The 71,747-nt window shown below is 41.7% G+C and overlaps 1 protein-coding gene across 3 annotated transcripts; it reads left to right on the top strand.

Annotated features, from left to right (window-relative positions):
* Positions 1-11,975: 11,975 nt before the first annotated feature.
* TTC1 (tetratricopeptide repeat domain 1) lies at positions 11,976-66,788 on the top strand. Of its 3 annotated transcripts, XR_003521950.1 has the most exons (9): positions 11,976-12,073; positions 13,420-13,784; positions 41,862-41,922; positions 43,392-43,504; positions 50,066-50,102; positions 54,644-54,792; positions 56,736-56,790; positions 57,255-57,340; positions 66,137-66,273. XR_003521950.1 is itself a non-coding variant. In XM_027604709.1 (8 exons), the coding sequence occupies exons 2-8, from the start codon at positions 13,452-13,454 to the stop codon at positions 66,268-66,270; spliced, it is 882 nt and encodes a 293-aa protein (XP_027460510.1). In that variant the 5' UTR covers positions 11,976-12,073; positions 13,420-13,451; the 3' UTR covers positions 66,271-66,375. The 3 variants fall into 3 exon arrangements, 2 of the variants coding, with proteins under 2 accessions (XP_027460510.1, XP_027460511.1); XM_027604709.1 differs by lacking the exon at positions 57,255-57,340 and having other exon boundaries at positions 66,137-66,375; XM_027604710.1 differs by lacking the exons at positions 11,976-12,073; positions 57,255-57,340 and having other exon boundaries at positions 13,452-13,784; positions 66,137-66,788.
* The last annotated feature ends 4,959 nt before the right edge of the window (positions 66,789-71,747 follow it).

Raw genomic sequence — 71,747 nt, 5'->3', positions numbered from 1 at the left:
GTAAGAAAACTCCAGCAGAAAAATAGCCCTTCCCCCAAAAAATGGACCCCAATCCCTCCGTATCTTCTGCCCTGAAGTCAGGAGACAGGAGATTGGAAGGTAGACAGTTGATGCCATTTTTTGCTGTTCCTTTTTGTCCACACCAGAAAATAATGAATTTCTTTTCTTCCTAAGTGCCTGCTGGTAAACAGTGATTGATTCCTTTGAACCATGTGGGTGGGCTAGAACAAGAATATGCTGCAAATAATTGATGTTAGGCTCACAAAGTCAATGGGTACCTCACTGTAGCTGAAATTCTGAAACCAAACAATGCATAGTGTTGGCCTGTTTCTGAGGAGTGGGTGATTTGTTTCATTACCTTAAGTTTGCACCCTTTAACCTGCATCCCCAAAAGTTATCCAGTTCAGAACAACCACAAAAGAGACTGAAAGAGAGAATAAGTATGTGGAACAATGAAAGATGCTCTCCTGAATTTTTTTCTGGGAACATTAATTCTGCTTTACCAGTGCAAGGGGGCACTACTGGGTGATTTATCTGAGTCTATGAATTTTTATTTATAGAAAATCAGTTCTTCCTCATCCTCACTGAATAAAATCTACAGGGCAAAGTTTGACAATTTGCTTTTGGGGCAAATGTGGGCAAACAAGTATTTTCATGCAGTATTCATGGGAATGGAAACAAAACTTCTTAAGAGAAGGTACACATTAGCCACCCCTGGGCCAAGGAATTGCAAAAGCTCATTGCCTACTTGATAAAAGGAGGAAGGGGAAAATATAGAGATTAAACACATGTTTCATATTTTGATGAATTGTCCTGCTCATGTATGTATATTATTAAGTCAGTATATTAGTCAGCTCATGCTTCCATAACAAAATATCACAGAAAACTTTATTTTCTCACAGTTCTGGAGGCTCAAAGTTCAAGATCAAGACATCTGCACTGTTTCTACAAAGCCTCTCTCCTTGCCTTGCTGAGGGCTGCCTTTTTGCTGTGTCCTCACATGGCCTTTTCTCAGTGAGGATGCATCCCTTGTGTCTCTTCCTCTTCTTATTAAGGCCATCAGTCCTACTGGCGTGAGGCCACACCTCGCAATCTCATTTAAGCTTTATTACCTCCTTAGAGGTCCTATCTCCAAATACAGTCACAGTGGGAGTTAGAGTTTCGGCATATGAATTCGGGGAGGACATAATTCAGTCCATAACAGTGTATTGAAGTCTTCTGGAAGGATACAGAGCACACTGTTGTTAATGTCACTTCTGGGGAATGGCACTGGGATTCCAAGTTAAGCCGGTCCTCTACTGAATTTTTTAAGTGGCACTATTTTTTAAATTTTTTTTTAATTTTAATTTTTTTAGAGAGGGAGAGAGAAAGAGAGAGGGAGAGTGTTGAGGGGAAGGGAGAGAGACTCTTAAGCAAGCTCCATGCCCAGTATGGAGCCCAATGTGGGGCTCAATCTCACAATCCTGAGATCATGATCTGACCCAAATCCAGAGTTGGACGCTTAACCAACTGAGCCACCCAGACTCCACTAAATGGTGTTATTTGAAAAGACAATGATAATAAAAGGATATTAATTGGAAGGGGTGCCAAGTTTTAGCCTCCCCAGTACATCTACAGAGGCCCCACCAGCGCAGAGTGTGGAGAGCCACGTGCCTCACTTCTAGGCCCCACAGAGAAGGAAGCCTGCTTTGGCAGGCATTAGCATCCCACTTGGTCCCCACGCCATCAGTGCAAAGGGAAGGAAAAGGACCCAGTGGGGAAACAGCACTGTCCTGTGACAAGTCTGTAGGCCAAGTGCATCTTTGGGAACCCCAACTGCATCTTTACCCATTGGCCCCTCCTAAGGCCCATGGGCTTCCGCATGCCCTGACTGCCCGCAGACCCCAGCTTTGGGAGCAGAAGGTACAGCACAGTGGCCACAGAGCAGGGCGGGGGTGGCGTTTGGTGTTGAAGGGTCCTTCTCAACCTCCCCACAACCTCTCCAATCACTTCCCACGCCACGTTCTTCCTGGGAAGTCAGTACTGCTGGCCGAAACCATTCTCAGGGCTGATGCAAGAAACCTGAGGAATAGAGAGAAGTTGCCTTAGTCCCTGAATTTATACAAACCACCTAATTGTCCCAGGTCTGTGTGTGTTAGCCACTAATTATTAGGTGTTTTGTCTCTGTCAGCATTTTTCATCAAGTGAGACATGATAAGCATTAAATCAAGGCTGACTTGGAGGCCTGTGTAGCAGAGCCACGGCAGGAGGGTAGGGTGGGCTGGTGAGGCTGTGTGTGGTTTGGAAGCTCAGAGCCAGTCTGGTAGAAAGCACACTGAACCATGGGGCACTGAAACGGTAATGGTAATAACAGCTGTCTTTTTCTGTGCACTTGAAATTGGACCAGGCACTGCCTTAAGTCCTCTCAGCCTTGAACCCTCACCAAGCAACCTTGAATGGGGCTCTTCTAGAGGAGAGCTTGGAGAGGCTCCGTCACCCAGCCAGAAAGAGGATTGTGTCAGTGAGGGAGTAAGTTTGGCTGTGCATAAAAGAACACAAGTAGCAGAGGCTTGAATAGTCAGAAGATTGCGTTTTTCTCCCACGTGGGAAGTCTGGAGGTAGGCAGTCCAAGAATGGTGTGGCCGCCCCATACTGCTGGGAAAGACCCATCCCTTCTAGTGTTTGCCTGTACCATCCTTCTAATGTGGCCATCATGTACCTCTTCCACTCCCAAAGAGGAAAGGGACAAGGGCAAAGGGCTGGCTCTCTTCCCCCTTTAAGGGGATTTCCAGAAAGTCCCATCTGTGTGCTTCGGCTGTGTCACATGGACACTCTTTTCTGCAAGATGACTATTGTGTGTTTATCCTTCATAACAGCCCTGTAAGGAAGGCCTTTCCAACCCTTAGGTTGTAGTTTTTTGTTTGTTTGCTTGTTTTTTTAAAGTAGGTTCCACGCCCAATGTAGGGCTTGAACTCATGACCCTGAGATCAAGCATTGCATGCTCTATGGACAGAGCAGCCAGGCGCCCTCATCCCAGGTTCTAGTTTAGTCCCTGCTGGTATATGGCTGAGTCATTCCAGATAAATCTCTTTCCCTCCTTGGCCCTCAGTTTCCTCATCTGTTTATGAGGGAGTGGACTAGAGTTAAGAGTTCTTACTTGAGGTCTACAGACCCCTATAGGGCCATGGGTAATATTCAGGGGGGGAGGGTGAGGAATTTGAATGGGGAAAAATAGTACATTCTTATTTTCACTGACCTCTAGTTGAATTTTAGCATCTCCTTTTTTTTTTTTAAGATTTTATTTATTTATTTGACAGAGACGCAGCGAGAGAGGGAACACAAGCAGGAGGAGTGGGAGAGGAGAAGCAGGCTTCCCGCTGAGCAGGGAGCACGATGTGGGGCTCGATCCCAGGACCCTGGGATCATGACCGGAGCCAAAGGCAGACGCTTAACGACTGAGCCACCCAGGCGCCCCTAGCATCTCCTTTTATTATGACTGTAGGCAACAGACCACAGTAATATTAACAGAATCTGAGACTTCTTCACCAAAAGAAATCACAGACATTTTATAGCATATTATAGTTGTTTTAGATATGTTAAAATATTGTTTATGCTCATCACCCCTGCAAAATTATGGTAGTTATTATACCTGCCATATTTCATAGGTTAATTATATACATATATAACAAATATATATATCACAAAATGTATTTTTTAATATTTCAGTCACTGTATTTCAATATAATTTATTTTGTTCATAATCCTGTGTATTTTGTCTTATGCACTTAAAAACATTTTTCTGAAAGGGGGTCCATAGGATTCAGCAGGCTGCCAAAAGAGTCCATAGAACAAATGAGATGAAGAACCCCTGAACTATGATATTTCTGTGTCCTTCTGGCTGTAAATGAAACTCTCCCACTAGTTATCATGGGCACCCTGAACAAGTCCCCCTCAGTTTTGTCTTCTGTAGAATGGGAATAATACATGCTTTGCCTAGCCCAGAGCTGCTAGGAGAACCGAAATAATTACATTAGGCACACTCAAATACAAAGCTTATGCATGTTCAAGACACAGGGTCCCTTCTGAAATGCTAAGTAAATCTTGAGTGTTGTTAAATTATTCAACTTTAGACCTATTTTCCAGAGATGCTGATGTTTTTCTATCACTTCTGGATAAGTGTGCTGCTCTAGCCATATATATTCTGGTGCCAAATTGAGATTGAACTAGTATAAAATTCAATAATAATTGGGGAAAGACTCCTTAAGTGCACTTAGCTGAAGCTACTGAAGACCACAAGGAGACAAAATGAGATCTCACCAATAGGTCATATAGCTGTAATTATCTTAGACTTTTTGAAAAATTTGAGCCAACATACCATGGTTTAGAAGTGTCATGGATCAACCAGTCATTTCCTTTGTCATCTCTAAATATAGGGATAATTGGACAAATAACAGGGAAGTTGGGAAAGTTGGTTTCCTTCCTAATCTGTGCCATTAAAATATCTGTGAATACTTATTATGTATTTATTCATCCAAGAAGCCTTCCAAGGTGGCCATAATTAATGTTTTAAATAGCAAAGTAAAGCTCTACAAATATCTTATTTGTTAAATTATATCTTAGAAATGACCTCAAATTATGTTTGGGATAGTACTGAGGGCTTTCACAGTCTTGAACTCAAAAACACAGGATACTGTGAGGTGGGCAGCTTGGCCAAGAAAGATGCTTCCTAAGCAAGCTGGTATTTTGATCAATTTTCCCAAGGATGTATGGAAATACATACTCTGGGATGTTTTTGTTGGGGAGAATATTTGGTTTGCACAAGGGAGACTGCATTTTCTTCTGGCTTTGAGAGAATTTTAGTCTGATACTGGGGTCTGAGCTATGTAGAGAACCTAGCTAAAGGTTAGACTTGGGGAAAATTTTTATGCTACTAAAAAAGAAAAAGAAAAACCTACTTCCTATTTAAAAAAAAAATCAACAGAGAGTAAATCCTGTTTTTTTCCATCCTGAGGCTAATAGGAGATCATTCATTCATTCATTCACTTCTTGACAAGTGTTTCCTGGCTGCCTACTTTTTGGTCCCTGCCCCTGTGAAACATAAAGACTAACGTTGATAACATTGAACATTCTTAAAGACAGGCTCTGTTCTAAGTACTTTACATAAGTTAATTTATGTATGCTTCCCAATCACCCTAGAAGGAAAATACTATTATTATCCCCATGTTTTTTTGGGGGGAATCAGAACCTTATTGAGGTTAAGGAGCTTGTCCAAGTTTACAGGACTAGTCAGGGGCTGAGCTGCTATTCAGTCTTGCCCAGTGTGATGCTACAGTCTGTGTTTTAAAACACAGGTTGGCAGACTATAGCCCTCCAGCCAAGTCCAGCCTGATGTCTGCTTTTGTAAATAAAGTTTTATTGGAACAGAGATATTCTCATTCATTTACATGGTGTCTATGGCTGCTTTCACGTGACAACAGCAGTCCAGCAGAGATTGTATGCCCCCGAGTCTAAAATATTTACTACTTGGCCATTGACAGAAAAGTTTGCGAACTTCTGCTCTAAAACTCTGCTATACTTTCTCTCTAGAAAAAAGAAAAAAAAACACACATAAGAGGTAAGTAAAATAATCGACAATAATTTTTTTAATATGCCATGATTTGTGAAATGGAGTGCTGTCAGAGAGTCACTGGAGTGGTAGGGTAAGTCTAGAGGCATCCTCTTTAAAATGCGAGCCCCCAGAGCAGGGGCCTCCAAGCTGAAATCTGAATCCTGGGATTGAGCTTCTTGCTGAGGAATTTGTACTTTACTTAGCTATCCAAATATCCACTGTCTCTGCCTTGATCTGAACAGAGGATGACAAAGGAAGTGGTCTCCTTTCGGGAGAGAAAAGGTTCTTTCCCCTTCAAAGGGAGCCTGGGAGGATCCAACGAGAGAAATGACAGAGGAAAATGTTCAGCAAGTGCTTGACACTCGGTTGGCACTCAACAAATGTCCCCTTCTTCCTTCTGACTACTGTCCTTGCCACCTGCTGGACCAAAATTGGCCCTCTGGACTTGGAAAGATTTGTACATCATGAATACAATGTTTTATGCTTTAAGGTGGCCATTGACATTTAATACAGCAAAATGAGTTTGGAAGTATGGTTCCTAACTCAGAAAAAAATTGTTTGATCCAGCTGATGAGTCCCAAGAGAAAAAATGTACGAGGTCAGTCATTCCATTTGTGGTTGGGGCACAAATTCCCTCTCTGGGTCCAAATGACCAAGGTTGAGGGCAAAGGGGGTATTGGGCAGTCAGGCAAGTGGGTGCAGGATACTTGCTTTGGAAGTTTTCTGGATGACTCACTCCAAGACAGTCAGTCTCCATTTTATATGGGACCTTCATCCATCCATCACAAGTACTAAAGACCTCGTCTTTAACCAGGCTCTGAGCCATTTGCTTGACACTAAAAAACTACTGACTTTTCCTGCCAAGTATATATCCACTTATATTTTTATAGAAATAAATCACCTTCAAAATCACTCCATTTTGCAGTTAAGTTTATTCTATCTGTCCACCACTTTTGTTCTTTAGAAAAATACAGACTTTGTGATTAGATCCAACTTTATGTTCTTGTTCTGTTGTATTAGCTGGGTGACCTTGGGGAAAAGTTTTAACCTCTCTGAGCCTCAGTCTTATTTATAATAATAATATGTCATCCATTTATACAATATCTGATTGCCTATTGAGTGCCAGCGACTGTGCTAGGCTGTAGGAATTACACAGCAAAAAAGACAGCCAAATCTCTTGTAGTTCTGATGGTCTAGTAAAGGGAGTTATAATACTGGAGTAAATAAATACTCAAGATTGTTACAGACATGATAAATGATATAAAAGAGATGTACAGGGTGATGTAATAGAGTGAGCTACTTAAGTGATATTAAGGCAAGACCTGGAGAATGAAAATGAGCAAACCACGGGAAGGGCTCTTAATGTCTTTAGGCGGAGGGAATATTGAGTACAAAGGTTTGGAGATGGGGCAAACACTGTTGTGTTTTAGGAGCAGAAAGTAGAATAGTATCCAAAAGGGACAGTGGCACAAAATGAGGTCAGACAGGTCGGTGGAGACCAGATTTCATGGGCCTTAGAATCACAATGAGGAATTTTGGATTTTATTCTAATCCAGAGTGGAAAGTCAATGCAAACAGTTAAGACTTGTACAGGATTCATGTTTGTTTGTTTGTTTTGAGAGAGAGAGAATGCAAGCAGGCAGGGAGGAGCATAGGGAGAGAGAATCTCAAGCAGGCTCCTCGCCCAGCCCAGAGCCCAATGCCGGGCTGGATCTCGTGACCCTCAGATCACGACCCGAGCCAGAATCAAGAGTTTGACTCTTAACTGATTGAGCCAGCCAGGCGCCCCAGGATTCATGTTTTTGAAGATCAGTCTGGTTACTGCATGGTGAAGGGATTGTAAGAAACAACAGTGAAGGAGGCCAGAGTCATTGTAAGGATTACCTATAATTACAAATGTAAAATAATGAGCGCAACCCCTGACACATATAAGTTCTCTCTGAATGTTAGTTAGCTAATGTTCTGGAAAGTCTGAGCCTAATACAGTAGACACTTGCTTCATGTGGCTATTGAACATTTGAAATGTGGCTAGTGCAACCATGGACTTAAATTTCTCATTTTACTTAATTTTAATAAAATTTAAAGATTAATATTTGATTCAGTCATTGGGAAGTATATTTGAAAAACTTGGATTTGTGAATCTACATAACCGTAAATTTTACGAAATCTGAGTACAAGTTCAAGCATTTTCAATGAAAGCCTAATGTTCAAATTGAGATGTGCTATGACAGTAAAATATTCACATGATCCCAAAGACTTAGTATGAAAAACAGAATATATTCTCTTATTTTTTATATCGATTACATGTTCAAATGAGAACATTTTAGACACATTGGGTTAAAGAAAATATTGTTTAAACTAATTTCCTTCTTTTACTGTTTTTAATGCTGCTACTAGAAAGTTGAAAGTTACCTATGTGGCTCACACTGTATTGCTATTAGACATGCTCATCTAAGGGAAAACAGGAACAAACCTAGCAATTTAAATGCACAGAACATTAGCTCTTGACTATGTCTCCTATCGGAAATCTCAATTTGAAGACTGGAACCGGGAAAAAATAAAAAGCAACAGCATCTTTTGGAAACACTATAGGAATACAGGATCTACATCTTAATTACGTATTTTATGTAATACCTCTCATCCTCAAGGAATTCTTTTGGCATCCCTGGCTATTCCTGGATGCTGGACCTTGCTTTGGCAAGTCCGTGCACCCCAACTCTGGGGGAACATGGAGAACAGAGTTCAGGACTTAGAGGATTCCAGAGGATAAAGCTTTATCTTTAAAGCCAGGACTCAGTAAGCCCCATGGTATGAATATATCCACTTTGGGCGCAGAAAAGACTGAGTCACTCTAGCATAGATTTAAATCTCTAGCTCCAGAGAGGGCAGATGCACAGAGCCTTCCAAAAGTTTAACATGGTGTGTGTACATAACTCACCAGGGGAGGCAGGAGTGATTTCCATCCCTGCCTGCAGATTCTCCACAAAGCAATTTAGTTTATGTTAAAGTTTGTGCGAGGGTCTGTAGGAAGTGCTTTAGGTTCATTATTTCATTTAAGCATGACACCGGGCCGCCTGGGTGGCTCAGTGGGTTAAGTGTCTGTCTTCAGGTCAGGTCATGATCTCAGGGTCCCTGGATTGAGCCCTGCGTTGGGCTCCCCGCTCAGCAGGGAGTCTGCTTCTCCCTCTCCCTCTGCTCCTCAGATCGTTCTCTCTCTCTCAAATAAGTAAATAAATAAACTCTTTAAAATAAAGAAAACAAGCTTCATGAAATCTTATGAGGTGGATATCAAGGTTCAGTGACTTGTCCAAGATCACACAGCTGTTAAGAGGCAGAGTAGGGATTCAGACCGAGGAAGTCTGACTCCAGAGCCTATACTCTTACCCACCATACTGGACAGTAAGCCCATTGTCGTGCCAGTCACCCAAAGGACCATCTTGAGTATAAGACTCCTTCTCTTGTATCATCCCATGCCAGTAAGAAATCATCCAGCTGCTCCAGAAAGAAAAGCAAAGAGAAAATGATTCCTTTGCTATTCTCCTGTACACACCACAGGGTCTTGTATGACGTCTAGCATTCATTCATTATTCATTCATTCATATGCAGCTTCCATTCTTTCAACATACTTAGGGGCTCAGTCTTCTGTCTGGGGGGTTTAAATGAAAACTTCACAAATATTATCACTATTAATATTGATTATCATGAGTAATGCTATTAATCAAATTACCATTACTGTTAGTAATTGATCATAATATTGATAATACTGTGAGAACTTCATTAATAATAGTAATACAATGACCGCTAATGTTTACTGAGAACTTACCATCCATACTAAGCGCTGTTAATATTAAAGCATTTTTTTTCTATCTTGAGCACTTTGCTTGTGTTTTAGATAAGACATGACACCATTTACTTCTTACAATAATCCTATAAGATGATTCCAGAAGGCTCGAAATCTTTTTATACAACTCATCAGAGCCCCGAGTTACCCAGTGTTTTGGCTATAAATTCCTGAAAGAGAATCAGTCACCCATGTGATAACAGGATGTTCACTGACCCCTTAAAACTGTAAACAAGACAGACATGGTCTCTGCCCTGGGAAAATAACAACAGAACAGCCCTCTAGATGAAAAACATTTCTTTTCCTTTTACATAGTGGCTATGAGCACTAAAGACAAAATTTCCAAGTTTCCAGGATCTGATGGGTGGACTTCCATTTGTAAAAATTTGTTTCTTGCTTTGTGCTCCGATACCTCAGCAACATCCAACTACATATCATTCCCAAAAATATTCCTGAGATTTTTATGATGTCCCTCAGCCTTCCCTGGTTTTTTCCCTCTTAATGAACTATTGCTCTTTCTATAGCATAACTCAAATATCTTATTAGTGAAGACTTACCAAACTGAGCCAACTGGACGTTGGCTCTTCATGGTTTAAAAAAATAAATAAAAGAGAATGAATTGCTTCTTCCTTCAAGCTCAGTAGTGCTTTTATCTTATCCCCAATCTTCCCCTCCCCCAATAGGCAGTGAGCTCCCCAGAATGGGGAGGGAAGGGGTAGTGCCTTATTAGGTTTCCTGTAACCAGCAACTGTCACAAGGTCTGTCACATATTATTATTGTCTCTAACATTCATTAAACACTATGTGTCAAGCCCTGTGCACCTTGTCTTCTAAATTATATCATTTCTTTCTCCCAAACTTTCTACCAAAATACCATCGTTACCCAACCCAATTTCTACATCTGGGGCAAATTTATATATCAAAGTTTAGAAGCATTAAGTTATTTACATCAAAGTCGTACAGCTAGTCAAGTGGCAGAGCCAGAATGAGAATTCAAATAATCCACATAAAGCATTTTTCACAGCATGTGACACCTAATAAACACATAATCAATAACTGTTACTAGAATTATCATTCAAAGTTGGGCAGCTAGTAAAGTAAAAAAGCTGACGTTGTAACTCAAGTTTATTTTATTTATTTACTTACTAATTTTGCTCCAAAATTCATAGCCTTTCTATTGCACCAGAATTTAATTAACAGAACTTATTTTTTATTTTTATTGAAGTACAGTTGACATACAATGTTATATTAGTTTCAGGTGTACAATATAGTGATTCGACAATTCTGTACATTACTCAGTGCTCACCATGTAACTGTAGTCACTATCTGTCACCATACAAAATTATTACAATATTATTAGCTATATTCCCTATGCTGTACTTTTCATCTCTGTGACTTATTTATTTTATAACTGGAAGTTTGTATCTCTTAGCACCTAACCAGACTTCTTAAATGTCATAAGAAGCCTAAGTACTGAAAAATTTTTAAGTTCCTGCAGCATTTTAAAAATTTTAAATATTAAAAGTTTCCAAAATTCTGATACATATTTTTGTTTTTGTATGTTAAAGCTTTTGACTTACACGAAAATGCAAGTGTGCATAACCTCATTTAGACATAAATTCAAAAAACAAGTTTGATATCCTTCCTGAAAAAAGCCCCTCCCAGCTATCTCTCCAATAGGTTCTGTGAATTACAGAAAACTATTCTGCTGTTATTGCTGATTACCTTTCAGGCTGCCTTAACAGATATTTCAGTTCTGTATTCCCAGCATGGGAATGTAATGGAGTCTAATAAAGATTCAATAAACATTTCTTGAATGAATGCATTGGGCAACAGTTCGCTTTTGGTTCCAGGACCTCTTAACTCTCTTAATATAAGACCACAAAAAGCTTTTGTTTATGTGGGTTATACTTATCAATATTAGAAATTGTATTGTATTGGAAGTTAGAGCTGAAAAATATTTAATATTTATTAATTTAAGACAACAATACACCTATTATATGCCAACATATTCTTTTTATAAATCACTATATTTTCCAAACCAAAAAAGCCGTATAGTGAGAAGAGTAGCATTGTTTTACATTTATGCAAATATCTGGCTTAATAGAAGACAGCTGGATTCTCATAGTTCCTACACTCAATCCATTGCGCGATCACATGACACAGCCTCTGGAAAACATTGTATTCATGAAAGGGGTGTGGGAAAGGCAAATAACTTAGTATTATTATGAAAACTGTTTTGATCTAGTAATGGGCCCCTGGAAAGGCACACTTTGAGAACCATTAGAGAGAAAACTATTTTGGACAAGGTTTATGCTTCAGGATTCCTCTATACATTGCTCGCATAAGAGGCCAGAGTGAAGGAGTAAAAGTAACAGCATGGAGACAGCCTCTTTTTCTACTGTGCTAAGCAATGCGGAGTCTCGCCGTAACCCAAGATGGCAACCGTCACTCGCATTTCAGTCCGTACAAGGCGTCACACAACGCGACAGCGACGCGCTCTCTCCCCGAGAGTTCCACTACATTTCCCAGGATGCTTTGCCAACGGCGTCGCCATTGGTTGGTGCCGAGGGAAGTGCACTTGACTGAGCGGAAATAGAAGATCCCGGAGACTGGGAAGGTGAAGACTAGAGGAGCTGGGGACCTGTGAGTAGTTACCTGGGACTGTCCGTTTTGGCTCTGAGGGACTCAGCTAGAGGATGAACTGTTGGGAAACGTAGGGTGGCCCCGCCTTAACCCTGGGTACTCAAACTCGCGTTCTTCCACTAGATCTGGGGGCAGGGAGAAACAAAACATTGCTGTGGAGGCGAAGTCTTAGTATTAAGATCTTGCTGTTCGAAGTTTTCTTGGGACGAGCTGGGACGAATTCGGACCCTTGTCGCAACACAAGGGGTCGTTGGCGTGATTTTGCTGCGACCAGAGGGGTGAGGGGGCGGGGCTGCTGACGGTCTGACTCAGCTTCTACAGCCGTGGTTCTCAGTTGGCTGTACATTAAAATCACCTGGGATGCCTTTTTAAAAATACAGGTGTCCTGGGCCTAGGCCAGACCAATAAATCATAAACTGTGGAGAATAAGATCTGGACAGCAGTACTTGCTAAAGCGTCCCAAGTATTATGTTGTCTAGCCAGGTTTGAGAACCACTCTTTTAGTGCCTGAGTCTGACCCCCACGGAGGTCCTGTGTAGGACCAGCTGCGCCAGGATTCCCCTTCCACTATAACCTGCGTTGGTTCTATAGCACACATTTGGGTGAAGCTGACGATCACTGTTTTGGCACCGATTGCGTTTTGAGCTCCATCGGAAACTTATCCTTGAGCTTCATACGGTGGTGCTGGAAAGGCAGGCCCGCATTTTTTTATTTACGACCTGGCTATTAATTCCGAATAAAGATTAGGGCCGTTTCATTTTTCTTGCCGTTGTTTTAGCTTATCCTGTTTTTTGCTACCCCGACAAAATTCGAGCAGTGGAAAGAGGAAGAGCCACATTAAAACCGTTCTCTTTTTGCTAATATGAAATTCTGAAAGGAGTCAGTAAAATGTTTGGCATTATTTATGGCCTTATATAACCAATTTTTTAATAATGGATTTCAGCAAAAGGAAGTTAGGGTATGTTTTGTGTTTTGATGCAGAAGTTTGTTCATGCGTGATAGGTAGGATTTTTTTTTTTAAATACAGGTTTGCCCTGCTATCCGAAAGTTGAGCATTCCTGTCAAGCCTTTCCTAAGCTGAAATGGTCTAAAGCAAAGATTATCCACACACACACCCCCTTTCCAAAAGGCGGAGTTATACTACTTTGCTTTTATGAAAAACCTACATTAATATTTACCTGTTTTCACTGATTGAAAGAAATCTGAAGGGGATGTTCACTTTTATGAAAACTGTTACCATACTAACGTAGGTCTCTGTTAAAAGCTAAGTGGCGTATGGTGGACTTTTGGAAAGTGGTGGATATCTGTATAAGCACCGTTACCTAACATGTTTTCTCTTTTCCCAGAGCTTTGGCTTCACCTCCCTCACTGATACAGCATGGGGGAGAAGTCAGAGAACTGTAGGGCTCCAGAGGATCTTTTCAATGGTTTGAAAGTTACAGATCCACAGGAAGCAGAGTGTGCTACCCCTCCGGTTTCCAGTCCCAAAGATCACCATCTCCAGAGCAAGCTGCTCAAGGATGTTGCGGCTCATTCCCAGGAAGACCAGGGAGAAGAGGAGTGTTTTCATGATCTTAGTGCCTCATTTGAGAAGGAGGAGCCAGGAGCAGACAAGGTTGAGAACAAACCTGATGATAATGTGAATTCCTCTGAACTTGATGAAGAATACCTAATAGAACTGGAAAAAAACATGCCAGTTGAGGAGAAACAGGTAAATATTTATTGTGCACGATCTGCCACATAAACTGCTTTTTAAATTGAATAAATGTGGCCGCAACGGTATCATAGATTGGGTCATCTGTGGTAAAGAGTAACGTGCCCGTCTGTGTCCTTTTTGCTTCAGTAATGATGGAGCTGAGATAAATCAGTAGCATGGCAGGGAAACATTCAGCCTCTGCTTAGCAAACATTTCCTTTTTTTTTTTTTTCTTTGGTCGACTTTGAGTTCTTAAGTCTGTCTTATATAATTTTTTTCCTAACCTATTTATACCTTTTAGCTTTTTTTAAAAAATGACCTATCAGGGTGCCTGAGTGGCTCAGTAGTTAGGCGTCCGACTCTTGATTTCCGCTCAGGTCATGATCTCAGGGTCGTGAGATCACACCCCACATCAGTCTCCAAACAGGGCATGGAGCCTGTTTAAGATTTTCTCTCTCTCCATCCCTCTCTGCACCCCCCGCCCCTTTAAAAAAAAAAAAAAAAAATGACCTTATTGATGGTTGGCTGCTGAAATTCCTGTAAGGGACATTTTTTGGTCAGACTTTAGAATTATGGTATGCTGCCTATTTGTGTTAATTCTTTGATAGCAATAAATGACTACCTGAATATCCTAGGTAGTTAGGTTGCAGAGGGCAGTGACTGGGGCCTGTGTTATTTACATAGCGTTCTTGAGGAACAGAATTGTGTGATAGTGTTATTATTTGTTAAGCACCTATAGTGTGTCGGCCACTGAGCTTAAAAAATTATTTGTGTTTTCATGTAATCTACACAACATACCCATGAGACATACTGTTAGCATTCCCCACTAGAGAACAGAACTTAGTAACTGGCCCAAGATCACACATCTAATAAATGGCAGAACTGATTCTCAAACCCAGATCTGTTTGATTCTAAAGTATAATGTAAATTTAATAACAAAAGTAGCTGTCTTTCTACAAAGCAGATACACTAATAAAATGTACACTTTCCTGCTGCTTTGCCCCTGGGCCACATTCTTAACTGGGCAAGCCTTCACTTTTGGAGACATAAGTCTTGGTATCCCCCACATATCCTTCCTTCTCATCTCATAAGCAAGGTCATCTAAAGGGTTACCATAATATCTGAGCTTGTCTGCAAAGAATTTGAATGAGATTTGTAGCTTAGGCTTCTGAAGAACTCACTCACTAAACAGGTTATGCTATTTGGGTAACGGGCGGGATACTAATGTGCATTGTTACAGTGGGAGTGGGGAGGTAATGTGACATGGAGAGGAGAATCTTGTCTCTCCTTAGGCATTTTTCATTTTCAAGTCTACTAGTTTTAACATGCATGTATTAGCTTTTGTACTAATGTGTGCCACCAGAAGAGAAGAATAAAAGGCAAAAATGAGCCAATTTCATAAACTACCTCAGCATAAATGGCTCAGAATATTAAATCGTATACTATTCGATAATTAGTGAAATGATTTTCCAGAAAGTGAATGTTTGGTTCAGCTTTCATTTTACTGGTGCAGACTTTTTAGAAATGTTGATTAAATGTCTATGTTAAAATGTTAGCAATGCTTTTCTGATACTTAATACTTAATATATCTTTTTTTTTTGCCCTGATACCGAATTTTCTACAGTGCCATTGGTTTGACAGTTGTGTGGTTTGGCTCTGCTTCCCATCCCCCAATTTAGTAAAACGTTGTGTCTCCTGGCCAGGAATCACATTTTAACTTCTATAAATATTTTAAATAATTTTATTGCCTATAAGTTGAATATTCTGACTAGCACAAAACCTTTTAAACTTTTTTCTTCCTTTTAAAAATTAAGATGTAAAAGGTGAAAGATTTATGTGATCTGAAGAGAAACCAGATGTAACTTACATATAGTGAAACTGTTTAAGTTCTGTGTACAGTTCAGGGAGTCTTGACTATATGCACCTGTGTAACATCCTTATCAGGATCCAGAACATCTCCATCATTCCAGAAACTCCCTTTGTGTGCTTCACCACTCCTTCCATCTTTCCACCCCTACCAACCCAGGAACCCACTGTTCTGATTCCTGATAGGTTGGTTTTTTCTGTTCCAGACTTTTGTGTAAATATAATTACTTTTCAAATACAAACATTTTATATTTGTATATCAACCTATGTTTTCATAGCTTAATTTGAAAATTTATAAGAATAACAATATCTCATAGAAACAATGTGCTGTGGTGTTAGCCCCTGTTATATTAACTCCACTAAGGAAACAACATCTGAAGAGTACAGACTGCCTTTACCTAATTGTGGTACTACTCTCTTAGGTAGTTTTATGCTGTTTTGATAAATATCTTTATGAAATTATTAGGAAACCAGCAAAACGGATGAAGAAATGTCTCTTCACTACACATACGTTTTGGTTTTATAGGTCATCTGAAACACAAGATACCTATGATTCTTTTAAAATAGACAAAGTTGAGATAATTCAACAACAACAAAATAAACACAAATGGCCAAAAATGTGAAGACTTTCAGCCTCACTAATTATTTATTTATTTATTTATTTATTTAGGGGGGAGAGAGTGCGTGCGCGTGTACACACACAAACACATATGCAAGCAGGGGGAGAGGTAGAGGGAGAGAGTCATCAAGCTCCTTGCTGAGCGTGGAGCCCTACATGGGGCTCGATCTCACAACTCTGAGATCATGACCTGAGCTGAAACCAAGAGTCAGAGGCTTAACTGACTAAGCCACTCAGGCCCCCCTCACTAATAATCTTTAAGTGCAAATTGAAACACTGTTTCATATTTATCTGATGTCAACAATGAGAGGACATAGGAGTGCATGTACTAATTTTGAGAGTTTAAAGTGCTTTTTAAAGTACTAGTGCATGTACTAGTTTAAAGAGTTTAAAGTCATTTCTGTGGGATACGGATATCAAATTTTTATATGGATGTTTCTTTAGACCAGGGCTGTCAATAGAACCTTCTGCAATGATGGGAATTTTCTATATCTACTCTCTTCAATACAGTGGCTACCACATTTTAATAGTCATCAGCTGGAGCATTTGAAATGTGACTAGTAGAGCTAAGGAACTGAATTTTAAAATTTTTTATTTCAGTTCATTTAAATAGTCACATGTGGCTAGTGCGTTCCATATTGGACAGCACAGCTAAACCTCTGATTCTCTTTAGTCATTTAAGAAAGTTACTAGAGATGTGTACAGATGTATGTATAAAGATGAGTTGCAGCATCATTCATAATTTTGAACATTAGAAATAATGTTCAACAAAGGGTATTACTTTAAACATTTTTGCCATTTTTATGCAGCAGCATATTATGCAGTCATTAAAAAGAAAGAAATCTTAATATTGACATGGAAAAAAATGCCTGTAATGTTAAATGAATTAAACAGGTGTGATACTATGGCTTATAATAAGAGATAGGTATTTGGTTTTTGTCCAGTTCCTGGCACAGAGGTCCTAAAACCCTTGGAATTGCCTAATAAGAGATAAGAGTGTAGTTTGTTATTTATAACAAGTCTCTTTCAACCACACACGAGGTGATTTTTGGAAAGTCCCCAAGGATGAGGTCTGGTTGTCAAGAGTTTGGAGCTTTCAGCGCCACCCTACCCCACCCCCACCTCTGGGGAGGGGACGGGGGGCTGGAGGTTGAGGTAATCACTTGGAGCCAGTGATTTGACCAATCGTGCTTATGTACTGAAACCTACATTAAAAACCCAAAAGAAGGGTTCAGAGAACTTCCACATTGAGTGAACCTGTGGAGGTGCAAGGAGGGTGACACACCCAGAGGGCATGGAAGCTCAGTGCCCCTTCCCACGTGCCTTGTCCTATGCATCTCTTCCAGCTGCCTATTCCCAGAGTTACAGTCTTTAGAATAAACTGGTAATCTAGTAAGTGAACTGTTTTCCTGAGTTTTGTGAGCCTCTTTAGCAATTTAATTGCACCTGAGGAAGAGGTCATGGGAACTTCCAATTTATAGCCCATACCTCAGAAGCAGAGGTGACAGCCTGGACTTGCAGTTGGCATCTGAAGTAGGGGTGGGGTTGGGGCTAGTCTTGTGGCACCGAGCCTTTAATTTATAGGATCTGACACTATATTCAGGTGGATCGTGTTCAAATTGAGTTAAGTTGCAGGACAGCAGCTGGTGTCTGCTGTAGAGTTGGAGTTGTTGGGTGTAGGGGAAACTCCCACGTATCTGCTCACAGAAGTGTTCCTGTGAGTTTTGACAGTAGAGGAGACACACAAGGTGTTTTCCCTTTATAGCAGGTTATAGAGTGATGTTTCCTTTTAAATTAAAAACTTAGGTGAAAATATGTTCATACAGAATAGTTTGGACTGATATGGGATGTGATTATTGGGGAATTTTTATTTATATTTAATACACTTTTTAAAAAATTTTTTATTGTTATGTTAATCACCATATATTACATCATTTGTTTTTGATGTAGTGTTCCATGATTCATTGTTTGTGCATAACACCCAATGCTCCATGCAGAATGTGCCCTCTTTAATACCCATCACCAGGCTAACCCATCCCCCTACCCTCCTCCCCTCTAGAACCCTCAGTTTGTTTTTCAGAGTCCATCATCTCTCATGGTTCGTCTCCCCCTCTGACTTACTCCCCTTCATTCTTCCTCTCCTGCTATCTTCTTCTTTTTCTTTTTTCTTAAAATATGTTGCATTATTTGTTTCAGAAGTACAGATCTGTGATTCAACAGTCTTGCACAATGCACAGCGCGCACCGTAGCACATACCCTCCCCAATGTCTATCACCCAGCCATCCCATCCCTCCCACCCCCAACCACTCCAGTAACCCTCAGTTTGTTCCTGAGATTAAGAATTCCTCATATCAGTGAGGTTATATGATACATGTCTTTCTCTGATTGACTTATTTCACTAAGCATAACACCCTCCAGTTCCATCCACGTCGTTGCAAATGGCAAGATCTCATTCCTTTTGATGGCTGCATAATATTCCATTGTGTATATATACCACATCTTCTTTATCCATTCATCTGTCGATGGACATCTTGGCTCTTTCCACAGTTTGGCTATTGTGGACATTGCTGCTATAAACATTGGGGTGCACGTACCCCTTCGGGTCCCTACATTTGTATCTTTGTGGTAAATACCCAGTAGTGCAATTGCTGGATCGAATGGTAGCTCTAATTTCAACTGTTTGAGGAAACTCCGTACTGTTTTCCAGAGTGGTTGCACCAGCTTGCATTCCCACCAACAGTGTAGGAGGGTTCCCCTTTCTCCACATCCCCGCCAACATCTGTCGTTCCCTGACTTGTTCATTTTAGCCATTCTGACTGGTGTGAGGTGGTATCTCATTGAGGTTTTGATTTGGATTTCCCTGATGCCGAGCGATGTTGAGCACTCTTTCATGTGCCTGTTGGCCATTTGGATGTCTTCTTTGGAAAAATGTCTGTTCATGTCTTCTGCCCATTTCTTGATTGGATTATTTGTTCTTTGGGTGTTGAGTTTGATAAGTTCTTTATAGATTTTGGATACTAGCCCTTTATCTGATATGTCATTTGCAAATATTTTCTCCCATTCTGTTGGTTGTCTTTTGGTTTTGTGGACTGTTTCTTTTGCTGTGCAAAAGCTTTTTATCTTGATGAAATCCCAATAGTTCATTTTTGCCCTTGCTTCCCGTGCCTTTGGCGATGTTTCTAGGAAGAAGTTGCTGCGGCTGAGGTCGAAGAGGTTGCTACCTGTGTTCTCCTTTAGGATTTTGATGGACTCCTGTCTCATGTTTAGGTCTTTCAACCATTTGGAGTCTATTTTTGTGTGTGGTGTAAGGAAATGGTCCAGTTTCATTCTTCTGCATGTGGCTGTCCAATTTTCCCAACACCATTTGCTGAAGAGACTGTCTTTTTTCCATTGGACATTCTTTCCTGCTTTGTCAAAGATAAGTTGACCATAGAGTTGAGGGTCCATTTCTGGGCTCTCGATTCTGTTCCATTGATCTATGTGTCTGTTTTTGTGCCAGTACCATACTGTCTTGATGATGACAGCTTTGTAATAGAGCTGGAAGTCCGGAATTGTGATGCCGCCACCTTTGCTTTTCTTTTTCAATATTCCTCTGGCTATTCGGGGTCTCTTCTGGTTCCATACAAATTTTAGGATTATTTGTTCCATTTCTTTGAAAAAAGTGGATGGTATTTTGATGGGGATTGCATCGAATGTGTAGATTGCTCTAGGTAGCATGGACATCTTCACAATGTTGGTTCTCCCAATCCATGAGCATGGAACGTTTTTCCATTTCTTTGTGTCTTCTTCAGTTTCTTTCATGAGTATTTTATAGTTTTCTGAGTACAGATCCTTTGCCTCTTTGGTTAAATTTATTCTTAGGTATCTTATGGTTTTGGGTGCAATTGTGAATGGGATCGACTCCTTGATTTGTCTCTCTTCTGTCTTGTTGTTGGTGTATAGGAATGCCACTGATTTCTGTGCATTGATTTTATAGCCTGCTACTTGACTGAATTCCTGTATGAGTTCTAGCAGTTTTGGGGTGGAGTCTTTTGGGTTTTCCACATAAAGTATCATATCATCTGCAAAGAGTGAGAGTTTGACTTCCTCTTTGCCAATTTGGATGCCTTTGATTTCTTTTTGTTGTCTGATTGCTGTGGCTAGGACTTCTAATACTATGTTGAATAGCAGTGGTGGGAGAGTGGACATCCCTGCCGTGTTCCTGACCTTAGGGGAAAAGCTCTCAGCTTTTCCCCCATTGAGAATGATATTCGCTGTAGGTTTTTCGTAGATGGCTTTTATGATATTGAGGTATGTACCCTCTATCCCTATACTCTGAAGAGTTTTGATCAAGAAAGGATTCTGTACTTTGTCAAATGCTTTTTCTGCATCTATTGAGAGGATCATATGATTCTTGTTCTTTCTTTTGTTAATGTATTGTATCACGTTGATTGATTTGCGGATGTTGAACCAGCCTTGCAGCCCAGGGATAAATCCCACTTGGTCATGGTGAATAATCCTTTTAATGTACTGTTGGATCCTATTGGCTAGTATTTTGGTGAGAACTTTTGCATGCATGTTCATCAAGGATATTGGTCTGTAATTCTCCTTTTTGATGGGGTCTTTGTCTGGTTTTGGGATCAAGGTAATGGTGGCCTCATAAAATGAATTTGGAAGTTTTCCTTCCATTTCTATTTTTTGGAACAGTTTCAGGAGAATAGGTATTAATTCTTCTTTAAATGTCTGATAGAATTCCCCTGGGAAGCCATCTGGCCCTGGGCTTTTGTTTCTTGGGAGATTTTTGATGACTGCTTCAATTTCCTTAGTCGTTATAGGTCTGTTCAGGTTTTCTGTTTCTTCCTGGTTCAATTTTGGTAGTTGATACATCTCTAGAAATGCACCCATTTCTTCCAGGTTATCTAATTTGCTGGCATAGAGTTGCTCATAATATGTTCTTATAATTGTTTGTATTTCTTTGGTGTGGGTTGTGATCTCTCCTCTTTCATTCATGATTTTGTTGATTTGGGTCATTTTTCTTTTTGATCAGTCTGGCCAGGGGTTTATCAATCTTATTAATTCTTTCAAAGAACCAGCTCCTAGTTTCGTTGATCTGTTCTACTGTTCTTTTGGTTTCTAGTTCATTGATTTCTGCTCTGATCTTTATGATTTCTCTTCTCCTGCTGGGTTTAGGCTTTATTTGCTGTTCTTTCTCCAGCTCCTTTAGGTGTAGGGTTAGGTTGTGTATTTGAGACCTTTCTTGTTTCTTGAGAAAGGCTTGTATTGCTATATACTTTCCTCTCAGGACTGCCTTTGCTGTATCCCAAAGATTTTGAACAGTTGTGTTTTCATTTTCATTGGTTTCCATGAATTTTTTTAATTCTTCTTTAATTTCCTGGTTGACCCATTCATTCTTCAGTAGGATGCTCTTTAGCCTCCACGTATTTGAGTTCTTTCCGATTTTCCTCTTGTGATTGAGTTCTAGTTTCAAAGCATTGTGGTCTGAAAACATGCAGGGAATGATCCCAATCTTTTGGTACCGGTTGAGACCTGATTTGTGACCTAGGATGTGATCAATTCTGGAGAATGTTCCATGGGCACTAGAGAAGAATGTGTATTCCGTTGCTTTGGGATGGAATGTTCTGAATATGTCTGTGAAGTCCATTTGGTCCAGTGTGTCATTTAAAGTCTTTATTTCCTTGTTGATCTTTTGCTTAGATGATCTGTCCATTTCAGTCAGGGGGGTGTTAAAGTCCCCCACTATTATTGTATTGTTGTCAATGTGTTTCTTTGCTTTTGTTATTAATTGCCTTATATAATTGGCTGCTCCCATGTTCGGGGCATAGATATTTACAATTGTTAGATCTTCTTGTTGGATAGACCCTTTAAGTAGGATATAGTGTCCTTCCTCATCTCTTATTACAGTCTTTGTTTTAAAATCTAGTTTGTCTGATATAAGGATTGCCACCCCAGCTTTCTTTTGGTGTCCATTAGCATGGTAAATGGTTTTCCACCCCCTCACTTTCAATCTGGGGGTGTCTTTGGGTCTAAAATGAGTCTCTTGCAGACAGCATATTGATGGGTCTTGTTTTTTAATCCAGTCTGATAGCCTGTGTCTTTTGATTGGGGCATTTAGCCCATTTACATTCAGGGTAACTATTGAAAGGTATGAATTTAGTGCCATTGTATTGCCTGTAAGGTGACTGTTACTGTATGTTGTCTGTGTTCCTTTCTGATCTTTGCTGCTTTTAGGCTCTCTCTTTGCTTAGAGGACCCCTTTCAATATTTCTTGGAGGGCTGGTTATGTGTTTGCAAATTCCTTTAGTTTTTGTTTGTTCTGGAAGCTTTTTATCTCTCCTTCTATTTTCAATGACAGCCTAGCTGGATATAGTATTCTTGGCTGCAGATTTTTCTCGTTTAGTGCTCTGAAGATATCTTGCCAGTCCTTTCTGGCCTGCCAGGTCTCTGTGGATAGGTCTGTTGCCAATGTAATATTTTTACCATTGTAGGTTACATATCTCTTCTCCCGAGCTGCTTTCAGGATTTTCTCTTTGTCTCTGAGACTCATAAGTTTTACTATTAGATGTCGGGGTGTTGACCTATTATTATTGATTTTGAGAGGGGTTCTCTGTACCTCCTGGATTTTGATGCCTGTTTCCTTCCCCACATTAGGGAAGTTCTCTGCTATTATTTGCTCCAATATACCTTCTGCCCCTCTCTCTCTTTCTTCTTCTTCTGAGATCCCAATTATTCTAATGTTGTTTCATCTTATCGTATCACTTATCTCTCAAATTCTGCCCTCATGATCCTGTAGTTGTTTCTCTCTCTTTTTCTCAGCCTCTTTATTTTCCATCATTTGGGCTTCTATATCGCTGATTCTCTCTTCTGCCTCATTTATCCTAGCAGTTAGTGCCCCCATTTTTGATTGCACCTCATCAATAGCCTTTTTGATTTCGACTTGGTTAGATTTTAGTTCATTTATTTCTCCAGAAAGGGTTTCTCTAATAACTTCCACGCTTTTTTCAAGCCCAGCTAGTATCTTTAAAGTCATGATTCTGAACTCTAGGTCCGACATCGTACTAATGTCCGTATTGAGTAGGTCCCTGGCTGACGGTACTACCTCTTGTTCTTTTTGCTGAGGTGATTTTTTTCGTCTTGTCATTTTGTCCAGAGGAGAATAGATGAATGAGAGAAGAAAATGCTAACAGGTTAACAACATCCCCAGCAAATATACTGTATACAAATCAGAAAAGACCTGAAACCAGGGGAAAAGAAAGGGAAAGAAAGAAAAAGAGGGAAAAAAAAGATAAAAACAAAAATAGAACAATACAAAAAAAGCAGAATATGATCAAATATGATCAGGCTAGTGCATAGATCAGTGCCACACACTAGATTTTGGGCGTATTTTGGTCTGTTAGAAAAAAGTGCCTCCTAAAATTTTAAAGGAAGAAAGACATATATGTACAAAATAAGGGTTGATACGATGAAGGGATAGAAGATGACTGTAAAGATGAAAATTATAAAAGATTTTATAAAAGGACTTGATAAGATAAGAAGTTGTTTGAAAAAAGAAGAAGATTTAAGAAAAAGAAAAAAAAAAGGGAGAGAATGTGATCAGGCAGGAGACTAGAACAGAGCCATACACTAGTGATTTAGGGTATATTTTGATCTGTTAGAAGAAACTGTATCTCAAAATTTTAAAGAGAGAACAACTTATATATATATGCCAAAAATAAGGGTAACTACTATGAAGGGATAAAATATGACTCTAAAAATGAAAAATAAAAAACAATTTTTTTTTAAAGAGATTGATAAGATGTTGGTTGAAAAAGGGAAAAAGAAAAATAAAAAAAAACAGTTAACAAAAATTAACTTTGATGAACTAATAAATCATGGTAAAAAAAAGCCATGAATTCTATGTGCAGTATTCCCCTAGCGCTGGAGTTCTCCCGTTCTCCTTGATCGGTAAACTTGGTCTTGGCTTGCTGGCTGTTCGTGCTGATCTTCTGGGGGAGGGGCCTGTTGCTGTGGTTTCCAAATGTCTTTGCCGGAGGCTGAATTGCCCCGCCCTTGTTGGTCCAGGCTAAGCAAGCTGCTCGGGTTTGATCTCGGGAGCTTTTGTTCCCTGCAAGCTCTCGGTACAGCCTTGGAGGACCAGGGCAAAAATGGTGGCCTCCCAATCTCCACCCGGAGGAGCTGAGAACTCGGGGCCCCCGCTCCTCAGTGCGCCCACAGAGAAAAGCAGTCACTCCCTTGTCCCCGGTCTCCGGCCGCTCTCCGCGCTCACCCGGCCTGTGACCGAGCATTGCTATCTCTGGCACCGACCCCGTGTGGAGTCTCCAAACCCAGCAGATCCCTGCGGTGCGTTCCCGTGCCGCTCCTCCCGGGGGAGGGAGGGGAGTCTCCCCGGCTCTGCCGCTTGTTGGGTCCCTGCTGGAGGAGCAGTAGCCCGACTGGGCCGCGGATCACAGTTTATGGCAACCCCGAACTGAGAGCCCGCGCCTCGGTTCCGTCTCTGCAGCCGGCTTCCCCGCTCCGATACCTGGGAGCTCTGGCGCACTCAGGTACCCCCGGTCTTTCTGTGACCCCAAGGGTCCTGAGACCACACTGTCCCGGGAGGATTCCACCCCCTGCTTAGCCACTGCAGCGACGTCCCTCAGCGGAGCCGGCTTCTAACAGTTCCGATTTTGTGCTCCGGGGCTCTATCACTTGCCAGAAGCGGCCGGCGGAGGCCCCTCCCCCGCCGTCTATCCTCCCGAATATCCCCTCGGATTCACTTCTCCACACGTCCTACCTTCCAGTAAGTGGTCGCTTCTCTGTTCAGAGAGTTGTTGCTACTCTCCTCTTCAATCTCCTGTTGAGTTCATAGGTGTTCAGAATGGTTTGATCCCTATTCAGCTGAATTCCTGAGACCAGATGAAATCTAGGTCTCCTACTCCTCCGCCATCTTGCTCCGCCCCCCTATATTTAATACACTTTTTTGAAGTATAGTTGACATACGGTATTGTATTAGTTTCAGGTGTTCAATATAGTCATTTGACAATCCTATATATTACTCATTTCTTACCATGATAATGCTTACTATCTGTCAGCGTACAAAGTTAATAATTATTGACTGTATTCCCTATGCCGTACTTTTCATCCCCGTGACTTATTTTATAACTGGAAGTTTTACCTCTTAATCCCCTTCACCTATTTTTCTCATTCCCCACTTTTTTTTAATAGAGTAAGCACACGTTAAAACAACACAAGTTACTCCACTTTAAGAATATAAGTAAATAAAAATTGATTCTTTACCACCAGCATGGACTTTTACCAAACAGCATATAAAGCTGACCTTTGAGAATTTAGAAAGAAATGCTATTATAGGATCTATATATTGACAAATATTTCTCTTCAGGCAGAATCAAGTATCAATAGCTAAAGCCTGTTATTCAAGCTGACTTGACTTGCCCTGTGCTGAGAAGATAATCCGGGTTCAAAAAGAGTTCCAGTTCTCAGCAGAACTCATAAATCAAGAGCAATGGAGAGGAGGAGGGGAGGGGGCAAAAACAAGAAGAGTAATGGAGGAGGAAGGCAGTAAAGATTTTTAAAAACAGGCAAAATCTCTTAAGGAAAGCACTGTGTATATGTGTATGTATATCCTTTTTTTTTTTAAGATTTTATTTATTTAATTGACAGAGAGAGAGACAGCGAGAGAGGGAACACAAGCAGGGGGAGTGGGAGAGGGAGAAGCAGGCTTCCCACCGAGCAGGGACCCCGATGCAGGGCTCGATCCCAGGACCCTGGGATCATGACCTGAGCTGAAGGCAGTCGCTTAACCAACTGAGCCACCCAGGCGCCCCTGTATGTATATCTTAACCTTTTGTGAAAACTTAAATGTCGACATGACTACCCAGAGGAATGGGATTTCAGCAAATATTTGAGATGTACTAGATCTGTGAAGCAAATAGGTGATTCTCAAAGGCGTGGTTGAGGTAAAGGACAAATCTGGTAGCACATGAGAATTGTTGCTATAATATTAGACGCAAAGGTGCTTTATAGTATGGAGACCTGTGGAACGTACTGGATTGTGGTGCTATTGATCCTGTAGTAGAATCACCTTTTGTGGGCTGCTTGTCGCAGTGGAGTTTAGTCCTTATGTGTATGTTCCCTAGGTAATTTTTTTTAAGATTTTATTTATTTGAGAGAGAGTGAGCATGATCGGAGTGAGGGGCAGAGGGAGAAGCAGACTCCCTGCTGAGCAGGGAGCCCAGTGGTAGGGCTCAATCCATGGACTCCAGGATCATGACCTGAGCCAAAGGCAGACGCTTAACCAACTGAGCCACCGGGGCACCCCTCCCTCCCTAGGTAATTCTTACGTGCTCATTAAAGTGGAGGACCTCTAGAGCTCTTGGGGCCTTGCACATCATCTTCCTTCATCAAATAGCTGTTGAATAAATGGTATGATTATCTCTGCTGCGAGGGCCAGTAATTGATCTTACAAGTTATAGACTGTTTATCTCATTCATTTATTTACTCCAGAAATATCTGCATTTCTTCCACGTGTCAGGCATTGTTTGAGGCTCTTAAGAATACAGTGGTAAATAAGAGGAGAGGATTTCTCTTCTCTCATAGCTGGGAGATATTTAAAAAAATGAAAAATAAATAAATATAAACAAAATGATAAGATGAAGTGACAAGGGGTAGGATTAGAAGGATGGGAAGGACTCCTTTAGATTGGCTGGTCAGGAAAGGCCTCTCTGGAGAGGTTGTATATCAGCAAAGACTGGAAGGGAAAAAGGAGTTAAATGTGTGACAGTCTGAGAGGGAAATATTCCATGCAAGGGGAGAAAGTAGTATATAGCACGATTCCTTGGCTTCAGCTACTGTGGGTGGATGGTGATACCGTTTATAAATATGGAGAAGACGGAGGGATTTTGAGTTCATTAGGGTTCTAGTGATTTAATTCTTGCTGTAAATGAAAAAGTTTATTTGTAAGCCAAAATGCAGATTTAGTCATTTTAATGGGTTTGCTGCCTCCTGCCAGTTTTATACATGGTATTCATTTACAAATAGGTACACATGTAGATCCATTTAAGTAAAGGATACAAAAAAGTCTGTTGCTTGGTGAACATGTACTCAGAGCGCAGGTTCTGGGATTTTAAGACATTTTCCTTAGTCCCTGAAAGCATAAAGGGTAGTTCTTTCCTTCAAGACTGTTTATGTTTAACCAGGAACCGTTATTGAAGTATTGGTTTGGAGCAGAAGTTCTTTATCAGTTCTTTCCCTATCTCTCATTTTTCCTAACTCCCACAGTACTTAATCCTTTTGATTTCCACGATTTTTGCATTATTTTCATAATTGTTTCCAAGGTTGTTGTAACAGTGAGCATGTTTGCAGGGAGCATTCTCTTGGTTGCTTCCAGAGAGTTTTCAGTGACTTTTCTGTAGTGGCCTGCATATTCTGTTAACTTTATGAGAAAACTCTTTCTGATTTGTTTCCCTTTTATTTCATTTTTAATGGGCATCCTTTTGAACTAAGGTTGCCATATTTATTAATTTCTTAGCGTTTACTAGTTTTGGGTTTAATGAACACTATTGACAAGTGATCAAATAAAATCCTAGAACTTAAGAATTGGAAGGGACCTTAGATTTCTGATCCAAGTTTAAGTCAGAGGAATAATATTTCCAAAATGTTTACTCCAAAACATTTGGAAGTTAGTGGGTTGTTTGTTTAAGATTTTATTTATTTATTTATTTATTAGAGAGCAGGGCAGGGAGCAGGGGGAGGAGTAGAGGGCAAGGGACAAGTGGACTCTGCTGAGCACAGAGCCAAATGTGGGTCTCAGTCTCACGACCCTGAGATCATGACCTGAGCCGAAATCAAGAGTCAGACATTCAACTGACTGAGCCACCCAGGCATCCCTTAGTGGGATAATTTAGACTGTTTGCTGATGAAAAAGTTAAAGTGAGATTCGGTGTTCCTTAAGGAAGGAACTTTATGTAGAACTGTATGTATGTGTTTATTAAGGAAGATCACTTTATGTAGATCAATGGTTCTCAAACTTTATTGTACCTAAGAGTCCAGGAAATATATTAAATCATGCAAAGTCCTGAGAAGTGTCTTGATAGGACAGACATGTGAGGTGGCAGCCAGGAATCTGCTTTGTTAATGAACATCCCCAGGTCATTTTGTTATAGGTGAAACTGTGGCCACTCTTTGAGAGACAGAAAGCCAGACTGACACACCACCAAGCTTCCAAAACACAAGTGTAACCAGTATACTGACTGCATCTAACATCAGAAGAAGAGTTTATCAATGGGATATTTTTCTTTTACCCTCATCTGTGCTTGGGGTCTAAAACAGACTTGTTCGGCAGAATCTAAACAGTGCTAAAGTAAGGAAATTTAGTCCTATTAAATTGAGTTTTGGGAAGTAGAATTTTCTGAGCTAAGAAGGAAATATTTCTAAGGTTAGTTTCTCATAGAGCAGTCATCTTTCCTAAAAAATACAGGACTTAATGAGAGGTCAGGTTCTAACTACAGCTTAAATCCAGAGATCCTCCCTCCAGACTCCCTAGAGGTTTCTAAAAGTGACTTGTGGAGAGAACAAATGTGTCTGTATGTGTAAGGCATCCACGTTCTATATCAAAGAAAACAAAACTGAAGCTTTTGTTTCCTTTTTAATGATAAAAGGACCGCTGTCCCCAGCCCTTTCAGTGTGTAGCTTTTTCATCTCACCTGGATAAGAGCATAGCAGAAAAGTTTTGTTTGTGTGCCTCCATTTTCCAGCCCTTTAGCAAGTATGTAGCTTTTTTTTTTTTTTTTAACACTCATTTTTGACCCTTATGTGTGGTTGATCTCTGGCTACAGTGCTTGACTTGTTTTATTTTGTAGCAATTACTTTACAAAACTGCAGGGGGAAGCAGAGAGCTGCTGATAGATTTATGATACGGAAATTAACTTCCTGATGTTAACCTCTTGGTTTTCTCCCTGTTGTCTATTATTAAATACATGATCACTGCAGGATCATTAAGAGAATTTTTTTAAAAGTATTCAGTGCGGGTTTTTGTCATTTAATGATAGAAGGGTTATACACTTCTAAGCTCTAACTTATTTCTGTTCTATTCACTGATCTTAAGTATAGGGAATATTCCTAGCTGGCATTGTGAAGGTGGTGGTTTCGTGATTAATAAGGGAATGGGGGAGCACCTTCTGTCTGACGTTTTTGCCAGTTTACACCAAGATTAAAGTTGTATCAATTTAAATGTTCTAGGATTTTGAGTCACAGAAAGCCATGCCTCACACTGAGATTGAAGAGCAAATCACCTATATTTTCTTCCAATACTTGTATGGTTTCACTTTATACATTTAGATCTCCAGTCTACGTGGAATTTACTCTTGTGTAAAGTGTATAGATATATTCTAATTTTATCTTTTTCCAAATGACTACCAAGTTGTCCTAGCACCATTTTTAAAAAGTCCATCTTTGCCTCAATGATTTAAATTTTAATATCAACTCAGACTAAGTTTGTATCCTTTTCCAAATGCTTACCTTCTACCTGCTTTGTCAGATTATCAGTTAAAACCTAACTTAGTTTACAGTGGTATCATTAATCAAAACAACCACATTTAGGGGCACCTGGGTGGTTTAGTAGGTTAAGCATCCAACTTGATCTCACCTCAGGTCTTGATCTTAGGGTCATGAGTTCAAGCCCCATATTGGGCTCCCTGCTGGGCATGGAGCCTACTTCAAAACAAAAACAAAAAAACATTTACACTCAGGTTGGATCACCATTGGAAGGTCGCAGTGGCAATGAAATTTAAAAATAACTGGAGAATTGATTAATTTAGAAATACAGAAATGTGTTGTGATGGTGTTTTGCAATTTAATATTTCAAAGTTCTTTTATCTTTAAGAAAGTACAGTTCTCCATATTGTGTGAAATTCTTTTGCCCTGTGATCCAAGAAAATCATTCCCTGGAAAACAGAATATAAAATTAAAGATCCTGAACATACCTATATTTGTGAAGGAAAAGGGTAGATTTTAAACATTTGTGAATTTAATTTGTCCATCTGCAGGGCGCCTGGGTGGCTCAGTCATTAAGCATCTGCCTTCTGCTCATGTCCTGATCCCAGGGTCCTGGGATCGAGCCCCGCATCAGGCTCCCTGCTCCACGGGAAGCCTGCTTCTCCCTCTCCCACTCCCCCTGCTTGTGTTCCCTCTCTCACCATCTCTTTCTCTCTGTCAAATAAATAAATAACAACTTAAAAAAAAAAGAATTTGTCTATCTGCAAATAACCCATTTTACTAATTCAGTGGAAAATGGCCTTGGATTAACTATAGAAGAACAACCGAAGATCTGTGGTGTACGTGCCTGATTCAGGGAGGTAGAGGTTCTTTTTTTTTATTTTAATTTTTTGTTTTTATTTAAATTCAATCAACATACAATGTATTATTAGTTTCTAGGTAGAGTTCAGTGATTCATCAGTCTTATATAATACCCAGTGCTCATTATATCCCATGCCCTTCTTAATGTCCCTCACCCAGTTACCTCATCCCCCCACCACCCTCACCTCTAGTAACCCTCAGTTTGTTTCCTATGCTTAAGAATCTCTTATGGTTTGTCTCCCTCTCTGATTTCGTCTTGTTTTATTTTTCCCTCTCTTCCCCTATGATCCTCTGTTTTGTTTCTTAAATTCCACGTAGGAGTAAGTATGATAATTATCTTTCTCTGACTTATTTTGCTTAGCATAATACCCTCTAGTCCATCCATGCCGTTGCAAATGGCAAGATTTCAGTTTTTTGATAGCTGAGTAGTATTCCATTGTATTTATAGACCACACCTTTTTTATCCATTCATCTGTCGATTGACATCAGGGTTCTTTCCATAGTTTGGCTATTGTGGACGTTGCTGCTATAAAGGTAGAGGTTTATTTTATTTATTTTTTTTAAAGATTTTATTTATTTATTTGACAGGGAGAGACACAGCAAGAGAGGGAACACAAGCAGGGGGAGTGTGAGAGAGAGAAGCAGGCTTCCCGTGGAGCAGGGAGCCCGATGTGGGGCTCGATCCCAGGACCCCGGGATCATGACCTGAGCCAAAGGCAGACACTTAACGATTGAGCCACCCAGGCACCCCCCCTTTAGTATGTCTTGTAAGGCAGGTTTGGTAGAAGCACATTCTGTGTTTATCTGTGAATGTCTTTATTTTGCCTTCATTTTGAGGTAAGGTTTTGCCGCATATCTAATTCTTGGTTGACAGTTTTTTTTCTTTCAACATTCTGAGTATGTCATCACACTGCCTCTGGCCTCAGTTGTTCCTGGTGAGAATCAGGTAACAATATTAGTTTTGCTGTTCCCCTATACCTGGTAAGTTGTTTCCCTGCTGTTGCTTTCAGATTTTCTCTTTGTGTTTGTCTTTCAGCAGTTTGACTCTGGTGTCTCTAGATATGGATCTCTGGTACTTGGGGTTCATTGTGCTTCTTGGATCTTTAGGTTAACACTTTTCATCAAAATTTTGACATTTTCAGCCATTATGGCTTCAGATATTTATTCTGTCCCTTTTTCTCTTCTCTTCTGGGACTCCCATCACATGTGTTTTTTCCCATCCTTTTTCTGCCCTCGGTTCTTCAGATTGGATGTCTGTTGCTCTCACTTCAAGGTTACTTATTTTTCATGCCAATTCAAATCTCCTTTCTATCAATTTTTCATTTCAGTTTTTGGACTTTTCAACTTTTTCTTCGTTTTAAATAATTTTTGTCCCTTTATCATGGTTCTCTTTTTTTAATCATTGTCATTATGCTCTCATTTAAGTCTTTAAACACAATTTCCTTTAGTTCTTCGAACATATTTACTTATAGGTGTTTTCACGTCTTTGCTAGATCTAAAATCTGTGGATGTTCAGATGTTTCTGTTGACTTTTTTCTGATTATAGATCAAACTTTTCTCTCTTTGTATGTCTTTCTGTGTCTTTCTCTGTCAAATAAATAAAAATATTTTTAAAAAAGTAAAAAATAAAAACTGGATGTTTTAAGTAATACTGTAGCAACTCTGGATTCTGGCCCTTTCCCACCACCACCACCCCCCACTTGCATTATTTTTGTTGTTGCTTTTTTGTCAACTTGTTTGTTTAGTAATTTACCTGGACTTAAATTGTATAATCTATTTCCCCTGGGGTATGTAGCCACTGACAGCTGTGCTCAGGTGGGTTTTGTTTTTGTCCCTGTTTTTATTTTTAAGTCTGGCCTTCGTGGGATTGCTTCTATTTTTGCACAGTTTAGTGGTCAGCCAATAACTGGTCAGAGATTATGTTCAAACATCTCAAGCCAATAAGGCTTCCACCTACTGATTTGTCGGTGGATTTAGAAATATATTACAATTTTAGGGAATTTTCAAGTCTGCCCTAGCTGGACTGTCTTGTGTCTCCTCACCACATGTACACAGGCTCCTGATAGGGCAAGGGTGTGTGAATAGCTTTGGCCCTCTTCATTCTTCCCAAGCATGCACACCATATCCAGTCCATCAGGGGTATTTGAAGAGCTTATCAAGTATCTCTGTGACCATCTCTATCTACCGGTTACATTTCTGTCTGGTCCATGGGTCCCTTGTTTGCCCAGCCAGGGCTGCAACCACAGAGTAGTAGAACCTCTGACCTTCCCTGTTTGCTTGCCACTCCGATTGCTACTTATTACTGAAACCACCACTGGGCATGGATTATTTCACCTTCTGCTTTGAATCAGTTCAGTCTCCTCAAACAGTGGAACTGCTGGCTATTCATGGCCTACCTTGCTGTATTCCAACCACAATCCATGATGTCACATGATCGAAGGAAGAAGGGGAGCAGTCCTTTGCAAATAAGCCACAGATCTCATGGTTGTTTCCTAAAACTCAATAATTTTTCATGAGTGTTACTTTGTTGTAAGGTTTTAGTCAATTTTTAGGACGCTGAATGGTTAGTTTTAATCATTTTGTCCAATTTATAGTTGCTTTTTAGGTTAGAGGATTTTGTAACCTCACTTTGCCACATCTGAAGTCGCACCCAGTATTGAGTTTTGATCTGTGTAAGTATTTTACACATTAAAGTATTAAAATAAACCAGAAAGGATGAGGGAAAAATTAGGCCTTAAAATGGATTACACTTTGAAACAAATTAATATAACTATATCATATTCATTACATAGAGAAGATAATTCCAGTAACTTTGGACACAGTACTCTGGCTGTTCACCCTTAGTAGGTTATATTCTAAAGTTAGAACTGCAATGAAATCTTGAACTTTAGGGGCACCTAGGTGGTTCAGTCATTAAGCATCTGCCTTCGGCTCAGGTCATGATCCCAGGATCCTGGGATCGAGCCCCGCATTGGGCTCCCTGCTCTGCGGGAAGCCTGCTTCTCCCTCTCCCACTCCCCCTGCTTGTGTTCCCTCTCTCACTGTCTCTCTCTGTCAAATAAATAAATAAAATCTTTAAAAAAAAAAGAAATCTTGAACTTTACATAATAGGTCAGTTATATGTACTGATATAGTAATTTCAGAACTTTTTTGTTCATTTTAGGATAGGGCAAATGAGTAAATATATTGTTATTACTGGGAACCAGGGTTTTCAGTGTGGGAAAAGTGAGGAAGAATCCAGTGGTGTTCACTTGTATGACTACATACAAGATGTCATGTGTATGTATTCTTTTGACTCGTGGGATTTTTGTGTTTTTCTTTTTTAAAGATGTATTTCTTGCATTTCTTTTTTTTTTTAAGATTTTATTTTTCAACAGAGAGAGACAGCGAGAGAGACAACACAAGCAAGGGGAGTGGGAGAGGGAGAAGCAGGCCTCCCGCTGAGCTGGAAGCCCAGTGTGGAACTCTATCCCAGGATCCTGGGATCATGACCTGAGCCGAAGGCAGACACTTAACGACTGAGCCACCCAGGCACCCTATTTCCTGCATTTCTTATGGAGAGGGCCTAAAAGTAGTGACTTGCTAGTAACAGGGAACATACTAGCATCCAGATTTTGGTTTCTAAATACCATTCCCCACCAGAAGGATGCAGGACTCGGAGAAATGGCTGATTCCAAGGCTGGAGCAGGCATAATACAAAGTACTGCACCTGGAACACAATATATACTTGCAGCAAAGTCCACCCTTAGAAGGACAGGCCCAGGCAAAGGCTCATGCAGCTCCTGGAAGTGAGCTAGGGAGACTCAGGCAGGAAACCCTGGAGCATGGTCTAAAAGGGCTCCATGGGAGGAAATGTGCAGTTAGTCGAGGGCCTGGCCAGGGGCCCCTCTTGCCTAGGTCTAAGGGCTGCACAGTGTTTTATACGCATGAAACCATTTAAGCATTAAGTAATATTCCAAACATTTGCAATGTTTTTATTATATATATATATGTAGACACACATTTTTTTTAAATATATATAATGTGAGACAATTGAATCCCCAAATTAGAGGTACTAATGTACAGTGTGATCAAAGAAAAATTGTGCAAGGAAGGAAGTGAAAGATGTCTCTGAGGAGGAGATATGCTATGTGCTGAACTTTGAAAACAGGAAAATTTGATTTGGGCAGTTGGGAAGAAGTTACGGAAGAAAAACAAAGGCATTCCAAGGTGGGGATGCATTAACAAAGGAATGGAATGAAGGATAAGGTGGTGGGTGTTGGAGAGACCATAAAGAGATCAAACTGTCTAGAGGAGGAACTTGAGTTGGGTGGTAATGAGAGAGGAGGTTGACTAGATTGGAATAGAATTCGGTGTAGTGTAAAAAAAAAAAAAAAGGAAACCAAGAGATTTCTGAATCGTGATTTTCTTACCTGTAAAATGGGTAAGATTTGATGCTTACATCTCAGAATTGCCTTGCAAAAGCAAATGAGCTAGTATATGTGATTACACACTTTAAGAAGTAGAATGCTATAGTGATACCGGTTATCTAATTTTGAACTCCAGGCTGAAAAGTTTGCAGTTGTGGTAGTAACTGTTAAAATAAACTCTGTTCATCAAGAGCATTGTCTCTTTGGGGTTTTCCTTGACAGCTCTTGTGATGATTTATAATGCAGAGTAATGCCACTATTTCTGCCTGAGTTTTCAGTGATGAGGAGGAGTACTAAGTAAAGAGCGCTTTAAAATTTCTTTGATTTCCATTGTTATGGAAATATAATTCTAGAGCAGTTATTTCTCTGTGAGGCCTCTGGAATGTGTTAAAAGACATTGTTGGAGGGGCGCCTGGCTGGCTCAGTCAGTAGACAATGTGATTCTTGATCTCTGGGGTTGTGAGGGCAAGCCCCACGTTGGGCACAGAGATTACTTAAAACATTGTGGAGACACGAGAGGGGTCCTAACCACATTAGACCAGAACCTGGAACAATTTGAACCTGATAATGCTGCTGAATGTCAGCACTACCAGCTCATTTATGTGTGTATGCTCTTGGCATTTAACACGCTAAGTAAAACTTATTCCCTACAAAATCTGTCTTTGGATTCCAATAATGCTACACAGTATGCATGCCATCTTTTGGAGAAAGAGAATGTTCCAGCAGCAGCATAAACCCTAGTCTTTGTACTGGGATCAAGTTAGTCTCTTGGCACAGCTGGGAGATAGTGCAGCTTTCTCCTAAAAGTGCTGTTTTTAGCTGTTGCCAAGGAGATGTTCAGCATGATATTGATAATTGCATTAATCCTCAATTTTCACAATCTGTGGAAGCAGCAGCTCTTTTACAGTGTTTACTGCTTAATGGGTCACTGAGTTGTGATTTGTCAGCCGAAAAAAATAAAATGCCTTCCTTCAAATAATTGGTGTGAGAAATATGTTCCAGATCTCTTCCCTTTGCCAGTTCAACTTTTAGTCCTAGTTGTAAAGACACTGAGCATAGCATAACGTTTAAACTTGTCAAATCACTACTTCATACACCTGAAACTAATATAACATGGTATGTGAACTACACTTAAATTAAAAAATTAAAAATGGAAAAAAAAAGACACTGAGCTTTTCCCAGGCTGCCTGCTCAGGCTGGCCATTATCGGCAATTCCTTCTGGATATACCGTGGATCTAAGCTTTGCCTACTGGTATCTTAATGTTCTAAATTTACCAGAGAATGATTAAACTCTTTACACACACACAGACACACACACACACATACACACACGAGTCTGATCTGGCAGTCTGAGTGCTTCATCTGTGTTCATAAAACATCCCTGATGAGTTTGCTGTGGAGAACAGATTATAGGTCGGAAAGTAGCTTGAAAGAGTTAAAATAGAGGAGACCGAAAGTTCTTAAAGGATAGATACTAAACCCTAGTAACTTGATTAGTGGTTCTTCTTTAAAGAATTTTTGTTTTTGAAATAACCTTTCTAAAATACTTTAGGACCTGTATTGCATTTATTCGTATGATTATGTAATTTTCTCTTTTAGTAATATGCTACCTGGCATTAATATATCTTCTAACGTCAAACTAACTTTTCGTTTCACTATTAGAACATTATTGGTCAATTATTCATGATGTGTGTGTGTGAATTTAAAATTGGCAATGAATTTGCTATTACTTACAGAGTTTTAAGTTTACCTTAATTGAAATTGTTTTATAATTTTTAATATTTATTATTTTTTTCATACCCCTTTCACCCATGTCTTCCCACTCCCTGACCCTGCCTCTGGCAATGGCCAATCTGTTCTTTGTATCTAAGAGCGTGGGGGTTTTTCGTGTTTTGTTGTTTAGAATCCACGTATAAAAGAAATCACAAGATATTTGTCTTTCTTTTATTGACTTATTTCACTTAGGGTAATGCCCTCAAGATCCATCCATGTTATTGCAAATGACAGGATTTCATCTCTTTATGGCTGAATAATATTCAGAGAGTGTGTGTGTGTGTGTGTGTGTGTGTGTGTGTGTGTACAGCACAATTTTTTTTTAACTAGGCAAAGAACTTTATTAACCTTGTTTCAAAGTTTATTCCCAGGGTTCTTCACCTCAATTAGCTGCAAAGAATGAATTGTATAGAAGCAAAAACTGAAAAGAGCTGCAGTGTCCAAGGAGCTTGGGCTTAAAAATATTAGAGATCTAGATTTATCAGATCCATGAACAAAATTTTAAAAAGCAGTCATAATATAAAATAGCAGCTCCCAGGGCACCTGGGTGGCTCAGTTGGTTAAGTGTCTGCCTTCAGCTCAGGTCATGATCCCGGGGTCCTGGGATCGAGCCCCGCATGGGGCTCCCTGCTCCACGGAAACCTGCTTCTCCCTCTCCCACTCCCCCTGCTTGTGTTCCCTCTCTCACTGTGTCTCTCTCTGTCAAATAAATAAATAGAATCTTAAAAAAAAAAAAAAAAAAAGTTGGCTCTGTTCAGTTTGCTTCATTCTTTGCAGCTTCGTCAGAATTCTCCACAAGATCTGGAACTTCATCACCCTCATGCTCTCCAGTGGAAAAGTGGTGCTTTTCCATCTGTAGATTGTTTGAACCGAGCTTCAGCCAGTCTTCTTAAACTAGTCAGACTGTCTTCACCAAATTGGTGTAAGACAGTAGCATTTCTGTCGGCTTCTGTCTCAGCATGGCCTGGAACGGTGAATGCGTTCACTTCCCAGGTTGCCTGAACTTTTGGGTTGTTAAAGTGGATCAGTGTTCCATGGTTTGTGAACATATTCATTTCTTCAATACCAGAGATACTGTTTACCCCTAACTTCTTTAAGGAGAACTGAAGTTCTTTATCATCTGCTGTAGCTGTTTTCTGAGCCACCTTCTTTCATCGAGCTTTTCCTTTCCCACCGCTGCACACTTGCGCTTACAGTTTGGTGAGTTTCTCTTGGTTCATGATAGTTTCTTTCATCTGGTTGGACTGGAAATGGGAGCAAGCAGGGGACTAGGGTTGGCGTTCAGGGGGTCTCAGGCAGACCAGCTGAAATTTAGGTGCATAGGCGGCAGCTAGAGGCAGGCTGAAAGTGATGGCTACACCACCATTTCTTTATCCCTTCATCCATGGACAGATGCTTAGGTTGTTTCCATATCTTGGCTGTTGTAAATAATGCTGCAGTGAGCATAAGGGTGCATATATCTTTTCAAATTAGTATTTTCATTTTCTTCAGCTGAATACCCAGAAGCTGGGTCATATGGTAGTTCCTTTTTTAATTTTTTTTTTTTAAATAGGCTCCATTCCCAGCCTGAAGTCTAATGTGGGCTTGAACCCAATGACCCTAAGAATAAGACGTGAACTGAGATCAAGAGTCAGATGTTTAACCAACTGAGCCACCCAGGCACCCCTATTTAATTTTTTAAGGAACCTCCAAGCAGTTTTCCATAGTGACTGTGCCAATTTACATTCCCACCAACAGTGCACAGGAGTTTCCTTTTTTCCACATCCTCACCAACACTTGTTATTTCTTGTCTTTTTTATAATAACCATTCTAACAAGTGTGAGGTGGTATTTCATCATGGTTTTGATTTGCACTTCCCTGATGATTAATGATATTGAAGATCTTTTCATGTAACTGTCGGCCATCTGTATGTCTTCTTTGGAAAAATGTCTGTTCACACCCTCTGCCCATTTTTTAATGAGATTGGTTTTTTTGCTGTTAAGTTGTATGAGTTCTTTATATATATGGTACATGATTTGCAAATATTTTCTCCTATTCAGTAGGCTGCCTTTTCATTTTGTTGATGGTTTCCTTTGCTGTGCAGAAGATTTCAGTTTGATGTGGCTCCATGTGTTTATTTTTGCTTTTGTTGCCTTTGCTTTTGGTGTCAGGTTCAGAAAAATCATCAACAAGACTGGTCAAGGAGCTTACTGCCTATGTGTTCTTCTAGAATTTTTTATGGTTTCAGCTCTTATGTTAAAGTCTTTAATCCATTTTGAGTTAATTTTTGTGTGCAGGATCAGACAGTGGTCCAGTTGCTTTTATAGTGTGGCTGTCCAGTTTTCCCAGCACCATCTATTGAAGAGACTATTCTTTCCCGATTGTATATTCTTGGCTCTTTTATCATAAATTAATTGATGGCACATTCATGGGTTTATTTCTGGCCTCTCTATTCTGTTCCATTTATCTATGCATCAGTTTTTATGCTAACATAAATTTTAATTACTATAATTACTATAATGCACACTATTTTAATTACTATAGCTTTGTAATATAGTTTGAAACCTTGGGGCCTCCAGCTTTGTTTTTCTTTATCAGGGTTGCTTTGGCTATTTGGGGCTAAAATCACTTTTTTTTATTTGAGTCTAGGTGACATACTATGCTGCGTTAGTTGAGGTGTACAACATAGTGATGCAACACGGTTATATGTTATGTTATGTTCACCAGAATTGTAGCTCCCATCTGTCTCCCTATATCACTATTATACTGTCATTGACTATATTCCTTATCTGTGCCTTTCATTCCCGTGACTTATGCATTCTGTAACTGAAAGCCTGTATTTCCCTCTCCCCTTCACTCATTTTGCCCAACCCCCAGCCCCCTCCCTGCTGGCAGCTGTCAGTTCTCTGTATTTATAGGTCTGATTCTGCTTTTGGTTTGTTTATTCATTTGTTTTTTGTTTGTTTGTTTAGGTTCCACTTATGAGTGGAATCATATGGTATTAGTCTTTCTCCGTCTGACACCCAGGCGCTCTCACTGGATGCTTGTAACCAAGACTTTGAATCTCGACTGGGGCAAAGAAAAGGAAATAGTTAGAATTTATTTGCTATTACAGCCCTGTCTTGGCCAGAGTCTTCCACTAAAAGATAATTAGTGCTTTCTTGCTTCTTGACTTAACAGAGTTGCCTTGAGTCCTGCCCTTTTTCTTAGCTTGTGTTTTAGGCTTCCCAGTGATTCTGTGAGCCTCAAAGTGAGTCGACCCTCTAAATTTTTTTTTACCTAAGATAGTCTTTTTGCTTGCATCCAGAAATCCTGATAGCATAGAACATTATGATCCAAGCACCTCTGTCCTAAATAGTACTGAGTAAACGTAACTACGTTCTTTTATTTTGATTCCCATCACCACCACCCGTGTTACCTTTTTGTATTCCCTTAGAATAGCCCATTATCTAAAAAATAAAAATGAATTACTGTATCTGCTGTACATCTGGCACATAGTAGATACAATAAAAATGAGATTCATTTTAGGGGCACCTGGGTGGCTCAGTCGGTTAAGCGGCTGCCTTTGGCTCAGGTCATGATCCGAGGGTCCTGGGATCGAGCCCCACATTGGGCTCCTCGCTCAGCGGAGAGCCTGCTTCTCCCTCTCCCTCTGCTTGCCTCTCTGCCTGCTTGTGCTCTCTATCCCTCTGTCAAATAAATAAATTTTAAAAAATCTTAAAAAAAAGATTCATTTTATACCTACCTTTTAGTTTCTTTACTGAGATTCATCATCTAGAGTATGGTAATAAGGCACTTGGGAAACACCCTTGTCTCGACAGCATATTTACAAATCTACAGAGACGTAGTATTTTTACTTTGGTTCCTAATTTTAAGAGTACCGATTATTTAGGCTCCAGGCTTCTCCTGTGCATGAAACACCCTGCTAACTATATTTCCTTCCTTTGAAGTTTTCATTTAGTCAAAAGCTTCAAGAACGAAGGTAGAGATTTTTGGATTCTCTCTCTCTCTTTCTTGAAGCTCTTTCAAAAGGAGGCAGGCAGTCACTTGTGCCAGTTCTGTTCGTGCCGACCATATTGCTAAGACGTTCAGGGCTGAGAGCAGACAGGGACTCAGCATGTGCCATCTTGGCTCTGCAGAATAACATTCATTCTGCCTGCCTTTGAGTATGATGGGTGTTTGGCCATCTGTGTGAATGTCTGAGTTGTTAGAAGAAGCTCAGAAACGAGAGACGTATCTGGCTTTCTTCCAACCTCCCAGGAGTAGCCTGCCCTGACCCTGCAGGTGAAGTTTGCTCCCTGTGGTGCGCTCTGCCAGCACACTGGCCAGCTTCTGCATCACAGAAACCACAGAAACCACTTCCTTTTTTTATTTTACAGAAAAGTAATACTTGAGCCCTTATTTACCAGGCACTGTATTAGGAGCTTTACATATATTATCACATTAATTCATAAAACTATAAAACCTCATATTCTAGATAAAAATAACCAAGGCTTAGAAAGATCTGGAACTTGTCCAAGATCATTCATTTATTTTTTTTAAAGATTTTATTTATTCATGTGTCAGAGAGAGAGAGAGCACAAGCAGGGCGAGCAGCAGGCAGAGGGAGAAGCAGGCTTCCTGCTGAGCAGGGAGCCTGATGCGGGGCTCGATCCCAAGACCCTGGGATCATGACCTGAGCCGAAGGCAGATGCTTAACGACTGAGCCACCCAGGTGCCCCAAGATCATTCATTTAATAAGTAGCAGATTCAGAATTTGAATTTATGGCGGCATACATGCCAGTGGGCGTGTATGTTTAGTTTCATTTTGAGTAAATAGAAATTAAGTGATACCTGAATTACTATTCTGTGCGAAAGATACAAACATAGGAAACCTAGGTTTTGTGTTTTAAACTTCAGGCGTGTGATTAGCCAGATGGCCACTTGTTTCTCTATATCTGTTTGAGATTTACATAAAACTGACCCAGTTCTCAAAGGTCCAGTTGAAAAAAAACAAAAACAAAAGTCAGGTTGCTGCCTGTTAAGTAGCTTAATGAAAGTTAACCTTTTTATTCACTTATATTGTGGGAAATGATGTAATTGTCGGATCTCTTGCAGAAGAGAAGAGAAGAGAGCACTAGACTAAAGGAGGAGGGAAATGTGCAGTTTAAGAGAGGAGGTAAGGCACCTGTCTCAGCACTGATGTCTGGTCATCTTGATTCCTCATTCTGTCTTGGAGTGTGAAGAAACACCAGAAACATTTGGAAACAATTAGCAAACCTAAACTGCTAACAGTACATTGTTGCTTCCCAACACCTTGGAATTTGATTTTTCACCAGGTCCAGATCATTCTCACCTGATGGTGACCAGTTACCATGTGTCTCTTGGCACAGGCACACTTTTTCTTTTCTGTAATCCACTATAGAACCAGAGGTAGGAGGGCAGACTTCTCAGCTGATGCTTTGGAAAACTAACCTGGAATGTTAAAAGGCTGTTTGCTTCATTGATGTAAAAGCAGGGATCCCCCTTACTCACTTGCAGCAATGCTGTAAAAACTGACCCAAGTGGTTCCAACATGGCCTAGGGAAGTATTTTGCTTGTACTTTGGTCTTTCATGTACCTTTTTCTTCTGCCGCCTTAAGTACAGAGATGTTCTCCATGTCCTTCTGTGTTTCTTAACATTTGCTTAGGAATAATTTGGGTTCATTCAGTTAATTTGGTGGAACTGTTTGATCTTATAATAGCCTTCTATCACATATGTAAAGTGTATATGCTTTAGAAACATATCAAAATTGGGACGCCTGGGTGGCTTAACAGAGGCTCAGTCGGTTAAGCCTCTGCCTTCACCTCAGGTCATGATCCTGGGGTCCTGGGTTCAAGTCCCACATCAGCCTCCTAGCTCAGCGGGGACCCTGCTTCTCCCTCTGGCTGCCCCCCCTCCCTGCTTGTGCTCTCTCTCTCTGACAAATAAAATCTTACAAAATATATATATATATCAAAATGTATATGCTTTAGAAAACTAGAAGTAGTAACATTTTCCCCTAGTTATTTTTTAGATTTAAAATTTTTTTCTTATATCTGGTTTAGCAATCATCGCTTTTTTTTCCTACGTACTAATGGTTCTGATTTTGAATTCGTATTTCTTGTATTTTCTGTTAAATATTTCAAACCTGAGAAAGGAGTGAACGGGCAATTTGCTTTTAGTACCCTGACCATAATTCTATGTGTGGCAATGAGTAAATAAATTTATCACCATTTTCTCTTTTAAGGTGTTTAGTCAACCACTGATTTTTACATTGTTGCTCTTAGCTCCATAAAATGTCTCTCCAGACATTTCAGGGAAGCAGTTTTGGCCAGGTTGACTCCATGAAAGCATAATATCTTTAATGAAAATACATACGTAGAATTTTTGTCTTTATCCCAAGCCATTAATCCTAGACTTTAGTCTCTTTCATCTGTCCAGTTCTCTAATCCCTTCATTATTCCTTACTAAATTGATAAGCCAAATGAAAGTTAAACATACAGAACATTCTACTTGAGACCTTTGTTTTGTGAATGGAAAGCTACACATTCTGAGATACTATGGAATACATAAATACTGGGAATAAAATCTTAATGACCTCCTCTCATCTTTTACTTTATCCTCAGATTATATAGAAGCTGAGAGTTCTTATAGTCAAGCCCTTCAGATGTGCCCATCCTGCTTCCAGAAAGACAGGTCTATTCTGTTTTCAAATAGAGCTGCTGCAAGGATGAAACAGGTATGTATCTTTGAGCTTTTCTTTTTAAGAAGCACATGAACTTGCAGTGTTTTCATAGGGTAGCTTCTGTTTCAAACTAGCAGAGGGGCTGCCACTCTTGATCTTGGGGTTGTGAGTTTGAGCCCCATGTTGAGTATAGAGATTCATTAAAAATAAAATCTTTAAAAAAAAGAAAAGGGGCTTAAAGTTGCTGCCTCCCTTTTCCTACACATGTATTTCCCTGATGTAAAGGGCATAGGGAAGATAGAAAAGTATTTTGAAAACCCTGAGTCATGGGGTGCCTGGGTGGCTCAGTTGTTAAGCGTCTGTCTTCGGCCCAGGTCATGATCCCAGGGTCCTGGGATGGAGTCCCGCATTGGGGTCCCTGCTCCACGGGAAGCCTGCTTCTCCCTCTCCCACTCCCCCCTGCTTGTGTTCCCTCTCTTGCTGTCTTTCTCTCTGTCAAATAAATAAATAAAATCTTTAAAAAAAAGAAAAAAATCTGAGATTACTGTGAACATTCCTTATTAGAGTGGCTGATTGAACATTTTCATGGGAGGAAGGCTGACAAAGTCTCCACCAAACTAGGGCAGGTTAATGAAGCAAAAAGCCAAGTAGTGCATGTTCTAGAATAGCTGCAGCTGCTTATTTTAGGTCTCTGGAATTCTCGATAAAGATTCAAAGGCACAGGGAAACACCGATTAAAACTCTGGACTTGAAATGCTTAGTGCTAGGATTCTGATTCTCTGTCGAAAGTGTGGACACATGGAGAAATGTCCAACAGTTGGGATGAGAGGTGCCCCTAAATGTAAAATGGGTGTCAGGGAAAGTTCAAGAGCATTTTTTTGGGGGGGGTACCAAATTACTTTATTTGAAGAATGGTACAAATGAAAGAAGTTAAGTAGATGTTTTGGTACAACTTATAGAAAAGGTAAAGGTAACCCCAACATGCATGCACTGCCTTGGTGACCAGGGAAGTCACCCTTGTGGCTATGGGAAGACAGCCTAAGGCTTAGCTTTCACTACCACTGTTTCCCAAGGTGTGCTTGTCAAAGAGATACTCTGCCATGCCAGATTCGGGAGCCCCCATCTTGCGCAGGTTGGTTACGTGGTCACCCAATTCTTTGATGGATTTCACCTGCTCATTCAGGTAATGAGTCTCAATGAAGTCACACAAATGGGGGTCACTTTTATCAGTGGCCAGTTTGTGCAGTTCCAGTAGTGACTGATTCACGCTCTTTTCCAAATGTAATGCACACTCCATTGCATTCAGCCCGTTCTCCCAATCATCACGGTCTGGTTTCTTGATATCCTGAAGGAAGATTCGGCCACCTCGCTGGTTCTGCAGCTTCATCAGTTTCTCAGCATGTTCCCTCTCCTCATGAGATTGGTGAAGAAAATATTTGGCAAAGTTCTTCAAAGCCACATCGTCGCGGTCAAAGTAGTAAGACATGGACAGGTAGACGTAGGAGGCGTAGAGCTCCAGGTTGATCTAGCGGTTGATGGCGGCCTCCGAGTCCTGGTGGTAGTTCTGGTGCACCTGCGAGGGGTCGCAGTCGTCATGGCGGCGGCTGAGAAAAGGCGGCAGCGAGCGGCAGCGGGGGCCTTGGAGCGGTCCGAGGGCGCGACGAAGAGATGGCGGAGGGCTGGCTCTGAACAGCCGGCCCGGGTGGGGGACGAGCGCCGGGTTCCGTCCAAGCACTGTTGAAGCGGGAAACCGCGGCGACTCTCAGCGGAGACTGTCTCAAGAGCATTTTGTATTTCCAAAGAATTGAGAACCGAGTATAACAGAGTTAATGGAGGCTAATGTGCAGTTGTATAGGTTTTATACCATGTTGGTACTAAAAGTTAGGTTTGGCGGCACCTGGGTGGCTCAGTTGGTTAAGTGTCTGCCTTGGGCTTAGGTCATGATCTCAGGATCCTGGTGTTAGAGGATCGCAGGGTTCTTGTCTCAAGGAGTCAAAGAACGAATCTCGCGGACACAAAATGGTGAAATGAAGTGAAAGTTTATTAAGTGAAGGTGAGAGCAGAAAGCAAAGAAGCAGCTCTCTAGAGGGAGAGGGGTCCTGACACGGTTGCTACTGAGGGCTTTTAGTGGCAGTCTTTTATTGAGAACTGACCAGGAAGCCTGTGGCCTTGAGCTTCTTGTGCCATCTTGGTTTGAGCATGGACTATTGATAGCATCCTTAATGACTTAATTCTTTGAGGTTTGGCCATTTTCTATGATACAGTGTAGCCGCCAAAGAAAAGTACTCCCTAACATCGGAGGCCAGGTGGTTCGGTTTTCTTATTCCTTGTTCACTCTGGCTTAGCACTTCTGCCTGCCAGGAATAGTTTCAGAGCCCAGCCAGGGCCCCCCTACTTCTCCCTGCCTATACCTTAACCTTATTTACTGGGATTGAGCACACTGGGCTCCCAGCTCATAGAGAGCCTGCTTCTCCCTCTGCCATGCCCACCCTCCCCCCTTCCTGTGCTTGCCCACAGGCACCCTGTCTCTGTCTCTTTCTCTCAAATAAATAAAATATTTTTTGAAATAAATAAATAAAAATAAAAGTTAGATTTGTTGTTGATTTGTCTACTTAGTCAACATAGTCCTATTTAGTCAACATAGTCAATTTCAGTGGATTGAAATGATGTGAAAGTTTTGGGGGGAAAAAAGTACCGCTTGTTTAAATATGGCTATTTATATCCAAAGCACAAAGAGTAGTTTATTTAGCATACCTTTAAGCAGCCACAAAGCAAGGTCAAGGGCACCTGGGTGGCTCAGTCTGTTAAGCGTCTGCCTTTGGCTCAGGTCATGATCCCTGGTCATGGGATCGAGCCCCACATTGGGCTCCCTGCTCAGCAGGAAGCCTGCTTCTCCCTCTCCCACTCCCCCTGTTTGTGTTCCCTCTCTGGCTGTGTCTCTCTGTCAATAAATAAATAAAAATCTTTAAAAAAAAACAAGGTCGAAATTGGGTTAAGTGGTTTTTTTGTTTGTTTATATCAGGTATTTATATCACTTTCTCTCGTTGCCTGAAATTTTGTAGTGCCTCTACCAAAGTCACTTTTGATGACTAGGTTTTTTTTTAAAGGGGTGGCATGGTGAATACTTGAATAATTGGACATGAGGAAAGGGTTTGTTTTTTTTGTTTGTTTTTTTATGTTTAAACTTGTATGTTTTATTATTGGATTCAGTTTCTAAGGTGAAGTGTTTTTAGAGTGATTCATATGGAATGTGAGAAGAAATAATTCTAAAATATACAAACGGACATTTTGTGTTAGAAGAAATAAAACAGGGGCTTAGTCGGTTAAGCATCTTCCTTCAGGTCGGGTCATGATGCCAGGGTCCTGGGATCAATCCCCACTCAGCGGGGAGCCTGCTCCTCCCTCTCCCTCTGCCATTTCCCCGCCTGAGCTCTCTGGCTCGCTCGCTCTGTCAAATAAATACAATCTTTAAAAAAAAAAAAAGAAAACAATTGTTTTAAGTTTACATAGAACAATATTCATTAATATATTCTACCACTGATCTGAATTCACATTTAGCTGGAAAAAATCTTACCTTTTGCTTTTGCTTCTTGTAGAAATCTTGTCACATTCTCAAACTAGAAACTGACATTATGAAATGAGATAAAGGATATCTTCAATTTCAGGAAAAGGTCCATTTGGCTGCTGGGATTTGGAATTCTTTGTTTCCACAGTTAACAAGTTATTGATTGGGTTGAGCTAGCGTAATCGACCAGTTCTTAAATTAGGAAAATGTATATGGTCTTGCTGGTCTTTTATCTGTCACATCTGAGGAGAACTCAGAAGAGAATTGTTCTGTGACTGTTTCCTATACGAAGGATAGGTTTGTTGGTGCATGTTTTGTTTTGTTTTATTCTTTTAAGTTGTACTCTTAATATTTTAAGAAGATTCTATAGTTAGAGACATAAAAACTTCCAGAATTAAAGCACTGAAGTGATTTAAGGAGCATATTCTGAGTTTTTCAATAAGTGATGGGTTAATTGCTTTAAGAAAAATTTCTGAAAGGCACATGCAGGCTCAGCAGCCCTGACTGAGTGACCCTGACCAAACTTTACCTTTCACATCTGGGGAGAAAAGGCAAACTGGTGTTAGGGCAGAGTTTCAGCTCTAAGCTTGGCTACACAAGAGCAGACAAAGCTCTAAAAGTATAGGCCCTAAGTTTTTAAAACGGTCCTTATATCTTATATACATTGTGGTGTGTGTATCTTATGTAAGTTATGAAAGGATGGTAAATAGGTTCTGATTTTTTTTATACATGGCACTTTGGAGACTAACACTCTTAGCAGCAGATAATACCTGAGGGGTTAGTAGACTATGACCTCAAACAAAGGATTCCACAGTAAAATACCATAATTCCTTGATCTGCAGAGGCTGATTATTGATAATATGCACTGCAACTTAGTGGTCTCTTAGGGGCACAGAGAATACCACCACAAGTGTACACATAAGTTGTAAAGATTTACTTCTATTTCAGAAACTTTAAAATATGAAATTGTGTGTCTTAGATATATAGAAATATGGTAAATTGGGAAAATACTGACTTACCCAAAGTTATACAGATTTCTTTACTACAGGACTTCATAGAGCTTTTAATATGTGAATTGTTAATGATGAACATTGGAAGAGGTATGATACAGTTAGTGCCTCCCAGATGACTCTGGAACCTTTTTTGTTTGTTATGGGTAAAATGCAAATGACCTAAAATTCACCATTTTAACTGTTTTAAACTATACGATTCAGTACCATTAAATACTTTCACAATATTATGCAGCCATCACCACTCTGGCTCCAGAACTTTTTCATGACCCCAAAAGGAAATCCTGTACTCATTATGATAGTCACTCGCCATCCTGGAATTTTGACTGAATTCTGAAACTCAGTTTGATAGACATTGCTCTAAAATACTATTCAAAATATTTAGTATTTTCTACAGTAGCCATTATGGGAAGTATTGAACATTTATTCTTTTTCTTTTTTTTTTAAGATTTATTTATTTATGGGGCGCCTGGGTGACTCAGTCGTCAAGCATCTTCCTTCAGCTCAGGGCATGATCCCGGGGTCCTGGGATGGAGCCCTGCATTGGGCTCCCTGCTCGGCAGGAAGCCTGCTTCTCCCTCTCCCACTCCCCCTGCTTGTGTTCCCTCTTTCACTGTCTCTCTCTTTATAAATAAAGAATAATAATAATAAAAAATAAAATCTTTTTTAAAAAAGATTTATTTATTAGCGTTATGTGCAGCATGTGAGGGGTGGGGCAGAGGAAAAAACAATACCCCTTGTTTAAATATGGCTGTTTATATCCAAAGCACAAAGAGTAGATCTCCTGCTGAGCATGAAGCCCAATGCAGGGCTCCATCTCATGACCCTGAGATCATAGACCTGAGCCGAAGTCAGTAGTTGGATGCTCAACCGACTAAGGCACTGAGGCACCCCTGTTGAACATTTATTTGAATTAACATTTCTGTAATATTGTAGAAAACTTCTAATTTGAGGAAAATAGACATTTTAGAGCTTGAGGGGCCAAATAGCAAGTTAGCGTCAGAGCTGGAATTACAGTCTAGTTCTTTAGACATCCAGTGTTCTTCTCCCTGTGCCGTGCTTCTAGATTGAGCAAGGTAAATTAGAGATCTTATTTCATGAATTGTTTTCTATTTTTGTTTCATCAATGGATAAATTAAGATTTATAACCAAGGGGCGCCTAGGTGTTTCAGTCAGTTAAGCGTCCATCTCTTGGTTTCAGCTCAGGTCATAATTTCAGGGTCCTGGGATTGAGCCCTGCATTGGGCTCAGAGCTAAGCTCAGAGTCTGTTGGAGATTATCTCCCTCTTCCTCTGCTCCTGCCCCTGCTTGCTCTCTCTCTTTCTCTCTCAAATAAATAAATAAAATCTTTAAAAAAAAAAAAAAGATTTATAATGGAGACTAATGACAAACCACACTGTGTGTCTATGATGGACCATCTGTATACCTTCTAGAAGATACCACTTTGGGTGTGATAATATAACAACTAGCCAAGGAGGAGAGTTATGAACAGTTACTCATATTCAGTCATTTGCCCTGCTTATTGATCATAACTTTCTCTCAGTATCAGCGCTCTTTTCTTTCCTTTTCAAAGATTTTATTTATTTGACAGAGAGAGCAGGAACACAGCAGGGGGAGTGGGAGAGGGAGAAGCAGGCTTCCCGCCGAGTAGGGAGCCCGATGCGGGGCTCGATCCCAGGACCCTGGGATCATGACCTGAGCCAAAGGCAGACGTTTAACGACTGAGCCACCCAGGCACCCCTCAGTATCAGCATTCTAATGGTGAAGTACCTTGGAAATATAATAGGTCAATTGCAATAGTCTTTGAAGATGTTAGGAAGAAACTCCTTGAATAATTTGTTTCTAGGAGGCTTTCACATCAGAGCTGTCACCATACTTGGAATTTTAGCTTGGAAGTAATATGCATGTTTTCATGTGATTTCTTTAAAGAGCATTGTGCATCTCCATAAGCAGTTATTAATGATCAACTTATGTCATTGAGCCTTTGGGCCATTAAGATTGAACTAGGGTGACACATATTAATGTTATATTTCCTTTTAGGACAAGAAAGAGATGGCCATCAGTGACTGCAGCAAAGGTACAACTTTTTAGTCTTGTTATATGTTAACCTACAAGAGCATTACCTCAGCAGGACAAATAGATGTATGTAATTGACCCTTGAAAAACATGGGTTTGAACTACATGGATCTACTTATACATGGATTTTTTTTTTTTCCCCGAATAAATACAACAAAGAACTCTAAATGTATGGGGATACAGTTGGGGATATTTTAGGAAAATCTTATGATTTTCTTAACATTTTCTTTTCTCTAATTTCCATTACTGTAAGAATACAGTATATAATACACAGAACATACATAGTACGTGTTAATCAACTCTTTGTTACTGGTAAGGCTTCAGGTCAACAGTAGGCTATTAGTAATCAAGTTTTGGGGGAGTCAAAAGGTATATGTGGATTTTTGGCTGCGTGGGGGTTGGGGGTCAGCGCCCCTAACACCCCCTCCCCCTCGCATTGTTCAAGGGTCAACCATACTTGTATATGTGTATATCCTTACCCTGGGACTTTTAAAGAAGAAGCTTTATAGTTCAGCGTTCTTAGAGGTGCTGTGTAGTCGTCATCTTCACATAAACATGCATATGAATGGATAGTTCTCTCAGTTTATCCTGTATTAGTAAATATGTGAAGAAAAATTCAAAGCTGCCTTGGCAACAGAAACTCGTGGAACAGAATTTGCTTCCTGTAGTGTCTAAATTACTTTCCTTGGGGATTGAAATTGAAGATCTTAAGTGCTGCGAGGGCGTCTGGATCTGTGTGTTTGGCGGGGGGGGGGGGGGGGGGGTGTAGCCGCAGGGAGGGGCAGCTTCTGTTAGGGAATTGGTACTCTCTTTACGTGCAGTAATTCTTCCAGACCCACTTGCCATCGTTTTAATTATGTTTTCAGGTTCCACACAGTGAACCGAGACTTTGCTCTCTGATACCTGAGTTCCATTACGGTCTTTTTATCCCACCAACTTAGGGAGATGCTGCCAGCCATAGGATCTCTTTGGGTTTTTGGTTGGTTGGTTGGTTGGTTTTGGTTTTTATCCAGAGATTTCCTGATAGGCCAGACCACTGTCTTGCCTTTCTGCCCAGCTTGGTTTTGGAGAACACACATAATCACTTTTCCTTGCATCCTACTACTCTTCCATCTTTGGATAATATTTTCTCAGAATTGAAGAGTTAGAAAGAACCTTTTATGTTATCTGGTCCTACTCATGCTCAGCATGAATTCCTCTCCTTTTTTTTTTCTTTACATTAATTAATCACCTCAGTTGGCTTTCTTTCTTTATAGTTGGTATTTCTTGGTATCTGAATGAAACTGTTAGTACCTTTGAATCTAGGAAAGTACTTTTGATCTATTATATGTTGGGCTGGAACTAATTCTGAATGTGCTGTTTTGTTTGGAGGAAGGTGTTTAACCTTAATTTATGTGAGACGTGTGGCTCAAGTTTAAATTAGGAACAAGTTACCGATGTTCAGACCTCTTTTTCTGTAACCAAATCATGAGAAAATGCCTGGTAAGCCTGATTAGTAAGGCATACACTAGGAAACATAGTTCATTTCCAGCTGTACCCCTAAGTGTAGGAGCCTTGCCAAGAAAATGAGAGGAAGTGGAGGAAAGTGTTTTTGAGGTTGGTTTTGGGATTTGCTTAAACCAATACTCATGTGCTTTTACATAGTCATTATGGACTGCATACCTTGTACCCACAGGCAAAATCATTGACAGTAGTATGGTTTGTTTGTATTAAGGTCCCTTCTCCCCTCACTCCAGTACTCCAGACACAGTTCATAACCCTTCTTGGCAGAGGACTTAACAGCATCTTTCTGAGGTCATACTGGAGCTCGTTAGCACTAGTCACATGGAATAATATTTAATACCACTCACCTTAGACTCTTCAGCTTTGGCATAAAGTTAAAGTTCATTCTCTTTATATGGACTGGGAAAGAAAATCACATGTTTAGGATGCTATGTTGATTTTAGAGGTTTTTTTATAAAGTGATCTTGGGACAAGTTCTTTCTCTTCAGTATGTATTTGCATTGTTAGAAATTATCCACTAGTTGAAAAGGAGGCAGTATCTGGGTGAAAATATAAATTAGGGGTTGAGTTTTTTAAAAGATGTAATAGAGGTCACTGGAGAACTTTTCCTGTGGATATTATGATATTGCAGTTGGGGATATTTTAAGAGAATACGATGTACCAGCCTAAGGGGAGGTTGACTGCATGTGAAGTTGAAATGTTAGGGATTTGGGTTCCTTCAGAAAACCTTCTCCTGAACCAGTACCCAGCCCCCCTCAAACTACTGTACCATTCCTCTTATCCTCTTCTTCACAACAGTAATCTGTACTTGCCGTGTCTACTGTGTCTTCTCCCATTCTCTCCTGATTCCGCATCCACTAGGCTTCTGTTCTGTCTGTGACACTGGAAACTCATCTTGTAAACATCACCCACCACTTCATCTTGCTCAACTTAATAGTGGCTTCTCTATCCTCTCTTTACTCATCTCCCCAAAGCATTTAATACAGTGTATCATTCCTCATTTTTTTTCTTGTTTCATTGGCTATTCCTTACTCTGTTTTGCTGGCTTCTATGTCAGCCTTGACATTTTTAAAGTCGCTAGATGTTAGTCCCACATGGAGCCCTCTTCTTTTTTCTCTCTATAAATTTTCCTTGTATGATCTCATCCAGTTCTGAAACGTTAAATGCCATCTATATGTTACAGTTTATATCTTCAGCTCTTTCCTGTTGTCTGGACCCCCCGTATCCCATTGCACACTTGACATCTCAAGATTCTTGGATGTCTGGTAAGCATTGAAGATCTGAGGTGCCCAGAACAGACTGGGGCCTCCCCAGCCCCCTCACCCACATACCCACAAAGAACTTGCAGTTCGGTTTTTTCATTCTTATAAATGTCATTACCATCCATTCACTTGCTTATTCTCTTTCTTTCATTCCACATAGTTAATTAACAAGTCCTCCGGGCTCTAGTTCAAAGACATATATTTAATGTGGCCTTTTCTCTCCCTCTCCACAACAACCAGCTTAGCCAGCAGTCTCTGTCATCCGGACCACTTCAGTAGGCTGTCAGCCACCTCACTGCATTCATTCTTGCCCTCCACACTGCGGCCCGAGGAGTCCTTTAAAGCTCTAAATCAGATGATGTCTTTAGGCTGCTTGCAACCGTTCCTGTGCCTTCTCATCACACTTAGGAAAAAGTATACGCTCCTTTCCCTGGCCAGCAAGGCCTCCACGCTCTGGTCCTTGCCTGTATCTTCAGCCTTACCCCTTCCCCAGCCCCGAGCCTAGTCACTAATATGCCAAGGTTGTTATTGTTTTGGAGCCTTTACTCTTGTTGGTCCCTCTTCCTGGTACACTTCTCCTTTCAAGTGGCTGGCCTCCCTCCAATATTCCCTTTTCATAGTCTTTGACTGCTGTCTGAAGTTACCTTATTTCCCCTTTCACTTGCATTTACTTACCTTGTTTCATTTTTCTGTATAGCACTGGGACTGTCTGAAATTATATACCTGTATGCTGTCTCCTCTTGCCTACTAGAATAGCTTCAAGCTTTGTGAGGAGGAGAACTTTGTCTGTCTTGTTTACCACTATACTCCAGAGAGACACTGCATGAGGTATAGATATTAGGTACTAAAGAAATATTTACTGAAAACATGAATGAATAAAAATTGAGTATATTACTTGAAGAAAAAAGTTATGGAGCCATGACCTTGCTTTCTAACAGAAAAAGAAACAACTCAAAAGAATAAGAGAAAGGCAGTATAGTTGATCCAAAACATGGGCAAAGGATTTTTAGAAGGACAGTCATTCCTGGATAAAGGAAAGGATATGCATCGGTGACCTAAAGGTGTTGGAACGGAAATCTGAAGGAACAGTGAGGGTTTAGCTAAAAATGTAACCTCAGTAGTCAAGGCATAACCTCAGGTGTTGAGGCCTAGAAAAAAGAATGATAGCAGACTCTGCCACCAAACTATTTTCCCTCAATTCTTTAATTTGTACCTTCAAATTCTGTCACTTTTGGACTGTGCATGAGGGCTCTGTGTTCTGGCCTGTTCTGAACTAGACAAAGGGCAAGTATGTGAAAACAGAACTTTGGGTGTAGACCTGGGTTTCGTAAACTATAGCCACCAAGCCAAACTCAACCTGCCACCTGCTTGTGTACAGCCCCCGAGCTAAGAATGGTTTTACATTTTTTAAATGGTTGGAAATCAAAAAAGAAATATTTTGTGACATAGGAAAATTATATGAAATTCAAAGTTCAATGTCCATAAACAAAGGTTTCTTGGAGGACAGCCATCTTTATTTTCTTCTACATGGTCTGTGGTTTCTTTTGTGCTACAGTAGCAGGGTTGAGTAGTTGTGAGAGATGGTCTGTCCTGCAAAGCGGAAATTATGTATTGCCTTGCCCTTTACGGAGAAAGTGTGCCAGTGCCAGGTGTAGTCTTTGACAAATGACTCTTCCTTTTAGACCCTTGGAGGATGGTTAATAAAGAAACACAATACAGCTGGGCACGTGCAGGCCCTTTTTCTTCATAGTAACAATGATTTCTTCTCTTTTTACAGCAATTCAGTTAAACCCCAGCTATATCAAGGCAATACTGAGGAGAGCAGAGTTGTACGAGAAAACGGACAAGCTAGATGAAGCCCTGGAGGACTATAAGTCCATTTTAGAAAAAGATCCATCTGTACATCAAGCAAGAGAAGCTTGCATGGTAAACCTAATTTTTAGAAAAATATTTTTTGTTCTGTTCCCTGTGTTGCTACTCATTGAATCTTAAATAATCCTCTGGGACCTGACTACCTTCCATTTGTATATTTTTAAGGACTTATCAAAATATATGCAAGATCTAACTTTGAAGTGGTGGTCACAGACCCTCTGTGACCATGTACCATTTAATCTCCATTCTTTAAGTGTTAACTGTGTAAACCTTTAATCTGTAGGGTTAATGAGAACTCAGTTTCATTGTTAGACTATGGAAATCTTGTACAGTTTAGTCCAAAATGAGTCTGAGTATTAGAGGTAATAAACTTCTGGTTTTCTGCCCATCCTTTTCAGTCACCAAGTTTCTATTGACTATCATATGGCCAGCATACTTCCAATTAAATGTATTCCAGATTAGCCTTCTTGTCTTTCTTAAAATTACTCTTACTCTTGTCCATGGCACTACAGATCCTCTTGGTTCTAATAAACATAATATTTTTATGTCAGTTGTCAGTTAGCTAAATGTTACTGTTTTTTTTCCCCTTAAAAATAATTCCAGGGGCAGTTGGGTGGTGCAGTTAGCTGAGCATCCGACTCTTGGTTTCAGCTGGGGTCATGATCTCAGGGTCTCGAGATCAGGCCCCATGTTGGGTTCCGCAGGGAGTCTGCTTAAGATTCTCTCTCCGGCCTGGGTGGCTCAGTCGGTTAAGCAGCTGCTTTCGGCTCAGGTCATGACCCTGGAGTCCTGGGATTGAGCCCTATGATCGGACTCCCTGCTTAGTGGGGAGCCTGCTTCTGCCCCTCCCCCCTGCTCATGCTTGCTCTCAGTCTCTCTCTCTCTCTCTTTCTCTCTGTCTTAAATAAATAAAATCTTAAAAAGAAAAAAAGATTCTCTCTCTGTCTCTGCCCCTCCCACTCGTACTCTCTTCCTTCAATATAACTGATCTTTTATTTATCCAGAAGGGGAATAATGGGAGATAGACTGGTTTGGATCATTAAAAGACATCAGCAGTTTGAAATTGGTTGTAATCCTTTATCTGACTTTTAACATTTCTGAATGGTGGTAGGATGACTTAAATTTGACACAAGGAAAGGGAATAGAGTTCTTAAAATCTTAGCCAAACTCTTGGTAGCCGCTATTGTCACATTGGTTTTAAACCTTCTGTAAAAGGGAGCCTTTTATGTTAGTTGTTATATGCATAACGAATTTGTTTTATTTTGAATTATTATAACTGGGTTGTTACTAAAATTGCAGAGTACTTAGGGCCAATTACAGAGCTAAAAGCAGCTATACAAGACTCTAATCTAGATCATTGGTTTTCAAGTGGGATGATTTGGTTTCCAGGGACATTTGGCAGTGTCTGGAGACATTTTGATTGGCATGACTGGAATGGTACTCTTGGTATCTAGTGGCCAAGAAGGCTCTAAACCTCCTACAATGCATAAGACAGCCCTTACAACAAAGCATTACCTAGTCCAGAATATCAGTAGTGCTGAGACTGTGAAAAACCCTGAGTTGGTGATTCATTTAGGGACATCCAATATTGATCTGACCCCTTCTCAACAACTTAGATTATACTAAGAAAGGACTTCAAATTAAAAAATACAAGTCAGCCAAAAAATTAAAAATATATAACCCATAATCCCACCACCTAAATATACCAATGTAAACATCTGGAATGTATTCTTTCAGAAATTTTTTCATCTATGTATTTACCAAATTTTTATTGAGGTCCTCCCTGGGCCACTGTGCCAAGAACTGGGACTAGAGCAGTGAGCCAAACAAAACCCGTTTGTATAGCTCACCCACAAATACTTGTTTTTTTCTGTATTTAATAGGATCTTATATATGTACAGCATCCGATTTGACTCTCACATTAAGCTTGTTTCTCAAATTCAACATAAAGCCAAAAGATTTTTCACCAGTCCTTGTTTCTCCTCTTTTCCCCTCAGAGATTACCTAAACAGATTGAAGAACGTAACGAAAGGCTAAAGGCAGAGATGTTAGGTAAGTTTGCTTCCCTTACTTTCCCATGACCCTAGTAGCTAAGAGGCGGGGGTGAGGGACAGCAGGATTTGGGATTTGCTGGAGGAGAACACAAGAGTTAGAAAGAGCTTTGGGGGGCGCCTGGGTGGCTCAGTTGGTTAAGCGACTGCCTTCGGCTCAGGTCATGATCCTGGAGTCCCGGGATCGAGTCCCGCGTCGGGCTCCCTGCTCGGCGGGGAGTCTGCTTCTCCCTCTCCCACTCCTCCTGCTTGTGTTCCCTCTCTCGCTGTCTCTCTCTGTCAAATAAATAAATAAAAATCTTTAAAAAAAAAAAAAGAAAGAAAGAAAGAAATAGCTTTGGGGCCCATCGTTTGTTGTGTGAGCCATAGCGAGGTCTGAGCTGTCTTTGACTCCAGAAGGGTTAGAGTGGCTTAGAGAGGATGTCAGCTTTTGAAAAACTAAACTTCTATTTTGTTTTTCCTGAGAAATGTTCCTGCCTTCTGGAATGCAGACATGATTCAACCTGGGATCCCACTAACCTCTATTTCAGATCATTGATTACATGAAAACAGTTGAGTTTCTTCATTGAATAAACGACTTAAGTTTTTAATTTCATTAGAATACAGCTACTGCAAGTCAAAACCGTGTCAGAACCAAGGGAACGTTTGTCTTGAAAATGGCCTAGAGAGTCCCATTGGCGTTTGAGAAGACACGAGAGGGCAGCAGTTAGGAGTAAGTAGAGAGGAGACAGAAGACTGAGTGGAGCGCAGGGAGGATGGACTAATGGTTTAGTTCTCGTACCTGCGAAAGCATGTTATAGTTGGAATCAGAGAAGCCCCCCATGAATAGTCTGCTTGACTAAGGGGAGTAAAGGTTCTTGGACAGAGACCTGCCCAGCATATTCTGCTCATAACCTGACTGATAACTTCCCTGCTCAAGATGTTTTGTGTTCTTCCTTATGAGTATTTTCTAAATCCACCATGTGAATTGAATTTAATATATTGCAATCACATGGGCATAAAGGAAAAAATCTTAAAATAAATTGAGCTTAGCCATGTATGGCCTTTCGGCGTCATATCCAGAAAAGGAGAACATATTTTCCAAAGGATCACTCTGCTGGCAGAGCTGACTGAGAAGAAGCCGTTAAATTTAGACAGTCCACAACCCTCTGGCCCCTGCTGAGAACTGTTTTTAGAGTTGGGGAGACTTCTGGAGCCTTCCGCAGTTTTTCCAAAAGACACTCTTTCCCTAATTTACATATTTAAATTTGACACCATGTTTGAGCAGAAAAATTACTTTGGAGGTGCTCTTTCTTCAAAGAAGAGGGAAAAGAGCATTTTCCACCTATTCTAACAATGACTTTTGTTTTAGAAAAAAGATAGTATGTGTACTTAGCTGAGCTGTATTTCATGCTGAAAGAGATGATGTCGGGATGGCCATGGTGGACTTGGAGAAGAGCCTTAGGTGTTGTTCTCTGGGTCCATTTTTTTGAGCCAATATGAAACCCTAAAGGGATGGATATAAACTGAACCTTGCAGCCATTGTCAATCCCAAATGGAATCAAAACTTCATTTCTCCTTGCCTGGCTGCCTCAGTCACTCCAACTTCCTATGAGCTGAAGTTTCTGTCTTCAGGGCTTTGGGTTTTACTTATATTGGCCTCTTCGTTTGAAATACTCACGTTGAATTCGTTCTCGGTTGCTTCTGTAATGAATTCTCCTCTCATCAGACTTAAACAGTTTAAGTTGTTTGGTAAATAGTATGTCAGTTTGTCGTTACACAGACAGTGTGAATGGCTAGACTCCTTTATCTTCTTCCTAAGTATAAAGATCACGAGTAAGATACTGCTTCTAGGTGTTCCCCACCATCGGAGAGCCTAAAAGGGAGAAACCACTCTCTGTATGGAATCTCAGCCCCATAAAAGCTTTCTGGAGTTCTTCCCTCCCTGTTACAGATGACATAACTGTGCTTCACGTGCTGTGAGATCCTTGGAGGCTACTCACTCTGCAAAACAATGCCACCCCTTAGATGTTCTGAGCAAGCTTTTTGCAGCGGACTGCACAATTTTTAGTGCTGGTTTCCCTGGAAATGCTTGGCTTCTGCTGAAATATCAGCAGTTAAAGATTTACAAAACTGTTCAACACCATTTGTCATTGGCATTTATGAAGTTAGGTAATTATTTAACAAGGGGAGCTTTTATTTAGGTTTGTTCAATAATCTTTGACTTGCTTTTTCAAGTCAAGTAAGTTGACTTTTTGTTAGAGGAGCCGCGTAGTTGCCTCCATGGGAAAAAAAAAAATCCCAACTGGAATAATGAAGGGGGTAGCACATACTTAAACATACCTGCTCCTCCCTTTCTAGCCTATCATTTAGAATATCATTAGAACAAGTGTGGATACCCAGAGTGGCTATCAGTCATAGTGCTGCAGTCCTTGCTTAATCACAGAGAACAGGCATGTTGGCTCCAGATTTGAGGAAAGTTGTCAGCAACTGACTGTTTCCTTTTGTCCTTTTCTCTGGGAAGCTTAGCCTCATGGCCATAATAAGCCAGGAAATTTAAGGTTTAAAAGGACTTAGGGTATGGTCAGTGGTGCTGGACAGAGCACCCCAGGAGACTGAGAGCTTTTTTAAGGGACTGGTAATACTAGTTAGTGATCAATGCCCTATTTATTTGGCTTTGCTCAAATCTAGAGATTTTTCACTTTTTTTTAAATAGAACTTCTTTTTATTTTTTTATTTTTTAAGATTTTATTTATTTATTGGAGAGAGAGAGACAGAGAAAGCAAGAGAGAGCAGGAGCAGGAAGGAGAGGGAGAAACAGGCTCCCCGCTGAGCGGGGAGCCCGACATGGGGCTCGATCCCAGAACCCTGGGATCACTACCCGAGCCGAAAGCAGACGCTCAACCAACTGAGCCACCCAGGCGCCCCAGAGAACTTTTTAAAAAAGTCTTACGTGATTACACCAAATTAGAACAGCTAGTAAAAAAAGCAAGAAAAAAAATTTTACATGAAACCACAACATAGAAAGCAAAGAGTGGTATTTTATTTGTATCAGTTCAAATATATAGCATTTATTATAATCAGAATAACCAGGCAAGTTTGAGGAACATAAAAATTTGAAATCGGATTTAGATGGTAGGCACAGCCTTATGAGTATCTGTATCTAATTTATTTCTGGTTTTGATTTCACATTAAATTTTTGTCCACATAGGTAAACAGTAAAAGCAATTTCAAAGGTAAAACTGATAAGACATTTTCAGAATCCCTGAAGCTTCTCTGCTCAGCTGGAGGACACTGAGGGCAGATGTTTAGTGTATTGCTCTGCGTTCAGGAGCATCTCGGGCAGCATGGCTCTTTAACCTTAGAGGGGAGACAGATGAGTGCCTTCCTGGGGTTAGGTTCTATACACAGTGCACGTTGAGGTGAGCCTCATCCTGGCAGTGAGGTGAGCGTGAGGGCTGTGTCCTTAGAGGCCAGATGATGATGCTAATAGATCTCTGAATAAGCCTTGGTTGCAAATAGAAAAGAATGGGATGAAGACTTTTGTCATCATCGTTTGTAAATTGGTTTGTCCTATATATATCCTGGCCCAGCCATGAAATCTCAAACAAGTAGAATTGCTAAGAATCTGTACATATATGTTTGTAGATCTTCCTTGATATCTTGTCATCTTGTTGAATTGAACTGTGAGGTGGAAGATAAAGTTGTTTGCTTTCTCCAAAAAGTAACGTGGGCTTTTTTCACATCATGTAAGAGGGACACTCCGCCCAGGCAGCTTGTCCCACCAATCACTAGATACAGGTGTCCACAATTAGTTTTCAGTATCAGGCTCCTGATCAAGATTCCACTGGCCAGCTACAAAAGCAAGTTATCTTTTGGAGCTGGTTCACAGAATGCATTGCTCAGACCAGCTTCACATGAGAACTCGTTCAAAATGCACATTTTCAGGCTCCATGCCCGTCCTACTAAATCAGAGATTGGGGTGGAGCACAGTGCTCTGAGTTCCGACAACCCCTCTAGGTGTCTCTGGTGCACACTCGAGTTGATCCAGTGCTGTGTGGGTGTGTGACTGCTGTGTGGGGGCCGCGTGGAGGCAGCTCAGGAGAGGACCTAGAAGGGGGGATGGAGGGTGCACTGCAGGGATGCGGCCAGGAGTGGTCAGCCGCTCTGCTCTGAGAGGTTCCTCCTGAGCAGAAGCAGTATGTCACTGAGTTTTGCCTTTCCCTCGTGCTGTAGCTGCAGCAGAGAAAAAAGAAAAAGCAGACATTTCAGAATGCACTAGACTTGAGATCTCAGACAGCTCTCTATGGCCAGCCATTCCTTGCCATGTTCCATTTCTGGTGTTTATTTGGACATGCTGTCACTGAAGAAATCAAGTCAGCTCACTGTAGGTTGTCACCATTTACCAAGTGGGTAGGGGCTGCCACCCAGGTCCTCGGGTGGGGTTATATCCCAGTAGCAGGTAGAGCTTGTGTTCTAACCGTTCCATGAGATGCTGCTCTTCTTACCTTAACCAAGAGCTGCCAGGTTCCTGTCCTGACCTGGAAAACCTAGAGCCACCTCTTGAAACTCTCTGACTCCCCGAAAGGAGCCAGAGACCGGGGGTACTGGGCATAGCCCGGTAATCCTTTCCTCTCCCGGACACCTGCGCTGCTTCCTGCCCGGCCGCTCCAGCACACACCTGGGCCTTGTTCACCATCCGGCCCGGGTCTTCCCCTCATACCATCACCTCCTTACACCGTCTTGGAACATATTTCTGCTCTCCTGATTCCTGAAGTTTCTCCAGCGTTCATTCCTGACCACTAGCAACCTCATGAGCGCACATTTGTGAACTGATTTAAGAAAACCATCTTGTCTGATGCCGTGATCAAGAACTATAGAAGGGAGCTTAGGAATAATTCATTCATTATCTTGGCAAAGATTCAACGTATTCTTTTGCCTCTCCCTGTGCATTACATGCTTCTCAGCTCTGCATAGTACAGGGTTCTAGAATCAGCAGCTCCCTTACCCAAGGTCACAAGAAAGTCTTGACATTGTCACTGACTCTTAAACTGCTGAAGCCATACATGTGGATACCCTGGAAAGCCAAGGGTTTGTTTTGTTTTGTTTTTTTCATATTTCTCTTCCTGCCTAATACTCATTAGAGACTATACATGCAGTGTTTCGTATTCTGGCCACATGAGTGCCTCTGAACCACTTCCTTGCTGCGGTTATTCCCTCAGGGAGTATCAGTGTGTAGATTTTCACTGCCCTACTTTCTGCCTCATTTCCTGGTTGTCACTCCTTCAGCTCCTCTCAGGAGAATCACTCCCGCTTCTTTGACGGTTTTTGGTAAGGCTTAGCTCAGCCTCCGCTCACCTAAGAGCTCATATAGGCATTTGATGTGGCTGTGAATTTTATCTTCCATATTCTGTGCCGTCTCTTGATAAGCCTTTTCCTCAGAGGAAAGCAAGAGGCCGCTTCTGTGGCTTAGGGCCTGCCTCATAAGAGGGAATGCCGTGTCAGGATTCCCTTGTATCCCACAGGGCCCAAACCCCAGGGATCTTAAGGATGCGAAAACAAATGGCATCCCTGGCTCCCCTCGGGGTAAATGGACTGCTGCACAGTTAGCAGCTCCGAAGAGAAGTTACACATAATGAGTCCATTGGGTTGTTGTGATACAGTGCTGCTTGGAGGCATAGAAACTAATATTTATCAGTTCTGGATCCAGTGATAAGGGTTGTTCTCTCGTCCTATAAACATTCTTGTCTGAGCACAAGCAGTTTTGGACTCTTCTTTGCCTACAGGCTAGGCTAACAGAGGAGATCCTAAGGTAAGGACATGTTGACACATTCTGGCTGAGTGATAGTGCCGGATCTGCTGCAAGTGGCAATAAGGGGACCTAATGGAGTGCTGCCCACATAGGGAAGGTGTCGAATTTGGCAGCCTGTGGAAAAGGTGGCAGATAGGCTAATTTGGCAAATGATTCTGTCTTAGGGACCAGGAGGCTGCATTAGTCTCTGCGTGTCCAACCCGACTCTAAACAGCAGCAGGAAAACTCAGTGTGATTGTGTTTTCATAAGCATGACCTCTACTGAAGATGCTTCTCTGCTGTTATCATAAACAACAAAAGATGAGTTTTCAGAAACCAAAAATTTGTGGGTTCTGCCGTAATGTTTTGCTCTGTTCCCTTATGTTCTCACTGGCCTTAGTCTGATTTCAGAGCTTCTTTTTTTTTTTAAGGTTTTATTTATTTTTTTATTAGTAGTACTTTTTTTAGGAGGTGGAGAGGGGCGGAGGGCGAGGGACAGAGAGAATCTTAAGCAGGCTCCACACCGAGCCTGGAGCCTGATGTGGGGCTCAATCTCACGCCCCTGAGATCATGACCTGAGCCGAAATCAAGAGTTGGACGCTTAACCAACTGACTGAGCCATCCAGGCGTCCCTTAAGATTTCATTTTTAAGTAATCTCTACACCCAGCATGGGGCTCAGACTGAGAACCCTGAGATCCAGGGGCGTGCTCTGCTGACTGAGCCAGCCAGGTGCCCCTCAGAGCTGCTCTACCCAGCATTAGACATTCACATGTTTGTTCAGGGAATAAATGGCTTCTTTCCCATGACGTTACACTCACTCCAGGGTCTCCTCTTCTGATTCATTCTTCCCTGTGGCACAGGAACCAGAGACCTCTGGCCTGGCGCCTAAGAACCCGCCAGGACGTGCCCTTCCACCTGCCTTTGAGCCCACTGAACACACTGCCCGCCCTTCTTATACATTCATTCATCCCGTGTCTGCCTGCACGCCCACTCCCTCTGCCTCAGGTGGCTGCAGTCCTGCCTGTCCTTGGCTGGTGATCCCAGTGCACACGCTTACCCAAGAAGCTCCGCCGGATCTCCCCTCCTCCCTGCCCCCGGGCAAGAAGTCCTCCTCCGAACTCTCCTGGCACACTGCGTCTCCGCTTACCTCTGCACCTCCGGCTTCCGTGTGTAGGGCTGGTCTTCCCCCAGCGCTTCGCAGCTTCTTCTGGGGCAGTGGCCGTCTCCGGTCCCTGCGTCCCTACCCCACACAGCAAGATGCCACACACGAGAACTTAGGACCGTTGGTAACCTCAGGTCTTCCCTGGCGCAGACTTTTTCACTGTGTGTCTTTAGTAAGTGTCTCAGGCACTTCGGTCTGTTGTGTCATTGAGCAAGCAGAACTTCCCATGTTCTGTTCTCGTCTGTTCTGGAGGTAAGAGAGTGAAACTATTGTGGAATGGTAAAAAGGCTGAGAACGGAAGGACAAAGACCCATAGCCTCGTGTGTAGGTTGGGTGGTCAGAGAAGCCGAAGCCAGGATGGGATTCGAAGTACAAGAGACTGACTGGGGAAGCACCTGCAGGGGGGCGTGGGGCGGAGAGCCGTCAGGTGCCTGTGGAGGAGAGACAGAAGTCTCACACAGCACCGCAGTGCTAAGAAAGTTCCAGCAAAGCCACTGAGGAGCCACAGTTGGCTGTCACAGTACCTGGTCTGCCCCTCCCGTGCTGGGTCATGGACGGGGACGCGCCGCCCACCGTGGGAGAAGAGTGCCTTCCACAGAGTCAGTGCAGCGAGGAGGGGCGGGCGGGGTCTGCAGCCAGTCAGGCAGAGGGAAAAGCTGCAGAAGGCCCTCCTTGTCCCTTTCCGTCTGTGCCCCTGCCGCGCCCCATCAGCCCCGGTCCCTGAAGCACTGCGGCGTGCAGGCTGTCCTGGGACGCCTCCCGCGGCCGCCCAGCTCCTGCGGCCGTCTGGCCGCTAGACTGAGCGCGTCGCAAAGGCCGAGAGCCAGCTTGACTCGGTAGCTCCCGCCGCGCCGCAGAGTAGGGGCCGCTCCGTGGGCGCCGTGCGGCGAGATGGCGTCGCGCGGGCCCTCCGTGCAGGGGGCGCCCCGGCCTCGGTCGCCAGCCCCAGCGGCCCCTCGAACAGAGGCCCCTCGAACAGAGGCTCATGCGGGGCGGCGCTGCTCCCTCCAGCAGCGCAAGGTAAAGACCGCTTGAGATTCAGTCTCACTTGGCTCACTCCGAAGAGCCAAAGCTTGTGCCATCAGTGACATTTTATTCGGTCTTCCCCGTCCTCCTTCCTCACCCCCAGGACAGACTGCCAGGGCTCTGGGTCACTCCCGCTTGCTCGAGGACGCCGACTCCTCTCTGTGCTTGGTGTGGCCCCTCCCTGGGTGGCCGCCACCCATGTTCAGGGATGGGCTGCGCCCTTTCAGCTTAGGCTTGGGAAGCCTGCCTGCAGAATGGTCAGCCTGGGTTCTGGGAGCTTCCTCAGAATATGGTGAGCTTCTGGGAGCTAAATCTTAGACTGAGACCAAAAGTTCTTTCCATGAATTATTGGGAAAGGCCTTGACATGTAAAGGCCGTGTGTCTATAAGTTCTTTACCGGGGCTTTCCTTCAAGGTGGGAGGCCTCAGAGGGATAAAGCTGCTACACGTGAGAGGGGGGGAAGGAACCTGTAGCTCCAACGATTAGGGATTTCTTTCCCTTTGACCTCCATTCTCCTCTCCATTGGAAACAGACCTGCAAGAAAACAGTTCAGAAAGGGTCAAAACTGTGTATTCACCTATCCCAGCCATCATTTTCCAAAACACTCTTAGTTTCAAATATTCTATCCCTTTGCCCCATAAGTCCCTGTAAATCTCTCAAAAGTCCTGAGAACTCCAGCTTGAGACATACAGACTCTGTGGCACTCATATATGTAGAATCAGCCTAAAAATCCTTGGTTATACCATGTGTCTCAGTTTTGGCTAATGGACATGAACCCACCTGTGATTAATGCGTAAGGCCTGGATCCTGGGGAGAAGAGACTGGACTGTTGTGGTGGGCAGTGCTGGCAAATGAACAAGAGTCCCCCGTCTCCCGAGAAATGATGATTTTGTAGAAGCTAAGGTTTTCCTTGAGTCTGAACCCAGGCTCCGTAGCAGTCTGTCGAGTGGGATCAGATTCAGCAGGAGGCTGCAGCTTTCCACCAAGAACAGACTCAGAGGGTCCCCTGCCCTCAGCGTCAGGCGCTGGGGCCTGGCAGGGTACTTTCAGCCCCCCGGGAGCAGCAGTCCGTTCGGCCATCACTCATCCCAGGGCCTGTGTCCTTGGTTGGTTGTGGCCAGTCTGGACAGGAAGCTTCGCTTTCCCAGAGGGCACCAGCAGGGCTCCCTCACAACCGTCTCCAAAAGCACAGGCGTGGGGATGGGTCGCACTGAAGTGACCACATTGCCGAGGGGACTAAAGGTTTCACAGTTTTAAAAGCAGGAGTTTCTTTAACTGCAGGGAGATGCTCTGTATATCTTCTAGTCAGATAGTAAGGCAGAGTTAGTTGGCTCTTCCTGCTTCTGTTGTTCCCCATATTTATCTGAATTTTCTCTTTTACATTGCAGGTAAACTAAAAGATCTTGGGAACTTGGTTCTTCGACCTTTTGGACTCTCCACTGAAAATTTCCAGATCAAACAGGATTCCTCTACTGGTTCCTACTCCATCAATTTTGTTCAAAATCCAAATAATAACAGATAACAAAGTTAACAGTAGCTTGTCAGGCTGGCTTGGAGATCGTGTGCTGCTTGCTATTAACAAGGGGGAAGGGCCTGCCAATATTTAACTTTTAAAAGCATTTTATCTCAAAGACAGGCTATCCACTAGGGCCCGGTGCTCCCTTTTCCCTCTTGTTTTCCAATCAGGGTGAAATGCACTTCTGATGTCATAAGCCTAATTTGATTCCCATTTTAAGGTGGTGTCTGTGCAGCTGTTGCCCTTGGTTCTGGCTGTCCTTGGCTTTGTCCGGGACGAAGCCTGCTTGTCAAAGCTGACCTCCCTGAGCTATACACGCGAGCCCAGCCAGAGTGTCCCCCAGCCTGAGCAGACCTGCCGGTCGGAGACTGCCCAAATATGATTCCTGGGGTTCCCGCCTGCTGTCCCCTGTCCCTGATTACTCACCCCGCCCAGGCTGCTGGGCATGGGCTCTGGCGTCTCCTGGTTTCCTCTGTGGTAAATAAACGCTTTCTGTGATGGTCTGAGCTGGCTTGTGAATTTTGTCCCCATAATGACAGCTAAAGCAGAAGGCTTCTCTGGCTTCGGGAGCAGTGTTGCTGGAGTCCACAGGTCTGCCCAAAGTCTTAGGTGCCACCTCGAAGATGATCTTGAAGAAGTGACTATTCTACCACGTACTAGAACGCAGAAACTCCACCTCACAAACTGTCTTGGGCTTCTTCAGGTTTGTGCAGATCATTATGAAATGAGTGTTTTTGCCCAAGCATCAGTCTTAACAGTTTCAACCTAAAATAGCTTCCTTCAGGTATGGTGGTATGTAAATCCTGGAACAAACCATCATCGTTTAGGCTACGTGAACCCAGAGGTTTCAAAGGTAGGTTTAGCGTTTTTTTCCTAGTCATTGATGATTACTGGTGAAAAGCTTCCGGTTGCTCTGGTTTGAGTGTCAAAGACAGTGACGTGCAGGTTTCACCTTAGAAAGGAAGCGCACATCTCATCGTGTGAGTCACGTTGCGGTGGCCTCCTCCCAGCAGGAAGGCTGCGCTGCCGCTGTGTTCTGGTCCTCAAAGCCCCTTCAAGAGTGTTGGTAGGTAGCGGAACCATGTGTAGTCCTGACTGTGACAGGCTGAGCCTGTCTTACAGATTGTGAAATGAAATTCTTCATGGAATTAACAAGGGGAAAGGGAGAGGGAGAAAGAGTGTTTTGCTTTGCTATCTTGATGGTAAATCTGGCATCTAATATTCCAAAAAAAAGTGTGTGTACAATCATGGAAGTTGTGCAGAGCCTCTGTGGTAAGCGCGTCCCGCGCGGTGGGCAGTGCCGGGGCGGCAGCTCCCAGCTCTTCCCCGCTCAGGAACCCTTCACACTCAAGGGAGGCTTAAGAGTGTTTTGGTTTATGTAGATTATACCCATTGATGTTGACCAGATGAGAAATTAAAACAGATTCTCTTTAAAATTTCAGTAATGTCTTTAAAAATAACAAATACATTTCCTATTAGTATAAATAATATTTTTAGAAAAGTATCTCCCAAAACAAGAACATTTCAGAAAGAATGACATCATTCTACATTTTTGCAAATCCCTTTCATGTGTGGCTTGATAGAATAGAGCAAGGTTCTTAGATCTGCTCCTGCACTCAGGTCGTCACAGTATCATGTCCTGGAGTCTGGAGCATCCTACACTGCGCCTACACGTGACAGCAGGACAGTGTGAAAAGCAGATGCCTCCTTAGTATTGTCGCGAAAATAGCTTCGACCGTGGAGACCTGAAAGGGTCTCAGGAACTCCTGAGAAGCCTCAGACTACTTGTTTGTTTTCTTAATGTAAGCTCTACACCCAACCTGGGGCTTGAACTCTTGACCTCAAGATCAAGAGTCACATGCTCTACAGACTGAGCCAGCCAGGCGCCCCTCAGACCACATTTTGAGAGCTACTTTGTCAGATTAAGACTTCCAGCTGAAAGTTTTTTTTAACTTTTTAATAGCTGAAACTCGGCCAAGTTCGGGGCGCTGGCCCTCCCCAGGGAGTGGGGAAATAGATGTGTTTGCCTCCATGCAGCCTGCCTTAAGACACTACCCTTGCTGCGGGCTCTAGAGGTTTTGCTTCTCAGGCCTTCCCGCTCCTCCTCTCCCTCCCCCTCCCCCACCACCTCCACTTGCACCACACTGAAATCTCACAGTGGGCCAAGTAATGCGTCTGGAAAGGAAAGGAAGGGAATCTAACTAGATGTCAATTTTCTTAAGCCAAAGAGTGTTGTTTGGGTTTTTTTTTTTTAATCAACCACAGTTACTTCTCTACTTACAAATTTGGAAGAAAAAATAGATTCAAACCTTTTGAAAATGTTTGAGAATAGAATAGAAATGTTTGATATTGCATATGTTCTTATTCCAATAATATTGCAATGGATCAAAATAATTTTGGATCTCCTTCTAGAATTTCCTTGAAGACTGTAAGACACATTTTATTTAATTACTATGATCTCCTATCCCCTATCTGCCTCCATGAGCTCCTAGAAGGTAAGGGCCATATTTATTTTCTTAATAGCACCAACACCTACTCCTCTACTTGAAACCTAATTGGTATTAAAGGCATTCTACAGGAAGTGTTCTCAGTGTGAATAACCATCACTATCCAGATTCTGTGCCCTTTGGTCAGTCCCTGGTTTTTAAAATGTCTCCTTTGCTAACCATTATCTTTTATCTCAAGATAACTAGAAACTAGTCATTTTTCCTCAAAATTTTAAGACCCAGCAAGTGATTCAAATGTCAGCTTAGGAGGTTTATGTGCTATTTTTCACCTTCCAAAGAATGTGGTAGGAGGCAGTGAAAGACAACAGCTTGGTTTCACCTAGCAAAGACCAGTGTATTGATCTGAACTTCCCTGTGTATTGCCCAGAACAGCCTCAGCACACTGCAGTTTATGGTCCCAGTTAAGTTTCTACAGTAGTGTTTCTATTTGGGTAGGTGTAAGGTTCTAGCTAATTTAGAGGGCTCAGCTAGGGTTTCTCAACAATGAATCCAGTACTTGTACACATAAAGCTTAGACACTTTGTGAAAAGAATCACTTTAAACCAGTCGAGCCCATCCTGTGCCGCTATGTAGAATGCCCTCAGATGTTGAGCATTCAACCTGGCTAGTAAGCCTATGTCTCCTGGTCTTTAAATTTTCATTTTTGCATCTTAGATATATGCAAGGATTTGTCCTGAGACTTTCAGAAATCCCCACCTTGTCCTCTCGTTTCAGCCTCTCCACCTTCTCCCAGATCACATTTCCACTGAATCTTGGGTTCTCTGTATCTCCACACTGTGTCTTAAGCACCCCTCCAACTTTCACTTGAGCGACTTCTGTTCACTGGAGCCTCCTGCCGAGGGGTTCACCCTGGAAACTGGGACTATTTCTGCAACAAAGTCCTGCTCATCTAGTGCTTTTTCTATGGGGAGTACACTGTGGATTAGTTCCTTTTCCTCACATCATGGATCTGAATTATGGTTAAATTCTATTCTTAAGATCCCCTTCTTTTTCTAAGAAGTCTACTTTCCATACAGGTTTGCCTTCCATCACAAGCACTGCCCCTAGGCTCTCCCCCGTATCCCTTTGCTCTTTGTCCCACCCCCCAGAATGCCCTACCTTATTACAAGTTACTGCGCTTGTAGGAGCAGAGACTATTACACCATGCTGAGATGTGGAGGCTGGGGAGTGGCCGAGCCTACTAGCTAATGACCTGAACATTGCGGCACTGGGCCTACATTTGAGCTTCAGTAAAATGTCAAGACCTCACACATTGGACCTTCAGAGTTACTCAGGTATAGTGAAAGGCATGAATGTTCGTTTAGTCTATAAATGACAAAAGTCCTATTTCCTGCAACATTTTGTGTCGTTGAAGGTAGGGACCTGCTTTTGGAAATACTGGGCTTGGTGATTATTTCTGGTGCTCCGTGGGTCCCTGAGGTGGCCTCTAAGACTGTTGCTGAATTACGTTTCACACGGCTCTCATGCTGGAATTCAGACTGATTCAGGAAGATCAGACAGGAACTTTGTGGAGGCATTTTACTCTCTGAATAGACTACTGTGGGATGGGAAACTGGCAGCAGGTATTAAATGCAAACCTGATTGGAAGATGTATTTGCAAGGGTTGTGTGTCTGATCCTAAGAGCTAACCAGACCTGCAGATCCTGTCTTTTACAACTGGTTTAGCCAAAGTTGGTATGTCAAAGGAGAAGGTACTGATAGGAGACCAAGGACGAAGGGAACAGCTATGCAAGTGAATGGCTGCTTTAATCTCAAGAAAGATCTTTATTTTTTTTTAAAGATTTTATTTATTTATTTGAGAGAGAGAGAATGAGAGATAGAGAGCACGAGAAGGAAGAGGGTCAGAGGGAGAAGCAGACTTCCTGCTGAGCAGGGAGCCCGATGTGGGACTCGATCCCGGGACTCCAGGGTCATGACCTGAGCCGAAGGCAGTCGCCTAACCAACTGAGCCACCCAGGCGCCCCAAGAAAGATCTTTAAAGGGAAGGGTCCAGTAACCCTCTAAAACCAGAGTGCCAATCTGAGAAACTGCCTAGGACAGGAAATACCCATGACTTAATAAGCCTCTGTCCCTCTTCCTATGGTATCTGAGCTCTTCTTAAGCTCACTGTTGGCCTGAAAGGCAGCATTGAGCCGCAGGAGCTGTGTTTTGGGTGCAGCCTGTGGGCCTGCGGCCCAGGGGTCACTGCCAGCTCGGCTCCATTTGTTCTGTTTGTTCCTATTGCTGTGATCACTTCTGCGATCCTTCCACCTCATGCCTCCCTTATTTCTTAAGGCCTTGAACTCTTCCTCTAATACTTTTATTACTGTGTGCCTGATACCTACCCCTAAACCCTAGTAAAATCCTTGAGCAATTTCAGGGAGATGTGTCCACCCCTTTTCAGCCTGCCCGCTCTGTGCTGCGATAGTAACAAGCCTAGTCCTTCTATCACCTTCGTTTCCTTTAGTGAGGAAGTATATGCAGAGTATGGCAGAAGGGGCTCGGAAACCTGTGCCTTCAGGGAACCTTACAGAAAAAGGAGGTGGTAATTTCCAATTGCTTCCCTCTCTGAAGAGCTGCCCTGAGTCCACACTAGACCAAGCCCAATAACGCTCCTGATAATGAGAAATGGATTACTTGCTACCAGCCAGCCCAAGAGGTGGAGCTAAAATCACCCTACAGCCTCAGAACAGTTGCTTCAAACCCTTCAAGGGGCAATCAGAGAAACCAAAATCATGAGTTTATGAAAACGAGTGAGGATGGCCTCATACTTCAAAGTACTAAACATTTCAGTCCTCCTGGCTACAAGCTGGTAATTGGTGAAGCTCGGGGTGGATACACGGGGTTTGTTGGTTATACCAGTCTGCCTTTACAGATGTTTGGAATACTTAGAATATTGCCATCTTCTCATTTTCTGACCTTCTCAGGTCTGCAAACTAGGAATAAGCTCCATCATGTAGGAGTTCTTTCGGCCAGAACTAGAAATTTGACTCTTGA

The sequence above is a fragment of the Zalophus californianus genome, chromosome 5 (assembly GCF_009762305.2).
Source record: "Zalophus californianus isolate mZalCal1 chromosome 5, mZalCal1.pri.v2, whole genome shotgun sequence".
In the NCBI taxonomy this organism is placed as follows: domain Eukaryota; kingdom Metazoa; phylum Chordata; class Mammalia; order Carnivora; family Otariidae; genus Zalophus; species Zalophus californianus.
The sequence above is the reverse complement of the archived record's forward strand: the minus strand, read 5'-3'. Positions and strand labels throughout refer to the sequence as shown.

What these genes read in the sequence shown, in the direction of transcription:
- TTC1 (XM_027604710.1), top strand. Translation starts at nt 13,452, where the DNA reads ATGGGGGAGAAGTCAGAGAACTGTAGGGCTCCAGAGGATCTTTTCAAT. An exon ending in TGTGCAGTTTAAGAGAGGAG is followed by an intron (nt 41,923 to 43,391) that starts GTAAGGCACCTG and finishes CTTTATCCTCAG; the next exon opens with ATTATATAGAAGCTGAGAGT. An exon ending in AAGCAAGAGAAGCTTGCATG is followed by an intron (nt 54,793 to 56,735) that starts GTAAACCTAATT and finishes TTTTCCCCTCAG; the next exon opens with AGATTACCTAAACAGATTGA.